The sequence below is a fragment of the Chamaea fasciata genome, unplaced genomic scaffold, assembly GCF_029207755.1.
Source record: "Chamaea fasciata isolate MVZ Bird 193981 ecotype frontalis unplaced genomic scaffold, bChaFas1.0.hap1 SCAF_20, whole genome shotgun sequence".
NCBI lineage: Eukaryota > Metazoa > Chordata > Aves > Passeriformes > Sylviidae > Chamaea > Chamaea fasciata.
The window spans coordinates 2,722,786-2,783,733 of NW_027094105.1; the positions used below are offsets into that span (position 1 = coordinate 2,722,786).

Below are 60,948 nucleotides of genomic sequence, written 5' to 3' on the forward strand. Positions count from 1 at the left end.
ATTAGTTTAGAGAGAGGATGGAACTGGAGAGCTTTGCTTTGGCAAGGAGAATCTCCTGGTTGTCCCTGGGGGTGATCCCCAGGCTGTCCTGCCCATCCAGAGGGGTTTCTCTCAGGAGCTGCTGCTGCCTTCTCATGATGCTCTCCTTGGCACATCCCTCCTGAATCTGAATTTGTTTTAATTGCTCAAGTTCATTAAGCAGTCCCCACAACCACCCTTACAGGTGTAAATATCTGAGTTAATGAACTCTGAGTGCTTCCAGACATCATTTTTTCAGCTCCCCAACCCCTGTTTCTATGGCTTGCTTGAGTTTCACTAGTTTAGTGAAAGTTTAACTAAATTTACTTAAATTAAGCGACATAACACTGATTGAATTCAAAGAGTGAGCATCACGCTGGGTGTTGTGAGCACTTTGCAGGTGACAAACCAGTGCCCATTGTCCACTGGGGCTCTGCTCTCATCCTGCCCCCTCCCTCTGTGGGTGAAAGAGGAGAAGCCTCAGGATGTGTGTCCTTCCTTGTGTCTTCATCAAATCTGCAGAACTGTGCTGCTCTTTGCTTTGCTGCTTTTCTCTTACTCTGGCAATGCAAAAAATGCTGGACAATTATGGAAACTGCCACATCCTGGCAAGGAGACAGGAAAGGTTTTTGCATTAGGGGTTATTTCACTCTTACATTTTATTCAGAGCCCAAGACCGTAGTGGTGGCCCCTGGCTGATGGTGATGGTGCTAATTAGAACTGGACAAGGTATTTTTATCAACAGCTTATCCATGGAAATTTCAAATTGAGGACAGCCAAAACAATCTGTCAAACCCTGCATTGATTTTCTATTTTATTTTTTTTTAAGCCCAGAGTGCTGCATTTCAGCATTTTTCAGTATGAACTGTTTCAATGTTACATTGCAAAATGAGCCTCCGGTGTTAAATTTAGATACCTTTTGATTAAAAAAGGAAAAAAAAAAGTTTAATCTCCATGAGAAGATTTAATTTGACACCACGACCTTCCCCTGCCAATGTTTTACTCTGTGTTCAGGAAGAAAAGAAGTTTTTAATGGGTTTGACCTTAATTTTATGATGGATGGAGAATAGGAATTTATTCAATGAGTGACAAATGCAGTTGTTTCCCAATGCCACCATCTAATGCTGCAAAATAAAGGTGCCAATCCAAAGGTTTCCGGTGGATTTTTATAATTCTGGCTAAACCAGAGGGGCAGGGAAAGGAGGGGACGCTGGCACAGTCCTGGCAAGGACAGAAGTGACCCCACGATCCTGCTGCCATCAGGGACAGGAGGGTGATACCTTAAGTTTCAGCTTTCATATTTTCAGATTCTGCCCAGGGGTGCAGCTCTGAGCTCACAGTCAGTGTCACTCAGCTCTGCACACAGCAGGGACACAAAACAAATCCTTCTCCTGCTGCACACCAAGGACAACTTTCAGCCCAAAGGCACAAACAAGGGTGGGCTGAAGGGAGGAACAACAAGGATGGGACCTCACAGCCTGGAGCTGGAATTGGACAATTAAACCCCAAAATGCAAATGGACCAGAACTTCTAAAAATGTAAGATCTCGTGACCAGTCAGCTATTTTGTGACCATTTTGTGTCCACCTTGGGTGTAGCCCTGGTAAGGCCCTGTCCTGCCCAAGGTGTATCCTAAAGGCCTTTCACTAAATCCCTATTTTATTCTCTGGCTCCGTCCAGTCTCTGTTCCAAGTCAGCCTTCCCAAGGCATCAAGGGAAGGAGCTGATTTTGGGGCAGGGGAGGTGGATCCAGTGTGGAAGAGGAGGTGAAGGTGCTGGAGCCTGGATCCAGTGCCCGGCCTTGCAGGGCAGGGAGCAGAGCCATAGGCAGGTGCCCAAAGGGGATTTGTCAGGGAGGAAAACAGGGAAGAGCAAATGGATCGTCTGTTCCTTGGTCTGAGAAACCTCAGAGCCAGCCTGCAGGAGCATTCATCCTGCCCAGTTTTGGGAGCAGCACATCCCTGTTCTTGCCACCAGGACATTTTCCAACACCCAGCTCACATCTCCCTGCTGGAGTTTAACCCTGTTATCCTCTGTCTCATCCCGGGGAGAGGTGGGGAACGAGGCCTGGGTGCCACGGGACAGGTTTTCACTGGGTGTTAATCGGCAAAACTCCTGGGAACAACAGCAAAACCCACCCAGTGAGGAAGCAGGGCAATCACACAGAGGGGAGATGGGCTGGTGTGCCAGAGGAGTGAGAGCTGAAGTCACCTCCTGCGCTGGATGCACAAACGTAGGGATGGATCAACCAGGATTGCACACTTGGCTTGATTTGCTCTTTCCCAAAGGGCAGGGACCTCTCAGAGCCTGGGTTCCCAGCACGTCCCTCCCTGCTGGGCTGTCCTCTGGCCTGGGGCCTGTGGGGAAGGGCCCAGCCCCTGCACCCCACTGACCCAAAGAGGGGCTGATTTGCAAGCCTTGGCAGCTACTTTTGTTATCTCAATCCTTTTACAGGTGCCTGAGGAAGGGCTGAACCCCAGAATCCCCCAAATATTCTTTCCTTGAACATTGTTTTCCCCTCCCTTTCATCCCTTTCTCTTCATCTCTCCTACAGACCCACGGAGCTTCACTTCCACCTCTCCATCTCCCATCCCTCCCCACTCCTGAATCCACCTTGCCCTGCAGGAGTCTGCTGGCCCCATTTCTGTCAGGACTGGTGGCTTGGGGCTCCTTTTTCTCAGGCCTGGCACTTTGCTTTTATCAACACGATTTCTCTTCATCAGAAATATTGACATCAGGAGCTTCGTCCAGGCATCCCTTGTGATTGTTTTTCCCTTTTTGCTCAGTGGCAGGCTTAAGCAAAACTCAGTTCAGTGCTTAGAAAAGCAGTGCTGAGATCAACGGCAAAGCTTTATTTTTGCTTCTTTTTTATAACTAAAATATTATTGCAGCCAATTTATGAGCTGAGCATCAGGAGCAGGAGTTGCAGCAGCCCCTGTTTCTCTCTGGTTGTTCCAGTTTGTTGTTCCAGAGGTTTGTGCTGGTGTTAAATCAGGGAAGAAATGAAATAAAGCATTGCACCAGCTGTGAGGGACGTGCCCCACGCTAAGCTGGGAGGTTGGCTGGAGCATCACAAATGTCTAGGAAGAGGGAGGGCAGGAAAAAGGGCTCCAGGATTTACAGGATCCAGAGAGGGAGGGGAAAAGGGCTCCAGGATTTATAGGATCCAGAGAGGGAAGGATATAAAAGATTCCAGGATCTATATGGTCCAGAGAGGGAAGGATATAAAAGGCTCCAGGATTTACATGATTGATCCAGGGAGGAAGTAGATAAACGGCTCCAGGATTTGTGTGATGCAGAGAGAGAGTAAATAAAAGGCTCCAGGATTTATAGGATCCAGAGGAAAAGAAAGAGATAAAAGGGTCTAGGATTTATAGGATCCAGAGAGGGATAGGTAAAGGGCTCCAGAATTTATAGGATCCAGAGAGGGAAGGATATAAAAGGCTCCAGGATTTACATGGTCCAGAGTACTTCACTGTGGCTCTCCCTGCAGTTTTTGTCTTTCTGTCCCTCCAAGAGGGTCCCTGTGCTCTGTCACCTGCTGGAGGTGTGCTAATACAGCACTGAGCAACAGCCTTGCCATTAACATTCCCCACATTCCCTAGCCCAGCTGGAAAGCCACTGCCTGAAAATGCCTGACCCAGGGATGGTTTTACTCAGCCTTTTCCTGGCAGGTTCCTCTTCCTGGGGACTCCTCCTGGGTCAGACCAACACTGCTGGAACCTCCAGCCTGTCCTACTCACTCAGGAAGTCATTTCACATGTAAAAGGATGACTTAATTTTAGCTTTCCTTAGTCTGCAGAACATCCAGCTCCATCAGGCTCCTGAGCCCTGAGCTGATGGGTGGCTGCTTGCATCTCCTGCTGAAGCTCTCCCTCTGCAGTGACTGACACTGAGGGCACCACATTTCCCACATTTCCATCACGTGTTGGACCAGTCCAGCGGAACTCAGCTCAGTCCTGCTGGACTAAACCTCTCCTTGGCTGCAAACTCTTCCAGCTGTGCTGTTCTTCCTCCCCCAGGAGCTCCTGTTCCACACAGTGAGGGTGGCTGTGGCTCAGCTTCACCTCCTCCCACTGTCTGTGACACTTCTGTGCTTGCCAGGCTCCTGCTCTGCCCAGGTTCCCCTTTCTGTGCCAGCTGCCTGGCAGATGCATTCAGGAAAGGAGCAGTTCCCCTTCGGGGGTTTTGCAACCCTGCTCCCCCTGGCTGTCCCTTCCTGCAGACAGGGACAAGGTGCAGCTGCTGTGACAGCCACGAGCCTGGCTCGCACCCAGCCCTGTCTGGGAGCCTTTATCCACATTGCAGCTCTCACCCACCCACCATTCCTGGCCTTGGGCTGCAGAGAGCTCCCGTGGCAGGATGTACAAGCTCTGGGACAAGTGCGTGCTGCAGGGGGTTAAAGGCAGTGAAACTCCCCGAGGTGACCGTGGCATGTCAGGGCAGCCATGGCTGAGCAGTGTCTGCGGGGCCCAGCCCACAGAGAGGGGACTGAGATGGAGAACGAGGGGAACAAATCATCCCTGCCACGTCCTGACCATGCCTGTGACAGGGCAATGCCACTGTCACCTCTCCCTTGTGTGCTGCCTGAGCAGGTCTGTGACATTCCTGCCCACGGAGATCTGTGGGCCCAGTATCAGTTATTGTACAGGTCTGGTGGCACACACTCAGATTTCCTCAGTCAGAGATGATGTCCTAGCACGGCTCTGGCTGCCTGGATTTGCCACACATCCCAGCCTCAGGATGCTTCTGAATCACTTGAGCTGGCACTTGCAGGGCAAGGTGATGTCACCAGGCTGTGGGGATGAGTCACAGCGGAGCTGGGCACCCCTCCAGCCTCCTCTTTCCATCCATCCCCACCATGGAAAGTGAGAGCCACTTGCCACTGGCAGCTGTGTCAGCCAGGAGCTGCTCATCCTCTTCTCACCCCAGGGTGCGCTGGGAGCTGGATTCCAGGCTGGGATCCCTGGTTCTGAGAGGGAAGGGGCTGTGGCCAGCCCTGCATCACCCACGCCTCTTCCCAGATGTCAGGGCACGGGCCCAGGGCATGCACAGCTCCTGGCAAAGCCCACGGCCTGCCCTCCTCCTTCAGCTGGGATTAAAGGTTAAGGACCAGCTGGGCTGTTTTGTAATCTCATTACAGTAATGACCCCTCCACAAGATTTATCACTCCAGTCCTGCTGTGCTTCCTCCTTTCCTGAGGTCCTGCAGGAACAGCTCTGTTGTGTCTGGATGCTCTGTCTGGAACACACAAAATTAGACTTTGACTGCTCAGAGCCGTTACAGCAGCTGGATCCCCATTAAAGCCTCCCCACCTCAGCTCCAAAGGCAGAAGGATTAATGGGAGAGCAGATAAGAACAGGCCTGGATCTGCATCAGAGGCTCCCAGCTGTCCCAATTCCCGGTGCCGGGAGCACAGCTGTGTTCCCAGGACTGCTCTTCCTGGGACACCTGAGAGCTCTCTGATCAATGGTTCACCCCTATGTTCTTCTGCCACCAACTGCTAACTCAGAAGGCCAGAGACCACGCAGTTATTTGGGGTGAAAGGGAAGGAAAATGTGACTTTTTTGGGGTGTAGTGTTGATTCCTTGAATTTCCTGGAACCTCCCTGCTGGTGTTTCCTTCAAGCTTGACCTGATACTTCACAGTGGGCAGCTGAGGAGCCTGGGTTTTGCTGGCTGCTCAGGGCATGTCTGAGGTTTGGGAATACACCCTTGGGAAAGGAGCAGCTCCTGGGCAGTGCAGAGAGCAGCAGGAATGTGGCCACGGGGCCTGGAAATCCCGACTGCCGGAGTGGTGACCACATTGCTGAGGGAAGCTGGTGTCACATGATGCCTTGGGAAGGCTGGCCTGACACAGAGACTGGGCAGAGCTGGAGAATAAAACTGAGATTTATTGGAAGGCCTCCAGGATACAGCTTGGGCAGGACAAGAGCCTGGCCAGGGCTACACCCAAGGTGGACCCAAAATGGTCACAAAATGGATGACTGGTCAGGAGGTCTCACACTTTCATAAGTTTTGGTCCATTTGCATTTTGGGGTTTAATTGTCCAATTCCAGCTCCAGGCTGTGAGGTCCCATCCTTGTTGTTCCTCCCTCCAGCCCACCCTTGTTTGTGCCTTTGGGCCTGAAAGTTGTCCTTGGTGTGCAGCAGGAAAAGGATTTGTGTCCCTGCTCTGTGAAGAGAGCTTACCAGCACCTCATCTAAACCCCATGAAAGTTAAAACATCACACACCCGCATTGCCAGAGCAGAGGGAAATGGTTTGGAGGGTTCAGGGATGAGGTTGAGCTGAACAGCTCGAGCTTGCTGGAAGATTTGCAGGAGTCACTTGGGCACTCACAGGCTGGGAGAGGTCCCTGATCTCCCCTGTTTCCCACAGTTTATTCACCTTTTGGACCAAAGCACTTCTGTGGTGCAGTTGGGGCTGGCTGTGTCACACCTGCCCAACCCTTCCCCTCTACTCAGAAATCTGTATGGAAAGGGTTATTCCAGAGAGGGGGACTGTGTGCTGGCCCAGCAGCACCCTGTCAGTGAGCACTGTGCTTTGGAACACACCAATTTTGCAACCTCTCAGTGCCTTCATATCCCTGCACCACCTTCAGTAACAGGCCTTGACTCCACGTGGCAACAACCAGAGGGTGTCACCCTAAAAAGCACAATTTCCTCATTGCAGAAGGACAAACCACATCATTTCAACCTTGCATCATGTGAAAACAATGCAAGTAGCACACTAGAAAGCCACCTCGTTTCAAATATATCATTTTCCTTCCCCTGCTTTTCCTGTTTGAGAAGCTCCAAATATTTGTCTCTACATATCGTTTTTATCACTCAGTGCTTAGGGCAGGCTTATCTGCTTTCCACCCTGCTTCCCTAAACAAGTCTGTTTGCTTCCTTGTGGGCGAGAAACTCACATTTTCCATGAGCTTTCTCCTGCAGACTCAGCCCTGGGGATGTAAATCCCAGCTTGGTCTTTGAGGAACATGGAAATTACACCACAGGACGTGGATGTCCCTGTGGCAAGGTAAAGGGCAAGGCAGCGTTTGGATCACAACATGATGCAGCTTCTCTGGGCACCCTTTGGGTCTCTCTCTCCTCCCTGGACCCAGCTTCCTTTCATTCCGTGGGTTCTGGGAAGGGCAATCTGATTCCTCTCAGCCCAAAGTCAAATCTTCCTCCTCCCTGCCTACATTTCTCTGCTGGGGAAGAGCCACTGAGCTCCCTCTGATGTGGGGATTCCCAGCCCTGCTGATCTCATGCCCAAATTCCTCCCAGAAGGAGCTGTTTACAGAAGGGACCTGCAGGAAGGATCTGGGAAGGTTTGCACTGGCATCTGTTGGCATTTCTGAGGCATTCAGAGCACAAAATCCGAGTGGAGCTTGGCTTCCTTTTGACTCCAGCACTGAAACAGGAACATCTGTCAATGCCAAAGGAACAGATACGAGACACATGTTTGGTTATTTAGTGCCACTTTTCATTTAATTATGGAGAAGTCCCCTGAGGATGGTGAGAAATGTGATTTTTCACTCTTATGCTAAAGCAGAACTGAGCTCGAGCCCTTACCCAGCACAGGGGGGAATATCCACAGGGAATGGGGTCCCTGAGCCAGGGGTTCTGTGCCTGCTCCATCCTGGGGTGGGTGTTGGACCCTTCTGTGATTTCATTTACTGCAAACAGAGTTTTCCTTGTTAAAGAAAACCCACTGGTCACATGCAGATATGAACAGGAAAAGCAAATTTATTTGAGATTCTCCAGCAGGATGGAGTCAATAGTCGCAGGATTTATGGAATCACAGAATTATGGAATGGTTTGTGTTGGAAAGGACCCTAAAGCTGATCCCATCCCACCCCTGCCATGGGCAGGGACGCCTCCCACTTTTCCCAGGATGCTCCAAGCCCCATCCAGCCTGGCCTTGGACATTTCCAGGGATCCAGGGGCAGCCACAGCTGCTCTGGGCACCCTGTGCCAGGGCCTGCTCACCCTCCCAGGGAACAATTCCTGCCCAATATCCCATCCAAACTTCCTCTGGTTCAGTTTGAACCCATTCCTCCTTATCAGCCCCCCCCTGTCTTATCACTGCAGTTCCGATGAGTAACAAACATTGAACAAACAACATTAAATCAACACTTAATTGAGGGGATTTTCAAAGCTGAATAACATTTTAGGAGAGGATAGAGTTATTTCAGTATGTGCCATTGGAAATCTTTCCCATTTTAAAAGCCCAGTGCAGGTCTCTATTGATGTGGGAAAATTAAGGATGCATATTTTAGTTACTCATTTGTTGAAGTCCATCATCATTTTAGGATATTTTATATCTATGCAATTGAGCTGAACAGCTTTATGAAAATAAAATGTGCCTTTGGCACTGAATTTAAAATGAAATGTGTCCCACAGAGTATCAGATGGGAGACCACAAGTAGAAATGCTCTGCTCCCATAACTGACACTGTTTTTTTGGTTATTACATGTGTGAAAAAAGCTTGGTTTTGGTGATGTAATTAAAGAAACCACAAAACTTCTCAGATTGGGATTGGAGAGCTGCATTTGGTGATGTTCTGAGACATCCTTACCCCATGGTGGGCAGTGCTGCAGGGCTCTGCTGGAATCCCTGGGCTGAACACTTGGCAGGACCTTGTGCAGTCAGGAATAGATGGAAATCCTGATGAAGTCATCAGTGCTGCTGAAATGTCTTTCAGAGCCTGATACACTTAAAGAGAAATCTTTATTGCTTCCAAATGAGCTTCATTTGGGGTGTTCTAGACACAGGGAAGGACACAAGGAATTTTCCACACTCCGTGGAAACATTCAAGTTCATCAAGAGTTTCTTGAGCCCGTTTCCCTCTCTGAGTTTCAGTACAGAACTTCAAGTCCCTGCAGGTATAATAAAGACTAAATCCTTTGCTTCAGACCTGATAGAGGTTTCATTATCCACAGCTTTATATAATTTCAGCTGGAAGTGATTCAAGCTGTTGCCTCATGAATAATTGCAGCAATGCCAGCGAAAGGAAAATGCTCATTTCGTTCAGTTAATGCTGGGGATGAGCACACACAAACTTACTTTGAGAAATTCTTGCTTGTACAAGACAGCTTTAAAATTTCCCACCACTCTTGGCAATTAAAAGTGCCACCGGAGAGAATTTTCCTCCTGGTAGATCCCGATTTAGGTTATGGATGTGAGCAGAACTTTGGGTCCCTGAGCTGAATCCCTGTTTCTGCCTTGGTGCCTTTGAATCATTGGTGGAGTTTCACTGAGACCAGCACTCAAATTTATTTCTCACCTTTAATTTTTTGTTCACAGCTGCTCTGGATCTGATTTCAGCTGTGCAGTTGTTGTCACCTGTCCCTGAAGGAAAAGCTCCACGTGTTTTGTTCCAGTGCCATCGATTTGGAGACTTGTATGGGAATTCAACTGGCTCCATAATGTTGGGAACATCCAGCTCCTGTAAGGTTGAGGGACAAACCAGTGAGCAAAGACATGTTCATCTGCCCAACCACCTGGACTACTTTAACAGAACAATATTTGGGTCCAGACCTAGTCTAGATCTCAGTTCCTGGTTTGATTCTGCACAGAAAAGTGGGGTGTTTTATTTGTTAATATTGTGTTTAACATCAGGTGGCTCCATGAGCTGCTGAAACCTTATTTCATTACTCCTCCCTTTTGCTGGATTGTGTTTCCCTCTTTTTCTGCACCTTTCTAGGATGCAAGTAAAACCCCAGTTTTGCATCAGAAGAAAAGAAAGTAGGTGGTGAGTTTATGCCCTTTTCAATGTAAATGTGGCATTTTTGAGACAGTTTTTGGCTTGACCTGCTCTGCACCTGAGCAGCTCCAAGTGCAGCTCCTGGGCAAGCACCAGAGCAGTGCTGCTGCTTCAGGGGTGTTTTGCCACTTCCCTCCCTGCCAGTTCATACCCAAAATGGACAGAGAGGCCAGAAAAATATTTTATTTAGTAGGGGGATTCTTAGAAAGGAGATTTTGTGCTAAAAAAGGAATGTGAGTTCAGCCAGTGATCTGATTTTGTTGTGTTTTTTTTTTTTTCTGGTTTTATTCTTGGTATTCTTACTCTTAAATGCTGAGGAATATTGCTAAACTCCAGAGAATGGGATGACAAATCAAATTTGCTATTACAGCAAAAGGGAGCAAACCATTTTGTTCAGCTGTGCCCTTATTAGCTGTCCTGCTTGGGGTGGGGTGAGGTTTGCGCCCAACCAGTGCCAGCTGTTTTCCTCCTCTTCAGGAGGATTGGTTTGGCCCAGACTGGAAAAGTGAAAGTGCTGGGAGCTGAAAATCAAAAGTCTGCTCACCGGGGAGGTGATGAGTACAGGCTTGAAGAGAGCTCCTGGGAAGGTGACTCAAACAGTGTCGAGTTCCCTGCTCTGGAGGAGACGGGAGAGGTGCCAACAACTCTAAAATCAGTTGTGCTATTCCTGAGGGATGATTAATCCCTATGTGGGACGCTGTTTGCACAGGAAGGGAGAGGCTGTGGAGCTTTCTGACTGCAGATGTTGTGCCCTTGGATGAGGAAATGTTTCATTTCAAGGTTTCTGTGGGTAATTGCCCTGGAATCGTTTGTACTGTTGAGGAAACAGGAGGGCCTCCGGGGCAAGGTGTGCTTGGGGCTCCCCACACCTCAGGATTTAGAGAGGAAGCATGGAAATAATTCCTAAAGGATGAGGAAATCCCTGTTTGTGAAGTCACAGAGGTTGGTTCTCCAGAGGAACAGAGTCATGGAATCACTGAAGTTGGAAAAGACCTCCAAGGTCATCGAGTCCAACCTGTGCCAAATCCCCACCTTGTCACCAGCCCAGAGCACTCAGTGCCACATCCAGCCCTTCCCTGGACACCTCCAGGGATGGGCACTCCAAACCTCCCTGGGAAGCCCCTGCCAATTCCTGACCACCCTTTCCATGGAGAGAGGCGGCCAGAATTTCCTCCTGAAATGAGAAATTCCTCCTGATGTCCACCCTGAACCTCCTTGGCCCAGCCTGAGGCTGTTCCCTCTCATCCTGTCAACCCAGCACCTGGCAGTGCAAGCTGGGCAGTTTGGAGCTGCATGAGACATCTGAATCAAAAGCAAAATCCACTGATTTTCCTGGCATTTAAACTGGAAGTGGAATTAGATTTCTTAATTATTACAACACTGGGCCACCTGCTCCCATCCAGCTCTAATAGGAGCAATTGAGGGAAACCCAGCCTGTTCCTGGAACTGGTGGAGGAACGCTGGGCATCATCCAGCTGAGATAAGAACAACCTCTGCAGATGTCTGGGGAACATCTGTGAGCCATGAAAGGCCATTTGCTGTGCAGGAGGGGTTTTCTCCTTGTGTCACAGACAATCACAGCTCTTTGGGGTTGTTTTCTCACAAACTGAACGCCCCAGGCAGAAGATTCAACTCAATCCTCGAGTCAGGCGGCACTGAGCAAGAATTCAGTTCTTTGCAAACCTCGTTCTGTGCCTTTTTCCTCTCAGCAGACATGGAAAGACACTGGGCTGTCACATCCCTGTGCACCCAGGGGCTGTGCCTGGGGGACAGGACACTGGGAGCTTCTGGCTCTGGTGTCCTGCAGCAGTCCTGCTCACAGGCACAGCATCGTTAGTTTGTGACCCAGCTTTGTTCTGGGAAGATTTTTGACTAGAAATTGGCATCCAAAAGAGGCAGCAGGGAGGGAATCCTCGCTTTGTTCCCTTTAAATCACAGCCAGCATTCCTTTGCTTTCCTTCTATGCCCTGTCAATTCCCAGGCAGGTTTGCATTGCTCGTTTAACAAACTTCTCTGGAAGTGCTGCTGGAGAGCTGCTTTAGCCTCTCCTGGCAAAGAAAACGTTGGTGTTTGTTTCCTACCCTCCTGAGGGAGAGCCAGTGCTTTTATGTGTTCTCATGTTTCCATGTGTGGTTTCCTTATTCCCTGATTATATTTCCTTATTCCCTGACTACACGCTCTGGGTCAAAGTTACTTCATCCTGCCCAGTGAGGGGACAGCAGGGCAGGGAACACTTGTCCTTGGCAGGACTCAGGTCACGTCCTGAGTGCCTCAAGCTCTGCTGTCGTGGACAGGGGAGAAAAAGATAAAATAATAATAATAATAATAATAATAATAATAATAATAATAATAATAATAGTAATACTGCTCCATGTCTCCCCTCTAGTCAACATCATGAGCCAAATTTGTAACCTCAGGAGATTCTGTTCATTGAAACTCCTCTGCTGAAGCCCCTGTCTGGGGTGACTCTGTCTCCTGGCCCTGCTGGGCTGGCACACCCCACTTCTGCATTTCAGCACGCCTCGAAATTTGGCTCCTGCCGCCTCAGGACTTCCCTGGTGTGTTCTGGCAGGGTGTGACACCGAGGGCTCTGCCAGACTCCAGTGTCCCCCTGATGGAAACATCTGAGGGATGAGCTCTTATCTCCAGGCACTGTAAATACTCTGCTCCATCTCATCGATGAGCTAAGAGGAGGAGAGGAGTAAATAGCAGAAAACCCCCAAATTTCCCAGCTTTTCCCTGAGGTCCCGTTACCTCCAGCATTCTTTCCACAGAAACATCTCATTGAATAAAACACCCTCAGCCAGGAGTAATGGAATGAGCATCGTGTCCTCTGCAAGCCAAAGGCAATTAGGGCCGGAAAATGCAACGTGAGACAAGGGAGTTATTTATGGTCCTGTGGAGGCTGCAATCCAGGGAACAGCTCTGGCTTACAGGCTTCAAAAGGACCCAAAAAAGGGAAGAAAAATAAACTTGGTGGTGACTGGGTGGTCCCTGCAGGCCGGCAGGCTGCTGGAGATGTTTTCTGGTAAAGGTCAAAGTAAATGTTAATTTTGCTGTTCCAAAAGTGGGAGGAAAAGCTCCCGACTTTACAGCAGTGTCAATAATTTGCTGTGCTTGGAATCAATCCAGTTGTCACTATTTGCAAGTCTTGGCTTGGTTTGCCTTGTTGTTTTCACCCAAAATTTCTCCCCGTGGTCCATTTCCAGCTGTGACTTGTGATGTTGCTTTATGCAAATCAAGCAGAAAGGCAAAACAAGGAATTTCATGGGTGACTTTCCCTTCCGCCCATTCACCTTTCCAAAGTTTTTTCTACCTTTTTTTTGGCCTTTTTGATGACCTAAAAGATATGCTGGGGGAAACCACCTTGAAATTCTGGAGGGTTTTCTGAGTTTTTAACTTATTTCTTTGCTTGCTGCTCCATTTCCCAATTCTCCCTCATTCTCTCATTTCATATTTCATGTGTTCAAGGCTCTCAGCTGCAAATTTTCTCCTCTGACAAGTTGTCTGAGTCATCCTTTTGGCTTCTTGTCAGTGGCAAAAGTATGTGCAAAGCTCACAAATATTTCCTGCACGATGCAATGCCTTTGCCTTCGAGGGTTGTAGTTCTCATTCCTTCTCCTTTCACTGTGGTACCAAAATAAAAGCACGTTTTGAGGGGATCAAAATGCTTCTAATTCTAGATTCTCTTCCTCTGTGGCGTGTATGGTGCTTCTGTGCAGTGGTTTGAAAATGTTAATTAAAAAAAAGGCCATTAATTGGGGTTCAGGATCTGCTGTTGAACTGGAGGCTGGATAAAACCTTTTCACTTAAAGCAATAATTCCATGAGTGATAGACTGAATTGGGTATTTTTAATTAGAATTGGGTATTTTTAATGGGAACTTTATGCTTTCAGGCATTGGAGAGGGAATACATTTCTTTAGAAATTACAAAAGTTTTTGTTTCAACTTTTACCCCAGGAAAGAAAACAACACCTTGGGTGTCTTTATTCAGAGAATTTTGCTATTTCTGGTTTTCATCTCACTTTAAAGTAAAGAAAGCCCAACCCAAATGTCAGAAATTGCCCTGGAGTGCAAGTTCTGTTTTCAGCTGTGGTAGACCAGGACTTTAAAGCCACAAATCTCTCCATGTTCCCATCATCAAACTTGCTTAGGGAAAAACCTTAAACTTCATGAGAGATCAACCTTTCTTTCCCTCCCTGCTTAAAGAGCTTTTTGTGTTCGAAGGTTAAAGGTTCCAAAGACTTTTACCTGAGGTGTAAATACAGAAAAATTGGGTTAATTTGAGGTTTTTTTTTTCCGCTGTATTTTTCGGAGTTGGGTTTGGAAGAGGACCAGCAAACTTTTGGGAGCTCCAGGTGGAGACTGTACAGGAATTTTAGAGATGGGGAATGATGTGGGATTCCTGACCTCAGAGATTTTCACTCTCTATCCATGAACAGCCCATTTTCCCAAGCCTCATTATCTGAGACGTCAGGTTTGGACTAAAACCACCCCAGAACAGCTCTGAGCATGACAGGGACATGCAGAGGTGACTTTCTGGGGGAAAAGAAAAAAGGCAGTTCTGGAGCTGTGGCTACAGAATCCACCAGGATCCAGCTGTTTGTACCTCCAGGGATGGGGAATCCAGGATCCAGCCACAGCGGCCTGGTCCCTGCCCTGCTCAGCTGGGTGGCTCCAGGTGCTCCAGCCACAAGGGGATCCCCAAATCTTTCCCCACACTGATCTCCAGAGGCTTTAGCTGATAAGAAACCTCAGGATTTGGGCTTTTCAGCAGCTCAGTGACCTGAGGAGTGTCACAGGTGGCTGCTGCCTTTGAAAAGTCTGATGCAATTGTTCACCACGTGTTTGGAGCTCGACAGAGTTGCTCATCTCAAAGAACCAGCAGAAAATCCCCAACAAACCCCAAAACAAACATGAAAATCAAAGTTTGCTCAGGGACACTGGTCTGGAAGGAGAAGCCTGAACTCAGATTCAACTTTTGGTTTTGTTTTGTGTTTGTTTTGTGGAGCAGAAGCAGTTTCACTCTCCAGCTCCCAGCTCCTGCCCCAGTCCTCCTTTTCCACCCATTCCCATGTTTCTGTGCTGGCCTCAGCCTGTCTCTCCTCCTCCTTCTCCTTTGCTTGTCTTGACCCCAGATTTCACCAGCAACTCCTTAAGTTTGCTTTAGGGATGGGGCAAAGTGTTCACAAGGACACATTGGGGTCCTGGGGGAGAGGTTCTGGTGACATCTGGAGTGTTCAGTCCTTGGAATAACTGCAGGGAATCTGTCTGTCTGTCTGCCTGGACAGACACAACCCCAGAGTTTTCATGTCCTTGGGTTTTTGGAGTGTCCCCAACTCACTTTGTTTATTCAGTGGCTGAGTTAAAACTCAGACATCCTAGGGATGAGTGCCTGGAGGTGTTTTATCCTTTAAAAAACATGTTTGAGGACAAAACTGAGAGGACAGAGCTGCTCAAAAGGAGATCTTATATAACAGGAGAAGGCTTCAAGGAGATACTTTTGTGGCTTTAAAGGGGATTTTTGAGAAAGAGGAGGACAGACTTCTGAGCAGGGCCAGCTGTGAGAGGACAAGGAGTAATGCATTTTAGCTTTTAAACTAAAATAGGAACAATTTAGATAAGATCCAAGGAGGTTTTTTAGCAATGAGGGTGGGCAGGTCCTGGCACAGGGTGCCCAGAGCAGCTGTGGCTGCCCCTGGATCCCTGGCAGTGTCCAAGGCCAGACTGGACATTGGGGTTGGAGCAGCCTGGGACATTGGGAGGTGTCCCTGCCCATGGCAGGGGGTGGGATGGGGATGACTTAAAAGACCCCTTCCAACCCAAACCGTCCCATGTTGGACGACCCGCTGTGAATGAACTCTAGGGGAGTTTAGGCTAAATCCAGGAGGAAAACAGGAATTCTCCCCACATCCTCACCTCTCTCACAGCACCAGCAGTGCCCTGCTGAGCCAGTCCATCACCTGGCAGCTTTTGCACATCATTTTTACCCTGGAGGCTCAGCAATGCTCTCTTCAGAGCAATATTCACTGTATGGACCTTCTCCATTTGTCTATTTTGCATCTCCCCCAGCATCAGGGCAGATGTTGGTGTGCAGGGGGTTTTTTGGATGGCCCAGGGACACCAGCTGAGCTGTCACACCCCCTCAGCCCTCCTGAAGTCATCCAGCCTTCACTCCCTGCATTCCACAGTCTGGCCTGATGCAAATCTTGCCCAAAATAGAGTTTCAGGCCAACATCCCAAACTTCCAAAAGCACAACAACCTCAACACCATGCTGAGGACGTGCAGGATTTATGGCTTTGTCAGGTGATGTTCAGGTAGTTTCTGTTTTGAGGGAGGTTGGCCAAATAAAAGAAGATCAACAACAACAACAACAACAAAATCTTCAGACACTTAACCCTGAAGCTTTCTATGAAAAAATAAATCATTTGGAAAAATCCAGAGCACAGTCTGGACAAAAGTCCCAGGGGACAGGACATGAGTCTGTCCTGCCATAAGCTCAGACCTAAGTCAGGCTGTCTGCAGTGATTTTCCCTCTCCTGTTCCTGCTGGGGCTTGGGGAAGGCAAATTCTCCTCCTGGCCATGGTGAATCAGCAGCATCGTGGCTGCAGGGGCTGCTCTCCTGGGAGAGTTTATCACACAATCATGGGATGGTTTGGCTTGGAAGGGACCTTAAAATGACCTCATTCCGACACCTCTTTATGAGCAAAACCAGCCCAACACGGATTTTCCTGCTTGGTTTGGCAGGCTGCAAGGTCTGGGGTGCTAAGTCACCTCCTCCCCTTGAGGGCACACGTGGCCAAACCTTCCCTTGCCTCCAGAGTCTCACAGGGGGTTGACCTTTTGCCACATGACAACATTTCTTGTCCCATCAGCTTTGTGTAATTAATGGGTTTGAGGGTGTGACCCAGTCATGCCTTGAGATCATCCCCAGCTGAGTGCAGCCAGGAATAAACAAACACTCTGTGTGTAATCAAAATCACCTCGGATGGGGATGAGGACAAAGAGCAGCAACACCTGGGGCGTGGATTTCCCAGGTGAGGGGAACAGTGGGATGCCATGAAGTGTCCCACTAAACCCACGGGGACACCAGTGGATGGTGTGAGGTCTAGGACAGGATTTGGGGTTCCCTGCACCATGTGTGGGCTCTGGCAACCGCCTGCGTGAGGCTGGGTGACATGCAGGAACTGCGAATACTCATGGGAATGACATTTAGGGGACTTCACTTGGCTTTCCTGAGCAGCCCCTGGGGTTCACCCACTGGCACCTGTCTCTCCTACTTGTTCCAACAGGTTGGGGATGGTTCCCTGTTGTTGTAGGACACGAAAGAAAGATGAGAGACTCCAAATATTTCAGAAGACAAAGAGCACAGAAAAAATGCTTTATTGTCTAATTCTTACTACCTTTTATAAGGTGTTCCCATACAGACTTACCATGGTTGGTGAATAGGAACGACACCTCTCTGATCCCATTGGTTAAACCTGAGAAACAGCAAAACACCACCCGGAGAAAGATTGTTTGGAGAGAGTTGTTTGCCAAGATTGTTTTGAGAAGAAATTTTCTTGAGAAATTTTTCCTTGGGAAAAAGTCAGCAGCTGCTAGCAGGCTAAAATCTCTCAGACCCAGAAATATCAGGCCCACAGTTCCCACCAGTGACTTTCTCCTTGGAGGTCCTGCCTTGGCCCAGCAACGTGGCCTGGTGCCTCCTGGCTCTGTGCTGCTCCCAGGTCACCCCTGTGGATATCCAGCCCTGGATAATCAGGAGAGGATGTGCATTCCTAAAAGCAAATCATCTCACTTTGCTGGACTAATAAATGCTTCCTAAAATTCCCTCCCATCGCAAGCAGAGTCACCCCTGGGACAGATATTTATTACTGAGAAACTGCCAGTGGGATTTATTGACTGAGGAACCACTCCCCAGCAGTGGTTTTGCAGGAACCTCTGGGGAAATGCTGGGGAAGCCCTGACCCTGGGAAGGCTCGCCCTCCCTGCAGGCTCTGGAGCTGCCTGGCCCCACAGGTCCCTCCACCTGCAGGCTCCCAAGTGCTGCTGCTCCCTGGTGTAGCCCTGGTTTCGTGCCTGAGATGTTTTAGTTTTCTGGAATTCTTTCTCCAGAGAATTTTCTATAAACAAGAAACATGTTTTTGTATGCTGTACCTATGTTTTTATTGTTTTCCCTAAGAGGAACCTCTTGACGTCCCTCTGGTCTGACCAATGTGACTGAAGAGGTTTGTCTTTGTGTCACCAATTGAATTGGTCTGTGTAAAACAGTGTATAAGAGAAACACATCCCAAAAATAAAAGTCATTTTCAGCCTTCTCAAGTCAAAGTCTGTGTTGTTGTGGTGTACAACAGCGTCACCCTGGCAGTGCCAGCTGGCACCTGATGGCATCTTCCTGATGAGTCTCTGCAGTAAGACCATAAATTAGAGACCTTCACCCTGCATGGATGATAATAAGTCCAAGAACAAAGACAGATAACAGTAATCAAGGGCTGGATCAATAGCTTTAATCCTAGAGCACAGACAGCCCCTATTAATTCAAAGTAAAACCCTCCAGACTGAGAATTTAGTGGTTAGAAACAAATTGGTTTCGAAAACTCGTTTGTTTTCTTCTTTTCCCCATCCCTCCTCTAATTCAAGAGGGGGTGGATTTCCTCCTCCAAGGAGGAACATTGCCAACCTTGTCTCCACTTTTCTTCTGGAGAGAGCCAACACAACAGGCAGGAGTGTGGGGAGACGCAGGACAGCTTCCCTGAGCACAGAGCATTCCCCCAGCAGAGCCTTTTCCAGGGATAAATGACAATTCCAGGGTAGTTGGCCTGGGGGCCGTGCATGCTGCAGAGCCAGCTGGTGCCTGGGAGCTGGGCTGGAGATTTCTCTGTCCCAGGGAAATATTCCATATCCCTCTGGCTGGCTGTGAGGGAGCCCAAGGGGCAGCCCAGGCTCTGTGCTGACCCCAGAGCAGACTGGGCTGGCTGTTCCTGGGCTCCTTCACCTCCTGCTCCTGCATCCCACTCAGGGGGTGCCGCTGGTGGCCAGAGGAGCTGGATGGGCAGCAGGGTGACAGCAGTGTCCACCTGACTCAGGCTCTGGAGGAGGGGGAATTCCACAGAGGCTCCGGGAACGTGGGGGCTCTCACCGTGCCCTGACCAACAACCCACGGCAGGGGACGGGTGACAGGTCAAGGGACAAGGGAGGACCCTGGAAGACCTCTCTGGTTCCCTTTTCTTTCCCCACCACAAGTTTCTTGTGTGACTCCAGCCAGTCATTTAATGTCTCCCAGGTTCCCCATTTGCAAGAGCGGACTTTCCCAATCTCCCAGGAATGTTCCAGGGATAAATACACCAGCGAGCCTTGAACACTCCTTTGATGTCGCCTGGGCTTCAGTCAGGACCTCCCCCGAGCAGACAGACAGACAGACAGACAGGAAAGGTCCTGATGATTTTCTGGGAACACATCAGTTATTTCTAAGAAAACCAGGAGTATTTTGTGTGGCTGCATCAAAGCACGCGGGGATGTCTGGGAGCTGTTCGCGATAACCAATTCCGTTTGCCAGGGACAAGACACTGGAGTTTGGCCACGTTACGGGCTGCTGCCTTATGTCCTTGAACAGCTCAAGGGAAGGCAGGAAAGGCAGAGAAAACGAGGAGTAAAGTGCAGTATGTCCTCAGTGTATGCAGTAAATATTCCTGGTGAGGTCACTTGTGTCACTTTTGCCATCCCTGGATGGGAGCAGGGTGTCGTTCCCAAGGAGGGTGCAGAGGTCTCCTGGCAGCTTCTCCTTCTGCTCAGCCAAACCAGAGGCAGAGCAGCAATGCACAGAGTGAGAGGCTGGCTGCTGTGGCTTGGAACGAGCTCCTGCAGTGGGACAGAGGGATCCCGGATCCTCAGGGAAACAGGAAAGACCAAGGAAGTGTTTGAGCGGTTCTGTGGGGGTTTGTCATTGTTGTGTTTTCCTGAAAAGGAAAGTGCAGACAGATGTGCTGAGCTGGGGAAATCCTGCCAGGGCAAGGACACACCCCAGGGGCTGGCAGCTGCTCCGGTCAAGAAGGTGTTAATGAGAGCTAATTGAGCCCATTAATGAGAGCTAATTGAGCCCACTGGCCTTGCTCTGCTCCTGCAGGTGCAATGGAGAGGAATAGGAAGGGCAGAGTGTGTTGGCTGTTGCAGCCCAGGAGGTGTTTTGGGGTGGAGGGTGGCTCTGGGTGTGCTGATCCCTGAAGGAACAGAGGGAAACTGAGGAAGAACACTTCTGCTGTGGAGCCAGACTGGGGGTGATCACCTGGAGAGGAGAAGCTCCAGGGAGAGCTCAGAGCCCCTGCCAGGGCCTGAAGGGGCTCCAGGAGAGCTGGAGGGGGACTGGGCACAGGGGATGGAGGGACAGGATACAGGGAATGTTTTCCCACTGCCAGAGGGCAGGGCTGGATGGGAGAGTGGGCAGGAATTGTTCCCTGGGAGGGTGGGCAGGCCCTGGCACAGGGTGCCCAGAGCAGCTGTGGCTGCCCCTGGATCCCTGGCAGTGCCCAAGGCCAGGCTGGACATTGGGGTTGGAGCAGCCTGGGACAGTGGGAGGTGTCCCTGCCCATGGCAGGGGTGGGATGGGATTTAAGATTCTTTCCAACTCAAATCACTGTGTGTTAATGTCCTATTTAGGGTGGTTGTGAGGGAAGCTGAGGGACTCTGACTCCTTACAGTCACCTGTTTTTAATTTTTTTTTTAACTGCTCAGTCAAGTCTGGCTCCTTCAAATACCAGAAGGAGTATTTGAGCCACACAGCAGTTCAGGCTGATGACTGTGATATTTCCTGTCCCCGAGCCTCTGAATGGACTGAAGGCTTTGCTGCTGCAGCCAAAGACTTCCCCTGGTCCATTTCCAGTTAAATATCACTGTGGTGAGGGGTTGTGGCTCTGTTCCTTGAGCCAGCTGCTGGCTTTTCTGGAGCTCCCTGTAAATCCCTGCTGTGGGGAGCCGTGCTGGGAGCAGCCTCCTGCCACTCTCCTCCCGAATCCTTGGAGCTGGGTGGGCTCCTGGCTCTCCCTGCCTTTGTGAATGGGAGAAAAGGGAAAGCAAGTAAGGAATATTTATTTTTGCTGTAGAGCCAGCTGGGAAAGCCACCAAAGGGGGAAAGAGTGACAGGGTAGCAATGTCCTGGCTGCTCTCTCTTTTCTGTCTGTCTCACAGAGCAGAGATTAATGATATAACAATGGGAGGATAGCAGGGTAAGAGGAAATATCTTGTTCAGTGTCATTCATCAGTCTGGAACAGGCTGATGCTGTCCTTACTCATCCTGAAGTCTGAGGGTGTTCCAGTGTCTCCTCTAACCCAGGGCTGCTCACTGGGGACGGCCTCAGGCAGTGCAGGGAGCCAAGTCTGGGGGTTGTTGGCATCCCTGCAGATCCCCGGGGCTCCAGGATGGCTCTGGTAGCCGAGAAGACAAACAGGTTTGCCCCATGGGAGGCAGAGGAGGTTCCTTGTGGCCCCACTGAGGTTTCTTTCCCATGGCACAGGGTGCTGAGTGATGAAGAGCTGGGAACATGGATGCTGACAGGCAGCTGTCATATCCCAGAGCTCCAGCCAAGAGGGAGAACGTGCCCCAGACTGATCCCAGGCCTCCTGGGCTGCAGGGGAGGGCTGCAGCCCTAGGCTCCAGGGCTCTTCCCATCTTCAGGTTGGAACAGGTGAGAGTGTTCTCATGCAGTGGGCAAGGAATTTAAGGAATCTGTTACAGGAAGCTGGAGGAAAAAATAATGCCAGCTTGATTGGAAAGTGATTAGGCTGTTAATTGTGAGTTTAATAGCAGGGCAATGGATGTGGATGCATGTTGGATCTCTGGAATTATTGCTGTGGCAGACGTGAGCATGGAGGCTGCAGGACAGGAGGGAAATGAAAAACATGGGCCAGGGAAGATTTTTCCATTAAATCCACTGTCTCCTCATACCAACCTGTGACTTTGCCCAGGTGTGTCTTTGGAGGTGAATCCTGAGTATGCTCCCCACTGCCAGGGCTGCACTTGTAGTAGGTTAAAATATTCTTGGAGGTTTTTTTTTTTTTTATTGTTTGTTTGGTTTTTTTTTTCTCTCAGTGCCACAGAAAGTTGCTTGCTCCCAAACTGGGAGAAGCCACTGGAGGTGGAATATTTCCAGATGCTGGGTAGGGATTCCTGAGGCTGCTGAGGGCTCTCAGACAGGCTGGGTATGTTTAGTGAAGCTTGAGCTTGAGCTGTTAATCTTCTGCTGATTTCCAAGCTGTGTAAAAATTACCCTGAATGAATGAGCCTTGATTAGTTTCCACCAACTCTGACATCAGACAGACCCTAACATAAAATGAAGGTAAAATAATCTGATTTTTATCACCTACTGCAAAGGAGAGGTGTCCTGTGTGGGAGCAGAGGGAACCTGGGGATGCAGTCCCCTCTGTGGGGATAGCAGAGGGAGAACTGGGCAGAGATTATCTTGAGGAGTCACAGTCCCAACACAGGAATTATTGGTCTTATCCTGCCAGAGGATGGGCATAAACCCATTAATTATGAAAGCAAGGCACTGAGCTTTAGCATTTGGAGCTTTGCTTTGATGGCTGGAGGAGGCTTACCTAGAAACGGAGGCCAGACAAAGTTAAAAAGATAAAAGTGGATGTATTTAATGAAGGACCTTCAGGTACATTAAGGGCAGGTGAAGCCTCCCAAGGGGCTACACCCAAGGTGGATGATGGTGACGAGTTTTTTCAGACAGATGCAAGTTTGGTCCATTTACATATCAGGTGTTAATCCTCCAGTTACAGCTTCAGGTAATGAAGTCATTTACCCCCAGTTTGCTCCCCCCCAATTCACTTTTGTTTATACATTTTGGGGTCTGGGGCAGAGTGTCCTAGGTTCTCGGGCTTAGGAGGATTGCTTTGCCTGACCAAAATGTGAAGGGAGCTTACTAACACTCTGTATGGAGTTCAGAGGTACATTAATGCAGTACAGGAGCTGAAAAATATAAAAGCTAAAATCTGAAGGCGTCAGCTTGTACCTGCTTAAAGGGAAAGAGGAGAAGTGGCACAGCTCAGAACTGTCTGGGGTGGCCCAGAAGCTTCCTTTGGTGAGCAGAGATCTGCCCTGGGTGTGGAAATGGAGAAGGGAGTGCAGGTGCCTTAGCCATGCTCAGCCTGGGGGCTCCTGTTGGGATTTCCAGGATGAGCAGGGCAGGGGTTGGTGTGGCAGGACACTCTTCCTCATGCCTTGGGAGATCCACCCAGTGATGCTGTCAGCCCTCTCTGGGAAGAGAGGGCTGGAATGCTGCCAGACCTCTCTGGAAATTCCCTGTTTCAAGGCTGCGAGCAACTCTTCTTTACCCAACAGTTTTCCTAAAAATAGCGAGGCTTTGCTCAGCCACATCTTGGGAGCCTGCCAGAGGCACAAATAAAGTCAGAGCTCTTTGAAACACTGTGCTGTCATTGCTACGATTCCAGCCCAAAAGCTTGACCCTGTGGAACCCCACAGAGGTAGGAAAATCACCCTGTGCTTGCCAAACAAATGATTTGTAGTTGCACACATGGCTGTGGATGGGTGTGTAAATGTCTTCTGGAAGCTGGGATTGTGACTTAGAAGCTGGGCAAAGGAATAACAGATTTGCTCAAGAGAGTCTGCTTAATGAATAAATATTGGACTGTGGTTAATGACCATAGAGGGTCAGTAACCACAGAATTATTAATGCTGGAAAAGATCTCCAAGATCATCGAGTCCAGCCTGTGCCTGGTCCTCACCTTGTCCCCAGCCCAGAGCACTGGGTCACCTCCAGGGATGGGGACCCCAAACCTCCCTGGGCAGCCCCTGCCAAGGCCTGAGCACCCTTTCCATGGAGAAATTCCTGCTGGTGTCCACCCTGAGCCTCCCCTGGCCCAGCCTGAGGTCGTTCCCTCTCCTCCTGTCCCTGTTCCCTGGGAGCAGAGCCCGATCCCCCCCGGCTGTCCCCTCCTGGCAGGGAGTTGTGCAGAGCCACCAGGTCCCCCCTGAGCCTCCTTTTCTCCAGGCTCAGCCCCTTTCCCAGCTCCCTCAGCCTCTCCTGGGGCTCCATTCCCTTCCCCAGCTCCGTTCCTTTCCCTGGACACGCTCCAGCCCCTCTGTGTCCCCCTTGCCATGAGGGCCCAGAACTGGACACAGCACCTGAGGTGTCCCAGCAGTGCCCAGGAAGGGGACAATGACTCTGCTCGTCCTGCTGGCCACTCTACTCTTGATACGGGCCAGGATAGGATTGACCAGGTGTGACACTGATGGCTCCAAAGCTTTTTTCTTTATGTGAGAACTGGCCGCAGCCAATGGGTGAAGAAAAGATCCTTTTCCATCCTCCTCAGCCCATCTCCTCTATTAAAGAGTAATAAAGGGAAACATTCTGAAGGGAAACCAATGAGATGCCACCATGTAATGAGAGCTCCAGGGATGGTGTGACTTCAGATTTGCACATGGATACTGGAGTTTTGCCCATGCTGTAACACCTTTCCTACTTTCTCACCAGACAATCTGGCAGCAGGCAGGACCAGCCCGACTTCTGGAACAAAAAGCTGTTTCATATCTCCTTGTTTTTGCTCTAGAGATTCCCCTGATTTCCATACAGATGCCCCACTTCCTTTTCTTCACCCAGTGAAGTCATCTTGCTGAAGGGCTGGGCCACGAGCAGTGCCTCTTTGGGAGGATTTCACTGCTGGGAGAAGGGCAGAAGCTCTGGTTTGTGTGATTCCCCACCTGGCCGTGCCCTGGCACAGGTTTGCCTGTGATGGATCCCGTCCCCTGCAGGCAGGAATGTGCCTCCACATCCTGTCTGGAGGGATGAACCCAATCCTGGGGAGATGTTGGTGTGCCTGCCGAGCCTGGGCCACCAGCAGGGAATGCTGAGCCCCTTCCCCTGCCGGCAGTGATCTAACACTGAATTAACGAGTTTATTCTCATAAATGAGGTGATGCCTTAAGTTTTAACTTCCATGTATTTCAGATTCTGTGCTGCCCAGGGGTGCAGATCTGAGCTCACAGTCAGTGTCACTCAGCTCTGCACACAGCAGGGACACAAAACAAATCCTTTTCCTGCTGCACACCAAGGACAACTTTCAGCCCAAAAGCACAAACAAGGGTGGCTGGAGGGAGGAACAACAAGGATGGGACCTCACAGCCTGGAGCTGGAATTGGACAATTAAACCCCAAAATGCAAATGGACCAAAACTTATAAAAGTGTGAGACCTTGTGACCCGGTATCCATTTTGTGACCATTTTGGGTCCCCCTTGGGTGTAGCCCTGGCCAGGCTCTTGTCCTGCCCAAGGTGTATCCTAAAGGCCTTTCAATAAATCCCTACTTTATTCTCTGGCTCCGTCCAGTCTCTGTTTCAGCTCAGCCTTCCCAAGGCATCAGAGGCAGGAGGGGAGGGAGTTTTGTGCCAGTTGTTGGAAGGGGATAGCCTTGAGGGCTGGTGCAGGAGCCAACCTCAGGCTCTGCTGCTGGGAAATGCTACACACACCTTCCCACCCCAACAGGGTCTGGCTCAGCCCAGAAATGAGGGGCAGGATGTGATTCCTACTTCTGAGACCTCTGGAATTAACTGGGGAAGGGAGATGGTCCCTGACAGAGTCAACTCATCACTGTTGGGCTCTGGAAGAAGCCACGCCAACACCCAAATTTCGGACTGCAGCTTGGAGCCACCCCTGGTCCCTCAGCTGACACCCATCAGCCAAATCTGTTCTGTTGAAAACAGAATTAATTTTTCCCTTTGGTTTGTTTTTTTTTTTTGTTTCTGTTTACAGAAATAGCAATTGATGGTCTTGGTCCAAGGGAGCCTATTGTGAGAATTAGCAATTTGGTTAATCCCCATAAAGGCCTACTTTCCGAATCTTAAATCCTGTTCTGTTCCAGTGTTCTGAAATTCTAAAGAAATCCCAAAACACAGCAAGGTTTTACTAAATAATCTCCTTATTGTTGAGTAAAAAGCGGTTAAATGGGGTTTTTTATTCAAAACAGGGTATTTATCTTTGGCGGTTTGGTTTTGTTTTTGTTTCTTTTTTTTTTTTTTTTTTTTTTTGAGCGGGCACTCTTAGAAATGAAACTTGGGCACCCTTAGAAATGTAGGTGAGATTCACTTGTGTCTAGAGCCTAAAAAGGGAACCTGTGGAATGGAAAATTACTCAGATGAGACTGGAACAAAATTCTCTAAAGCCCTTAAAGGCTCATGGAGATGTCTGAACTTTGTCCTCGCATGAATAGGGTTTAATTTCACTGCTCTGGAAAAGCCAGGATTAATAATTTTCTGTGTGTTTTCTGAATGGAATTAATAGTTTAAATAAAAACCCCCAACCCTACACATTTATAACACACGATAAACTTTGACATGGGGAAATGTCTGCCCCTCCCAGCTGTGATAGAGAGCGCTTGGTGGGTGCTTATTAGAATAAAAAACCACTCAGGAATAAATATGAATCCAATTAATTTTATTTTTTTGCTTTAAGACATAAAGAACAGTTTAAAGAACTGTCTATAAACTTAATTTCCCAAAGAAATAGCATCAAGTATAATAGATCTAAACTTTATACCATGAATATTACACTTTCTCTTCCATAAAATTAAGACATCTCTATGTACAGTACCAATAAATATGCAGCAAACATTTCAGTGCTTTTTTTTTTGACGTTTTAATATAAAACTCTACAATCAATGGCAGAACATAAGATCTGTGCAAGGATGAGAGCAGCTGGAAAGCTATTTTAGTTCATAATTCAGAAAAAAAAAAAAAACAACAAAAACCCCAACACTACTGACTTATGTCGCTTAATAAACTGGGTTATGATCTCCCAGGCAATGCTTTTCATGTTGTTCCAAGGGATTTAACAATCAGGAATCTGGAAGTGTCACTGCAAAGTTCACACTCTGAGAGAGAGAACTGTACCCAGTGCTGGCAGCAGGACTCACAAAGGAATGGGAGTGGAGCTCTCATTTCCTTTGGGAACCTGGCTGGGGTGCTGAGGGGGATGGAGAACACATCTCTGTCCCATCAGCTGGGATTTTTATAGTGTTGGGCCTTCCTGGGAGGGAAAACCGCTTCCAGTTCATCTCAGCTTGTGCTGCATCCTCCATTAGGGACAAAAGAGAAAGCCCCAAAGCTGGATGTGTTCCCTGGGATCTTGTCCCCAGCTGGGAAAAGGGACAAAGCTGAGCTGGATCAGTGCAGCTGTGGTTGGGCATCACAGCAATGAGGGGAGAGCTGGCAACGTCCAGCTCCTGTGGGCAGTGTCCTGCTCTGGAGGATGGATCTCCTGGAGTAACTTTCTGGGATGAGAGTGGGGTCACCCTCCCCTCAGGACTCGTGCCCACCACGTGTGTGTTTAACATCAAACCCTGCAGGAATCCTCCCCACAATGATTTATCCACCCACCCCAGAGTGAGAGCAGTGGGGTTCTCCCTTTCACCATGTCCTCGGATCATCTTTACCCAGAAAAACCCCACAAAATTCCCTCTCCAGCCTGGGAGAGAAGCACCTCTGTTATCCCCACCTTCCCTAGGACATGCAGCCTTTCAGGGATGTGCCTCTCTCCCCCTCCACTCTCGAGAGGAAGCCTGGATTTATTGAGAGCAGACACCTTTTATATGATTTAAGGAAGCCAAAATGCAGCACAACGCTCAGTGCTTTAGACCAGAAAAAAAATAAATCTCAAGTTATTACCCTAAATGTGCAAAGCACGGAGTAAAATGGCAGTGAAATTGAATTCTGCTCTGCTCAAGTTAAAATAGGAAATAATAATAATAAGATTCTGTTTTGCTTTTGCTAAATGTGAGGTAGATATTGGATTGAAAAGAACAAGAAACCAACATAACAGCAAATAACATCCCTTTGGTGTCACGGGGGAAAGCAGCCTGATTCCCACTGTCTAATCAACTCCTGGCTGATCTACAGAGGCTGTTAACAAAACTTCTCAGGGATTTGTAAGTGGTTGGAAAGCAGGGGAAACAAATGGGATACTCTATCAGAGTATCGCAGTGCAAACCTTCCTGGAGCCAGAGCACAGAGCCCTTCCCCAGAAACCTCTTGTGAAGCAATTTAGATGTGATATCCCAAATTCAAACCAGGAAAACCAAACAAATGTTGAGAGTAAGAAATAATATGGCAAATGGGAGAATGTCTCTCAGTTCTGTTGGTGGAAAGAAAGGAATTTGCATTCTTGGCAGCAGAGGAATTGAAGATAACAGCAGCCAGGGCGAGGAATACAGATCCATGGGCTACTGCTGTTCTGCTGGGAGGGTAAGGACAGCAAAGCTGGAGCTGGAACAGGGTTAGGGGTGCTCAGGGCTCTGCTGCCTTCCCTTTGACTCTCATTTGGCCAAAATTTCCTGGTTGGGTTGTGCCTGTCAGCCAGGAGCTGAGCCATTCGGAACACGGAATTCCCAAAATGCTGAGGTGTTTTTGTGTATGGTTTTTGCCTTATGAAGTGCAGGAGTCTCTAAATTCCCAGGGGAAAGTCTGGACCCGACTTCGCTCTGCTGAGGGGCCTCCAACTGCATCAAATAATGATTATTCATACATTTTACACACAACCAAACTGGATTCTTACACATCAGCACTGCCTGGCTGCATTAACTGGTCACTCTTAATTGTGATTAGTGTTTTGGGAAGGGGACCGGGATCAAAAGTGGTCACATTCGTTAAGCTGCATTTTTATTATCACAAAACTTGGGAAAATATAAAGAAGCTAAGTCAGTTCTTGTGGTAAAGATACATCTCAGTGCTGAGGCACAAGACAAAACACAACCCCTTCTAGAAAATCCCTTACATTAGCAAAATGCTATTACTGGTGTGTAACACCCACATCTGGGCAAAGATCCTTGACATGTTCAGATTCTTCTAAAGAACGAATTCTCTCCTCATTTCTCACCTGAAATGATGGCCCACTCACAAGATAAATAACACAAAGGACAGGGTGGTCAGAGGGGTGAACATTGTGCCATAGAGGGGTGAAAAAACAAGATTCCTTCCAAACTCTGGAATATCGTGTTGAAATTTTCAAGTGAATTCCTCAATCTGTTGGGCTTGGCTGGGGACCCCCTTTGTAGAGAGGTTTGCTCATCACATCCCCTGCCCTGCCACATCCAAAATCATGTCAGCAGCATCTTTTTGGGTGATGTTTGACACCCTTGGACACTGATCCTGCCAACACCCCTGTGCTGGACAGTCCCTGCTGTCATTCCTTGATTTGGAAGATTGCTCCAAACCATGCTGAGAATAAAAACAATTAAAACTTTTTATCCACTTTTAATTTGAGGCATGCAGATTTTACTCCTCCCATCCACCAAAGAGGAGCTGGTTTTTACCATGATCCCCTTCAGCCACGTGCTCGGGGCTACGTTCAGCACAAATAAATGTTGGCAGGATTGGAGCTGTTTTCTTTACACCTTGGTTAAAATTTACTGAATTTACTTCTGCATGTACATGGAGAGAAAGTTAATGCTTATTTATCGATGTTCAGTTTTTAAGGGGAAAGGAAGTGGTAGGTAATGAACTCTTTGATGAATTTGGGTTGAACTTAGTGTTAGTGTTTTGGGGATGAAAGAGGTTAGGGAAGAAGACAACTCCTAAGATCTAGTATATTTTTGAGCAGTTGTTCAAAAATAATAATAATTTCATACTTCTTCTTTCAGTGGTTTTGTTCCGAAATGTGCTTTTCAGTTCTTTTTCCTAAGAAACGGAAGGGTCAAGACCTAAAATTCTGTTTTTCCTTATTTAGCCCATGCTTCCTATTTCACCCTTTTTTTCCAGATTCCTTTTTTTTTTTCCCTAATAATAGTTTTAGTTTCACAGCTCCCCAGAACAAAGCACATTTTCAGCTTGACCGCAGACTTAAAGGTCATTGTTTCCCATGACCAGATCTCATCAGCTTCTCATTTAATTGAAAATGCTAATGCCTGGGCATTTTCACATCTCCAGAAATGCTTTACGTTTTCCAACTCAACATGCACAAATTTCTGCAAATTTCTGCTTGAGTCCTTATTTAACTTAAAAAAAAATAACCATCTGAGAATCCACAGTTTAGGTTTAGTCTGTTGGAGATATTTTCCTTTAAGCTTGACTTTTGTCTCATTAAAATGGCTTTACTCTGACTTCATGCCTTTGACTTCTGTGGAGGAATATCTAATATGAAACAGGGCCAGGGCCAGAATCAGCCTCTGAACACTTATTTTATGTGCTGGTCACTGTTACAGTAACATTATTAGCACTAAAAAAGGGGAGAAAAAGGGAAAAAAAGAGAATTTCCATGAGGATACATGTGGGGATCAATATGCCTGCACCACTTTAAAACAAGTAATGCCACACATATTGTTTTATGTCCTATAAAATGTGTGCTAAATGTGCTCGAAGCCGGTGTGGGTAATGGGGTGCAAAAGCTCTAACTGGACTAAAATAAATATTTCTATGGATTATGGATCAGGAGAATCACACCTGGAATGGAGATGCACCAGGCAACATTTTGCTGGTGAAGTTCATCTTTAGTGTGCAGTGGGCACAAATTATGTGCTAGAAAAGGCTCATTATTGCCAATGGGCTTCCTGAAACTTCTATGGAATATCCACAAAAAATTAATTATATATATGTGTGTGTGTATATCCCACAGAAGGCTCTTTGAATGTCAGATGTTGGGTTCCCACTCCTCTCCCTCAGCCCTCACAATTCCCATCGTTCAGCACACCAGGATTGATGCCTTGGGATCCAGTTTCCCTGGAAATCTGCTATCCCAGCCTGTCAGCATTGCCTTGTGCCCTCAGAACGTTCAGCTCATTCATAGAAAAGAGAAGCTGAGTTACTGTAATTATCCCAGAACAGAGAGAATTTCCCCTCCAATTTCCTCCAAGGATAAACCAAATTCACCCTATTTTGCCCTTTGCAGAAGCTTTCCTGCCTAATTGCTGGGAATCACCTGTCTTGGAAAGATGATTTCAAACCTCCCTTTATGAGACTGACCACGTTATTTCATGGGCTGGACACCTGAAGTGCTCCACATATTCCAAAAGCTGCAGATTTTGTGTTTCCACGAGTTCAGGTCCTGTTTTGGGCACACAACCAAGTGATCAAAGACTCAAGGTGAGGTGTTGAGAGAACACTTCACAAAATCTGAGATATGGAAAGTCTCACGGTTTCACAGGGAATAATTTTGTCCAGAAGTGCCCAAGAATGGGGGATTTCACCAGATTTTACCCTGGTGGGGAGTGGTCTCTGAGCAGGAATAAGAACCCTGAAAAGGAGCTGGATCACCAGAACAAGGCTGAGGTCGTGTGTGCTAAGCACTAAATGGATAACTGGGGAATAACTGCTCCAAACCCAGCTTAAAAAACTAGGCTGAGCAGGTGGAGATAAAGTAGGAATTAGGACTCAGAGATGGAAGTGATCTGGATCACAAAGACATAAGAGGATCCCTTGGCTCAGGGTGTTTCCGTCTGCCTGCAGGGTAATTCAATTTACTTTCTCCAATCCAAACCCACTTTGAGATGTCAGTTTTCTTTGTGCGCTGGAGAAATCGAGTGTAAAAAAATGGCATTTGGATAAAAGAAATGTCCTTGCACTTAATGGGCAGGGCCAGGAAGGCAGGAATGAGGGAGGGATCAAGAGGACAGCTGAGATGTGGATGTGGGGAGGGCCAAGGATGAGTCAGAGAAAGGATGGGAAGCCAAACTGGGAAGAGGTTTTGATGCAGGGAGTTCGTCAAGGTCCTCAAAGAGGCAGAGTTCTGCCGAGGGCCAACACTCAGTGATGAGACTCAAGGAAAATCTGGAAGCAAGAAGACACCCACAGAGGAAAAGAGGGCAGGGCAGGGTGGCAAAGTCCTGCCTGTTGTGATGTGTAAACAGGGAAGGACTGAGACTGTGGGATCCAGGAACTGCAGGATAAGGGAAGGATGGGCAAAAAGCTGCTGTTTTGAGATGATTCACCGCCAAAGACCTGCCAGTTTTCACGTCTGCAGGAAGGTCCTTACCCCAAGACACGAAGACATGAGGATCCTGGTGTTGCCTGGACCTTCCCCCCTCCTGCTCTGCTCCTCTCCTCCCTTCCCCATCTCCTTGGCCTCTCTCCCTGCTCCAGCTGCTCCTCTGACTCCTCCTTGTCAGCTCAAACTGATCTTCCCAGAGCAATGAAGGATCCCCGGGTGGGAAGGGGCTTGCCGTGGACAGAGCTCCAGGACCACACCTGGGGTTGTCTCCAGCACAAAGCCTCTGCCCAGCTCAGCTCTCCAGACCCAACCGCTCACCCCCAGGGCTGTGATTCCCCACCTCAGCCTCTCCCCAGCACTGACTTGGGGCTCCACCAGAGCTTTGAGTGGAAACATCAGCTTAGGCAACAAAGCCTTGCTGTTATTTCTGGGCAAGAAGTGGGAAAATGGAGGGAATCCAAGAGAGGGGAGCCTGGCTGTGAGACCTCGGGGCTGTTCAGGGTGTGAAGGCTAAACCCACGAGGATCCTGAGCCTCTGCTGGAGATGTGTTTGCTGCAGGAGGAGGGAAAAAGCAGGGATCTCCCTGAGAGACAGAAAGGTCTATGGAAATGAGGAAGTGCAAGGTGGGGAGTTAAACACCCCTGAGCTCCACCAGGGTGGTGTCTCTGGATCTTTTCACCTCGTGGAGACAATTGGTGGCCAAACTTCAGCCAGGGCAAGGCTGGGGAGTCCCTCGGGGTCAGGGGCCACCCTCAGCAGTGGTTGGAGCCCAAGCAGTGAGTTTTTTGGTTGCAGCTGCTTTGCATTAAATAGAATGGAAAGCAAAACATTGCTGAGGTTTCTTCCCAAAATTTCGGTGACTGATTTAGAAGTGTGCAAAATTTTGCTCTGTGTGTCTCTCTCTACCTTGGTTCTTTTTTTTTTTTTTTTTTTTTTTTTTCTGTTATCCTAAAGTTAGGACCTGGAGGGGACATTCCACTTTCATGCTGAAACAGAAAGTGTTTTGTGTGTTTCCTAGATCTTTTCCAGAACATTTTGAGGCTGTGTATGGACTTAGAGAACTGTAAACAATTTTTTTGGGAAAAACCAAAAATCTTGAGTAGCTTCTGCAAAGCACAAGATACAATTTTAATCTACTTTACAGGGAAGTTGGAAGGGATTAATTAAGGCAGTTAATAATTGACCTGAGCTATATGTTAGTGCAAAGTACTGAGTAAATCTATTCTTAAAGAAATTATGAGAAGTAATTGCCTTCCAGAAATGAGAATCTGAAGAAGGGTCATGCAAAACTGTACTGGAAGTGCTGGAAAAAGCTCAAAACCCCTTTTTTTTTTTTTTTTTTTTTTTTTTTTGGTGCTGAGGAAATTGTACATTGAGGGTGGAATTAGTGACATATCCCAGCTGAATATTCAATGAAAATTCCTACCCACAGATATGAACTATTCCCCCTTAGCTTACAAACTTTTGAAGAACTTTCAACTTTTGCTTTCAAAAATACATTTTTTTCCCCCCTCCAACACGACTTTCATTTTTCTGTTTTGGCTTTTCTTTGTTTGTTTGTTTTGGGTGGGTTTTTTTTGGTTGTGGTTTTTTTTTTTTTTTTTTTGGTTGTTCTGTTTTGTGGTTTTTTTGTTTGTCTGTTTTGTTGTTTTGTGGTTTTATTGTTGTTTTTTTTTGATTTTTTTTGTTTTGTTTGTTTTTTTGAGTTAGTTTTTTTGGTTGATTTTTATTGGGGTTTTTTGAATTTTTTTTTGGTGGGTTTTTTTTTGTTTGTTTTGTTTGGGGTTTTTTTTTGAGTTGGTTTTTATGGTTGATTTTTATTGTTTTTTTTGGGGGGGTTATTTCACTCCAACCTGCAGCTTCACCTTTCCCTACCCATTAAACTAAGGCTCCAGTGAGCTGCAGGGGAGTGATGGCACAGAAGAAGAAGATGAAGACGAAGGTGAAGAAGAAGAAGAAGGAAAACAGCAGAGATCTCACCCCAACACACGCCCACAAAGCCAAATTCCAGCGAGGTCCCCCCGATGACCCTGGAGGGATCCCCCAACCAGGCCAGAGCCCTACAGCAGAAAGGCCCCAAAGAACGTTTTGTGCTCCTTGGTGTAATCCACCAGCTTGATGTCACTCACGTTGACCATCAGCTTGTCTCCCACCTCCAAGGAGACAACAGCGCCCAGGTAGATGGGCTGGAACCAACCATTGCTGTTCTCACTGAGGGTCTTGGTGCCCGTCAGCAGCTGGGTGGGCTCGGGGTAGCTGTCAGTGACCTTGGTGATGATCTCAGTGACAGAGTTGGGCTTGTGGCTGCTCTCCACGGGCCCTCGGAAGGTGACCTGAGCGTACACGTAGTAGTCCCCGGACACGGGAATCACCAGGGCGTTGCTGGAGTAGCTCAGGTTGTTCTTGGTGAAGGCCAGGCCTCGCTTGTCCTCCCACTGCAGGATGGGCAGGTGGCTCCCCACGGTGCTGGCCAGGTCCTGCTTCTTCACTGCAGGGGGAGAGAGAGGGACAGGAGGGTGGGTGAGTCTGCCACAGCCTGGGGAGTGGGTGTAGCATGAAATCCCTGCTCCAAACGGGGAGGAATTTAAACCGGGTTGTAGCAATGCATTTCCCACACCCAGCGTTTTCCACAAAGGGAAAAGTTTAAGACTCACCCCTTGCATTTGTTATGAGGTAAAGAACCCAGAAACTTCCGTACCCTTCTGACAGTGATTGGATCAGTGCCAAGAGAGAAGCATCTACTGAACCTTTTCACTGTTCTTCAAATCCTGCACCTCTCCCTATTGGCAGCAGGCCAGATTGTCCCTCCTAAAACATTCAGTATTTAGGAAAGAGCACAAAAGAAGTAAGAGGCTGTTTGGAGTGTTTCTAGCAGGGTGTCAGAGGTTTGCTCGGACACCTGCGTGTGGCTTTTCTTTAGTTTCCTGTAATGTTTGTTATTTCGTTATTTTTAATTTATTAAACCTATTGCTTTACAAAACACCTCTGAAGACCAGTCTGGCCAAGATTATTTTTAGCCAATCTGGACGGGCTGGACCCTCAGAGATTGATACATTTACATGTGGCTTATAAGACCCTGGCCACCTGTTAACCTGTACCACAGAGTGAGCAAAATGCTGGGGCAGAAATGCTCTTATTTCACAGCTGGATGGGCTGCAGGACAACTGTCCAGGGGTGTTTTCCAGGGTGTCCAGATCTGAGGTGTCAGGACTGAAAGCCAAGGGTGCTTTGGAGAGATTTTGGCAGTGTAAACTGTGCCCAGGGGTCCTGGTTGTGGGTCAGAGCCCAAAGGATGAGCTGTCCTTGCTCAAGGCTGAGTCTCCTAGCACTGGGAAGCGATGGAGATGGCTTTACCTTCCCATCTCACCCATTTCCAGAGGGAAAACCTTGTCCTTAAGTGACACTTGTACCATGCTTGTACCTAAAGGCTGGGGACAGGAAGAGGAAATTCTAAACCATCTTTACCTTCAGCAGATTGCAATTCTGTTTCTTAGAAAGATACTGCTGAGCTGGCAAAATGTCCACACTGGTCACCACGGTGTGTCACCAAGCACTGAGACACTTGGACTTCTCTTCCTGCCAAGCCTCTTCTTAAGGGGGTTGGGGTATCTCAGCCCTTGTCCTGAGCTTCTCCTCCTGAGTGCTCTCAAGGACATCTTGAATTGCTTTTGGGTTACCAGGGTCACTGGATTTTAGCAAAAACCCCACAGACCCCACTGTTCTTCAAGAGGTCCAATTCCAAAGCAGCACATTATATTTTAAACCATTTTTATCCCTCTCTTTCCCTTTTTTCTTTCCTTAATGCTTTCCTGGAACAAAATACTTTGTTTGTAGGCAGCCTCAACATTCCTCCAGACTTTTTTTTCCCCAGCCTTGTGGTGAGCTGATTACAAGCAGAGTTCCAGTCCTGACCCCAGCATCAGTCTGATCCAAGCTGAGGATGCTTCCCAGGCTGCAGGGGGAAAATTAGGGAATTGCTGCCCTATTGCCTTCACCTCTCCTTCACCACTGATTTCTCACACCCAACAGACAGGACAATAAACCTCAGCCCTCGAACGCTGCTGTGCAGGGAAGCAAGAGCTGTCTCTGCTCTTTACTGACTGCCCCATGAAATTGTTGTGCTAAAACAGCAGCAGTGGGAAGAAGAGGATAAAAACCACGAAGATTATCTCAGGTATTAAAATGAACCTGGAAAATGAATGATGAATGCTTAGAAAAGATTGAGAGGTCCAGGAACTGGGACCTGTTTTAATGAGCTTGCGTTAATGTTTAAAGCAGATTTTTGTTCAGCATTTGGGGAAAGGGGGTGTGTGCATGGGAAGGGTGGGAAATGGAATGCAGGTGAGGGAAGGCTTTGGAATTGCCTTGGCAAATAACCATTAGGTCCATTCTGGGTGAAATGAGACTCAGAAAAAGGAATGTGCTCATGTCCCTGTGGCATCTGTTCCCCTCTTTTCCAACAATAAATAATCCATGAGGAGACAGGAAGGCATTAGGAGTGCAATTCCTTTTATATTCCCTGGGTAGCACCGCAAAATAATGGTCTATCTAATTCTTCTGATCTTTTCCCAGGAGGCAAAGTGGATGAGGAAAGTATTTCAGGGAAGGGGAAAAAAGACAGGGGTTGTGGCAGCAAGGAAAACTAAATTATAGAATTATTATAAAGTTAGAGACAATGGAGCTTGGACACAGAGAGGGGAATAAAAGAAAGTGAAAGTGCTCCTGGTTTCCCTTCATCTGCATCCACCTCAGGACTGGTCTGAATCCTGGGAAAAGCTCAGCTGGCTTTGGATCACTCTGAGGTTTGCAAGAGCTTGGAGCAACACATCTCGGAGAGCAGCGGAAATTTTGTTTGAGGTGGGAATGATGAGGAAAGGTCAGAATACTTTCAGAAAATGTCCTGGGCTCTATTCCATCTCTGGAATTTTGGGGGGAACTTGAAGAGAAGCTGCCTGTGAAATATTCTTTCCTTGTAGAATGACACATTTCAAATGTCAATGACACTCAATTCCACAATGAATTTTTATATTAGTTATAAAATAGATTTTATTAGTTATAGAATACGGTAAGATCTCAAATGAACTACATGACTTCCTAACTTCTAGAATTAGTCAGGTTTCACAGCGTTAACCTCCCTCTTAGGATGAATCTCCCTCTATTGATGCTCTCTATTACTTAAAGTTAATTACTTTTCCTCATGCTTTCAGTAACAGTCAGGAGAATAAAGTGAATGTTCAAGTGCTTTTTAATACAGCACAGCTCCTTCTCTAGCAGCAGCTGTACTTTGTCCTTGTCATTTATTTATTTATTTCCTAAATTCTGGAGCTCCACTTCCTGCAAATACACCTGTGATGCTAATTCCTGAAGGAATTAAAATCTGCTTTTAATAAGGGATTCATTGCCACAGTTCCTTCTATTTTCTCCCACACTATAAATTTCTGGCATCCCTTCATTCTCCTGTCCCCAAATCCCTTTTGGTTCAGTCCCTTGGTGGAAAATCCCTGTTGCCTGTCAGATTTGGGATATATTCTGTGCTGGATTTGTGGGGTTTCTGCAGCTCTTAGCACCAATGGGAGAGCCTAATCCTCAACTCTGAGTCTCAGCAAGAGATTGGAGCCTGTGGGGAAGCCCTTGTGGTGCAAGGTCCTGTGTCTGCACGGTCTCTGGTGCTCAAGTTCATGGCCTGAAGATTTAATAAAGGTAATTTGGGAGCAGAAATGGTCCTCTGCCCAGATTCCGAGGTGGGTTTGGTACCACTGCAGCACGAGGAGCACGAGCCAGGTCCTGCAGCATTGGTCACCCACTGTGCCACAGGCTGGTGACAAGGAGGAACAAGCACTGCCCTGAATCCTGACCCCAAATCCAACCAAATAAGTGGGGAGAGGCTGACGGCAAGGCAAGGAGAAGCCCCAAAGAAACATTAATGCACATGAGAAAATGGGCTTGGAGGGAGGTCTGAGCTGGGTATTGGCACATCTCAGTAGGTAAAGTCATCAGGGAGGGGAGGTCTCCATTCCAGTTTGGATGAATAAAAATTCTCAGTGTGAGTTTAAAAGGCCAAAAGCAGCTGGAAGATTTATCATAAAGGAACAGACACCAAAACATGGAGCTATTCTGTTACTGCCAATTAATCAGTGCATTCCCAAAGAACCCTATCTAATTCTCATTCCTCTCACTCATCTGCTCTCACCTGCACAATAGATGTGCCTAAAACTAGAAAAAGAGAAAAAAGGTGTGGAAGAGATTTCCTGCAATTTGGGATTTGTAGTCTGCCACCTTCACGTTGAAAAGGGCACCTGAGGTGGGGGAATGTAACAATGGTCAGCAGAATAATTATTCCTTCTACACTTTCTATGCACAAGTCATGGTTTCTGAGAAGAGGAAACCAGGGTAGAACCCAAGAAATCATTATTCACAGAGTTGAAAATAAGAGGAAATATTTTCTGCCAGCAAAGTGCTGTTAGGCTGGGAAACTCATTGCCACAGGGAGAAGCACCAGGAATAAGTTCAGGCTAAAAAAGAGTCAGAAGTAATCCATAGATTTTGGGTTCCTTGATGACTACGTTGCACAGCACAGAAAGGAGAGGGAAAATTCCCTCAATTTTCCCCTTTTCTTGCTCCTTTCTAAGGCCAGCAGTGACTGGCCCTCAGTGGAATGCCAAAGAGGATGGGCACAGTCCATGGGAATGATGGCAAAGGGGTTTTTGTAAATCTGGGGGCTGAGGAAATTTGGAGAAAACTGTTGGGTGTTTCCCTGTGGCAGCTGGGCTTTTGTGCAACCCAGGGAAGTTCCCAGCAGCAGAGCAGAGCTTTGGCTGCTCCTCTGAGTCACTGGAGCCTCTGGGTCTCTCTGCCATGGGGGACTCAAAAAACAAAATCTTACAGTGGCAGACATGGTCCTCTTGCTCTTTAAAACCTGCACTTTAGCCAAGATGTGGACGAGGTTGTGGACGAGGACAGGTCAGTTTTGGAACTCCAGAAACCCTTCTGCCAACGGGAAAGGCACCAAGGATGGGCATCAGGAAGGAGCTGGTGGATTAAGGAAAGAAAACTCTGCTGGGAAATGCATCAGCCCTGAGCTGAAGATTGATTGAGCCCTGGAGGCGGATTTGGATTGAGCTCTGCAGGAGGATTTGTGAGAAGCATCTCAACACTTCCTGCATTCTCCAGGTTACAAAGCGCACCCTGGGGCAACACTGGGCATGCTGGGGAAGCCTCTGCATCGAGCTGGATTTGGAGAGGAATAAATGGCACCAGGCCAGCTGGAAAACCCTTTAGCACTCACTCCATCCACACTGGAGCCAGCCAGGAACTTTTCACTGGGAATACCTGAATTTTCCGTGTGGGTGGAGCAGGCGAGGATGAGAGATGTCTCAGGGCAAGGTCCTTGGTGTGGTGACAGCTTCAAGGGTGAGCTGGTGAGGTGGGGACCTTGGAGATGCTGGCAGCCCCTTGGAAAGGCATGGAAACCTCTTGGAAAGGCACGGAGACCCCTTGGAAAGGCATGGAAACCTCTTGGAAAGGCACAGAGACCCCTTGGAAAGGCATAGAGACCCCTTGGAAAGGCATGGAAGCCTCTTGGAAAGGCATGGAGACCCCTTGGAAAGGCATAGAAACCTCTTGGAAAGGCAGGGAGACCCCTTGGAAAGGCATAGAGACCCCTTGGAAAGGCATAGAGACCCCTTGGAAAGGCATGGAAGCCTCTTGGAAAGGCATGGAAACCTCTTGGAAAGGCAGGATAACTCTGGAAATGCATAGAAACTCTTTGGAGAGGCATGGAAGCCTCTTGGAGAGTCATGGAGACCTCTTTGAAAGGCAGGAAAACTCTTGGAAAGGCATAGAAACCTCTTGGAAAGGCACGGAAACCTCTTGAAAAGGCATGGAAACCTCTTGGAAAGGCAGGATAACTCTGGAAAGGCAGGATAACTCTGGAAAGGCAGGATAACTCTTTGGAAAGGCCTGGCAGCCCACCCTGTGATAGGACGTTGTGAAGGCACCTCCCTACCACGACACAAAGGCTCGGAGGGCTCAGCTTGGTGTCACCCTTTCCCTGCTTGCTCTGAAATGTGTCAGAGATTATCTCACTGGAAATGGGGGAGGATTTATGGGAACATGGTGTGTGTGGTCTGAGTCAGGCCTTGCAGAAAAATAAAATAAAACTGGCCTGATTTGACCTGATTTTGCTCCAAAACTTCTTAATTCTTGCTAATGCACTGCTCCACAAGGGCTCTCTTGAGCTCCTTCCCCTTCCTTTTCTGGAGGATTCAGCAGGTCACTGAGACATCAGGCACCTATTCCAGTTCAGTTACAAAAGCTGGTCAGGCAGTGAAAGAAGCAGCTTGGAAAGGTGATGACATTTGTGTCAGCTGTCTCCTCCCTGGGCCCTTTGCTACACACACACTGCGCTCAGTCTGGCGTGCTCAACAAGGCAAAGCTGATTATTATGTCCCCCATGTTCCCTGCAACACCTGCTCCTATCAGATCCACTCGGACCAAGGTTACTGAACCACAACATCTGCTGTAGGAAGGTTTTAGTTCTGAACAAGAATTACCTGTCAGGTGAGCTCGTGGCTTCTCTGCACTGGAAAGCGTGTCCGTAACTGAGGGAAAAGGGAGAAAAATGGTGTGAGGATGTTTGCTGCTGTTCAGAAATAAAATTACAGAATATCCTGAGCTGGAAGAGACCCACAGGATCATCAAACCAGCCCCTGTCCCTGCCCAGACCCCCAAACAACCCCACCCTGGGCATCCCTGGCAGCGCTGTCCAAAGGCTCCTGGAGCTCTGGCAGCCTCGGGGCCGTGCCCATTCCCTGGGGAGCCTGGGCAGTGCCCAGCACCCTCTGGGGGAAGAACCTTTCCTAAGTGAACAAAATGTGGTGATTAATGCCCATTAGTTCAGGCCCTCTCCCATTCTACTGAGGTCTGAGTCAGGAATTATTTGCTGTCATCTCTTATTGACACCCCCGAGGTAATAAAATGCAAATGAGGGAGTTTGTCAGACCTGCTGCAGGACCAACAGAGCACATTGTGGCTGTGTCCTGACCTGCTGGAGGGCAAAGCGTGAGGAGCACAGGCTCCCAAATCCCTGCTTGTGCTTGTTCAGGGTGTCCCACTGACCCTGCAGAGCTGTGGGGGCAGCCTGTGCCTGCACAGCTTTCACAGCCCGGGGGTCAGAAATGCTCCCATTTCACTCTGGCCCCAATTATCTCCCTGTATCTTCCACCGCAGGTCTGGCCTGGCTGGTTTGTCTAGGCAGGGATTGGGGTGGTGAGGGCAGAGGGCAGAGGGGAGGTGAGTGCTGGCATTGCCACCCTGCAGCCCCTGGAGGGGAAAGGGAGGGAAACTCACCTGCAGCTACTGCTCGTTGCTTCAGGAAGTGAGAGGCCCTCTCCTCGGTGACCTGCAGGGGACAGTGACAGGCAGTCAGCTCAGAGGGTCTTATATTAATTATCCCACAACATGGAATAGCTGCAGTAACGTCAGTGAATTCAGGAGAAGCATTTTGGCAAAAAGGTGAGCCCTGGTAAGCCTTCGCTTCACTGCATGACGTTTCTGCTGTTGGTTTAGAACTGCCTCCATCTCTGGAAGGGTTCCAGGACCCCAGGGGAGGTTTGTTAAATTGTGGGGCTGGACAAGCCCTTGGCATAACTGGGAGAGCAGCAGCAGAGTGGGCAGTGTAAATCAGCCATCCCCAGGATGGTGCCTCTGTTCCAGCTCTGCTGGAGCCCCTCTGCTGCTTGGAGCCTCTCCTGCCCCTCAGTCCACGGCAGAGCACGCAGGGCAAAGGGAGAGATCCTCCTCAAGGCAGGGCAGCTCTGAGCCTTTACAGGAGCAAAGGTTCCCCCACAACACCAACAAAGAGACTGAGGTGGATCAGCTCCACCTGCCTCTTGTCCTGCACCTGTCTTTTTCCAGACTAGACCTGTTCCTTAGGTCTGTCTGGAATTTTGGGTGATTTCCTGGGGAGACAGGAGCTGAGAGAGCAGCTGTGGGGTGAGCTCTGCTGCTCTGAGCCCGCCCTGGGGAAGGCTCAGCCTTCCTCTCCTCTGCAATTCCCTTCTGGAGCCGAACACTCCTGTTCCCCTCAGGCAGGACATGGCCCTGGGTCACAGAGGGACAGTGCTGTCCCTGTGCCCTGAGTCACCTGCTGAGCCTCCCGAGTCACCCGGCCCAACCCGGGCAGCTCCAGAGGGAGGAGGCTGTGGGATGCAGTGGGATGCAGTGGGATGATATGGGTTGATGTAGGATGCTGTGGGATGTAGCAGGATGCAGTGGGATATAGCAGGATGTTGTGGGGTGCTGTGGGATGCAGTGGGAAGATGTGGGATGCTGCCTCTGCATCTGGCCTCATGGAGTTGTGAGGAGCAGCCCTTGGAGCAGCCTGGATTGTGCTGACCCTCAGGACTGACCCTCAAGGCTGACCCTCAGGATTTACCCTCAGGATTTACCCTCAGGACTTTCCCTCAGGACTGACCCTCAGGGATGTCAGGAACCCCCATCCCAGAACGTCCATCAGGGTCACACGGGGTTGGCAGAGAGTGTTTTATGGGCAGCCACCAAAACCACACTGAATAAACAGAATAAAGTGAATAAACACAATAAACCGCCCTTGGTCAGCTCAGAGTGAAGGATTTGAGGCACTTTGCCACAATAAAAGGCTGGAACAATATTAATATGTAGATGCTGAAGCTGTCTCCTGCTGGCTGTGTCTCACACAGCTTCGAACACTGCAGGAGAAGGAGAAAATAGATAATTTGTATTGGCTGGGGAAGGGGAATGTTTGTGGAAGGACAGTCAGCCTGCCTGGGGTTGGGGACTGTTGGCTGCTCCAGTAAACCCAAAGATAGTTTAACGTTTTACTGGAAGTAAACATCCGTGTGCTCCTGCAGACAACAGTCATTTCTAACATAGCTGTTTCATGTGTTGGGGAAAAAATGGAGAAGGAAAACAGTAGAGAAAATTCTCCTTCTGGGTTTGTCTTTTTATTATTCCTTTGCCTACCCGTAGAGAAATGTGTGGCCCAGCCCCAGCAGCCTCCCGGCAGAGAATGATGTGAAAGTCCAGTGTGGGGCTGAGGGAAAACTGGTGCTGAGCTCTCCACGAGATTTCTGAGATCATTCTGAGACCTTTCATTATGTGTAAGGACTTTCAAAGTCCTGCTTTCTGTGGTGACTAACCATGAGTGCTCTGATGATGTGACTCAGTCACAGCCAGGAGAGTCTGTCCCTGCCCTGGTGGGAAGCACAAGGTGAGAATTAAGGATTTCCCTCACCCATTTCCTGCTTTCAGCCAGGTGTATTCACCTCGGAGTATATTTACACATCCCTTGTGTGACATTTCCTACGTATTTCCCAAGTGACCAATTCTCATTAGTGATCCCATTCTCTGAGGATTCTGCAGCCAGCCAAAAAATCAATCCCAAACCTACATTTAGAAATGTAACTTCTGTGGAACTGTTTACATACTTGAAGCCCAACTTGTATAAACTTGGATGTTGCAATCCAAACAGAGGTGGCAGGAAAATGGGAAGGAGAGCAAGAAGTATTCTGCTTCTTTACAAAAGATAACAAAAAGGTTTTGTTTAAACCTAAATTTACTTGTTTCCTAAGAAACCCAGCTGGAACCTCCATGTGAAGGAGCTGCATCCAGATATTCTGAAGGACAGAGCAGATAGAGCAGGGGGTTAGAGCAAGGTGGGAAATTATTCTGTTGCTTGGCAAAGGTATGGCTGGTTTTTTTTTCCTAATTGTGCTGTCTGGTAAGGGTGTAAAAATAAATACAAATCTCCCAGAGGAAATGTTTTAGCAGTAGACAATGCTGCATAATGACCAGGTGTCAGTAATACTTGTCCTGAATAGGCACAGATGTTGTGCATTGGTGGGGAGGGAGAACTGAGCAGCACCAGATAATGGAAAGAGCAATCACACAATCAGTGCTTTTCTCTCTTTTCCCTTCTTTGCTCAGCAGTGATTCTGAAAAGTTCACAGCTTCGATTTTCCCTTTGGTTACTGTGCAGGGCCCAACCATTGAGTGATGCTGAAAATCCCACCTTGAGCTGACTGGCAGCTATTTGGGCAGGGAGCTCTCACTACCCTGGGGATTGCTGTGTGCAGAACATTTCTGGATGCTTCTGGTGCCACAAATGCCCAAAAGCCCCAGAGCATTTATATCCAGATATGGCTAAACCTCCCAAAAAAGGGCTGATATCCAGTGTCATGGGAAGAGCATCTGGCACTGCAGGCAGAGGGACTGAGAAGCAAAACACCCCCAGCTCCTCCACCCACTCCATTTTCAGCACTATTTCACGGGGAGGATCTCTGCAGGTCATCTGCAGTACATAAACCCCATTTTTTCTGACTCCAGAGATGCTGCATGGTCTGGGCTGGGAATTTTTGTTAGGAACTGGTCTGTTGCCAGTAAAAACTGGCTTCAATCAGAACATTTTGCTGCCCAGTGGAAGCCTGTACCTACAAGGAACATTTGCATCCCGCAGCCAGGCAGGGATTTAACTGCTGCTGGCTTTGGAAGGGGAATCCCAACACCTGGGCCCATCCAGGTGTGTTTGCTGCTCCTCCCCCAAAGATCAGGAAGCCTTTTGAGGCTCTCCTTCCTTTATGGGCAGGCCACGAGGGTAGATCTCTCCTGGGATTTGCTGCCAGCTTTCTGGCAGGATCCAGGTGGAGCCTCTGGGATTTTCAAGTTCCTCCTGCTCTGCAGCAGATCCCTTCTCCAGCTGACATGGCACAGACTTGGCACACAGGTGCATGTCCAACCCTTGGGACAGGGTTTGGAATTCCTCTTTATGCTGCTTGTGGCCCTGACGTGCCAAGGATGCCATATAAAATAAACCCAAACAGCTTCTCCAGGCCACTTGATTCTGTGCACAGTGGGATGCTGAGGGAGCCAGAGCTGCTCTCCTGTGCCATTCCATCGGTAGCTTTGGGAGCTCACACTGAAACTTGGCTTCCCTTTGAGGAAGGATGACCCTTCCTCTGGCAGGGCACCACTAATAGAGATTTCCTGCTAGTAACACAAGCCACGTGCCCTGCTTTGAAAAACCCAATTTCCTCTCCTCACTCTGGACTGAAGCGTAAAAGAAAGTGATTTCTCTTTCCCAAAGGAGCAGTGGAGGGAGCCTGGAAGGTGTCCAGGGAAAACCATCACCAGACTGGAATTATTCACTCAAGATGCATCGTACCATGACACAGGGAGAGCACTGCTGGCCCACACATGTTGCTGCAGTGACATAACTTGCCCTGCTTTTTCCTGAAAAGGACAATTCCAGCCAAAGAGGTGACTTTGCATCCCTTCAGAGGCACCAGGTGACACCACATGCAGGAAGGGATGACCAAAGTGCCTCACCCCGTGCGCAGTGTGCCCAGGGACACACCCCTGTTGCACAAACCTTCCTGGGCTTCCCTTCTCCTTGCTCCAGGAAGCTACTCAGGAATTTACTCCATCTGCTCCTCACCTGCTGAGTCCCTCCCTCCCCCCGGGGCTGTCCCCAGAGCACTAGAAGGTGACAATTATGTGTGGGCAGAGCTCTGTGAGGCGACCTGAGGACTCCTCCCGTGGGCTGCAAAGGGTCAGGAGGCCAATACTCATCTGAGGCAAACTCGGGGCTGCCCGCTCATCCCAGAGTGCCCAGGGCACCCACACCCCAAAACCAGAGCCCCAGAGAGCTCTGCCACACGTGGCTTGTCCCAAAGCTCCTGCTCCGAGCTGTCAGTGGGGCACATGAGGACGGAGCCATTTAGCAAACTTCGAATGCAGAAATGCAAAAAGACATTTTTCCTGAGAGCTTTTATGCCCGGAAATATTCCCACCACCCTGAACCTGCAGGCTCCTGGGAGATATGGCTCCTTGGGGCATTCCCAGGCGCCCACACAGGCAGACACATCCACCCCTCTGTGCCGTCCTGCTGGATGACACCGACGAACACAGAGAGCAGCAGAGTGAATGAAAAATCGGGAACAGGCAGGGCCCAGCTGAGGTGCAGCTCCTCCCACGGCACCCCGGGCACCCAGCCAGCCCCGATGACTTTCCTCTTCCTCCCCGGGACTCACAGAGGTTGTAACTCCTCTGATCACCTCGTAAGATCATTGTGGAAACATTACGTGTTGCTAATTGGGAGCAGGTGCATGGGAACGCACACCAGCCTTGCAATTCCGACCCTTTGCACTGCGCTTTTCCTCTTAAGAAGCCAAACCCATTCATAAAAAATACTTTTCTCTGCTAACCCTGCCAATAGGATTCCGAGTCAGGGATGCATTGGATTGATTAGACAAGTTAAATTAAACAAGTTAAATTTTATTATTCTTCCGCTCCAAGATTGTTTCGAGGCTGAACCGTTCTGCTCTCGTGGGACGCACAAGAACCCAGAGCAGCAGCACAGACTGCCCAAAAAACCACCTCGTGTCTTTTACCCCCAATCACAGCTTTTGATGCCCCTCCGTGCTCAGCCTCTGCTCTGCCGTAATTCCACACTTCTGGAACTGAAGGTCCCCCAAATCCTCTGAGAACGTGCCCAGCCCCTGAAGAAAGCTGTGCTCTCAGGTAGGGCAGCCTGGGCTCCCACAGCTGGAATCACGGCAGTGACAGGCTCAGGGCAGCATCACACCTCACACACTCAAGGAGCTGCCAGATTTACCAGCCCGAGGGCTGCACCAGGTCAGAGCCAGGTGAGACAGAGGATGCTGCAGCCTGAGCTCGGCATCCCTGGGGCAGCGCAGCCTCGGGGTCACACCGGGGACAGCGCAGCCCTGGGAGCCACCAGCGGAGCCACAGCCGCGGCTCTGACCCTCCCCAAACATCCCCGGGCTACACGTGAGCCAGGTGACAAACCTGCCTTCCAGGCCACTGAAAACCAACCCCCTTTCTCGTAACCAGCTCGCTGGTTAACGGGGGAATTTCAGACCCGACGCTAAAATTCAAAGCTTAATTCAGCAGACCTACAGCCTGGGGCATCCCTGCTGAGCTCACAGCCTCCCGTGGAAACGGGCACTTGCAGGAGGAACGGAGCAGCGTGGAAAAGGGTTGGGAGCAGCAGGGCACAAGTTTGCACGGCTGGGAGCAAAGGGAGTGTGGCTGTCTGACAAAGGAGAAGAGCTGAGAAGAGCCCCGGACTGAGAGAAAGTTTTAATGGGGAGTTAAGAAACAGCATGAGCAGTTTAGGGTCAGACTCCCTTAACTGTCTCAAATCAGATCTCTGCAGAAGTTCGAATTTTTAATAATTAATAATAATAATTAATAATAATTAATAATAATTAATAATAATTATTAATAATTATTAGCAATTGATAATAATTAATAATCCACCAGAGCTGTAGCTGTCAGCCTAGTGATGGGTGACTGAGCCACTGACATCAGCAGATCTTCCTGAAAGCAGGCACTGTCAGGGGAAACCGCAGATCTAACCCAAAAGAAGGGAGGAAAATGAGCCATAGCACCAAAAACCTGCCAGAAATCAGTGCAGAGACACTGATTTCCACCAATCAGTGCTTTTCTTTATAAGCATCCCCCGCAGCACAGCAGTAAAAAGTTTTAAAGTCCTGTGTACTCCGCTTGCGACCTCGGCGAAAGTAAAGGAACCGTTAGTTAAAAAAGAACGAGCGATAATCAGATTTATCCTCGGGGCAAGCAAGAAGGAACGCAGCGGCGAGCCTCGCACAGGAGAAATCCACCGAGAGCACGGAAAGAACTCCAGGAAGGCTCCGCGGGGAGGCGCGGGACGGCGCTCAGGTGCGCCCGTGCCTTACCTGGCCGCCGCAGGAGCTGGGCGCCCGCAGGTTCCCGAGCAGCAGGTACGCGGTGGGCAGCATCAGCAGCAGCACGGCCAGCAGGCACAGCAGCAGCGCGCAGCGGATCCTCCGCAGATCCCTGCGGAGCTGCATCCCGGCGCCGGCAGCCTCCGGGCATGTCTCCATCACCACGTTCTCCATGGCAGCAGCGCCGGGCTCGTCCTGCGAGGGAGCCGGGCACAGACAAAGCTCTTGTGTGGCGCTTGCCCTGCATAGAGACCCCCATTTAAATAAGAGCTGTCCCGAGTGTGGGAAGGCACCGGCGCGCACGCACACCCTCCCTCCCTCCCGAGGAATGCACCGCCTACAATAGAAACCAAAGGCGGCAGGAGCGGCGGGAGGTCCCCGCGCTGCCGGCGCCGGCTCCTGCCTCCCGAGCGCTCTCCTGCCTCCCCCCGAGCGCTGCACAAGGAAGCCGGGAAAGTCCCGGTGGGTGGGACCAGGATCAGTCCTGCTGCTGGGCTGGAGAAGCTCCGCAGGCTTTTCCGCCTGGCAGAGGGAACGTGAAACCCATGGGAGTGAAAGTGAGAAGCAGGGGGAACCCGGCAGTTTCTTCTTTCCCAGAGAAAGGGGAAGAGGTTTTTGGGGAAGGTGAGACGGCAGGAAGAGAGTGACCCCAAAGAAGGGGTCCGGTTCTCTGAAGTGTTGCTTCATCCCTGCCGTTTTAGCAGAATTCACAAGAGGCTGCCCGTTGCTCAATGCGCACCTTTTGCACCAAACTGCCCAAAATCAGATGTTTGTCTGCTCCAGGGCTCACCTTCTCCAAAATCATCTGAATCACAAATCTTAACAAAACATTGTGCTGTCACAGGAGTCTGTTATTGCTGCCTGGAAAAGTGTGATTTTACAGTGCTTGGGGGAACAAGGATGTCAGCCTTACCTGACTGACAGCTGCTGTCCCTGACAAAGAGGGGCTGCAGCCTGTGGGCATCCTCTGGAGCTGATCAGTAGCACAACCAGGAGGAACAAGCTCTGCTGGCAGCTGATGTCCTGCTGGAAGGGGTTCCTGTATCCCAGGAAGGTTCCTGTATCCCAGGAAAGTTCCTTGCTTGCTGAAATGGTTTCACTACCACACTTGCTCCCTGTCACTCTGCAGCAGCCCACCCTCCCCAGGGAAATCCATTCATTTAGGAAGTGCTTGGCATGGAGATGTTGCCATTTAGACATGCCCAGACTGTTGAAATGGGATTTTTTTGCCCCCAGGAAAGTTCTCATTAAAACAGAAACTTTCTTTGATGTGTATGTGCACACACAGTGATGTGCAGGAACTTCTCCTTTTTCCCTGGGTAGAGAAAGAGTCTGGAAACTTCAACATTTTCTTTAGTGACACAGGTTTGGTTTCAACCCACCTTCCCATGAAAAGCATGCCAGATTTGGGTTTTTAAAAAATAAGATAAAAGAAAGAAAACTATTTTCTCATGTCCCAGACTGTCTGTAACATCCCTTTGCCTCATAAAAATACAGCCAACTCTTCTCGCTTCAATGACACTGCAAAAAAAAAAAAATCTTTCTATTGCAATAGTTGGGTGCAGCTCTTGCTACTCTGGAGAGCTACAAGTCATGCTCTGAGCAGAACACGTGGTTTGGTCATCGAGGCTGAGTGAGGCTGCCAGCAGCAAGGATGGGATCCTTGCCAGCAGAGCAAAGAGTGGAGAGACCAGGGAAAGAGAAAGTATGAAAGAGTGAGCAAGAAACAGTGAAAAGCAGGATGGTTTAGGGAGAGAAGAGAGAATCCTAGCATGGTTTGGGTTGGAAGGCATCTTAAAGGTCCCCTAGTTCCACCCCTGCCATGGGCAGGGACACCTCCAGTGTCCCAGGCTGCTCCAACCCCAGTGTCCAGCCTGACCTTGGACACTGCCAGGGATCCAGGGGCAGCCACAGTTTCTCTGGGCACCCTGTGCCAGGGCCTGCCCACCCTCCCAGGGAACAATTCCTGCCCAATCTCCCATCCAGCCCTGCCCTCTGGCAGTGGGAAACCATTCCCTGTGTCCTGGTACTCCAGGCCCTTGTCAATCTTCTCTCTCCATCTTTCCTGCAGCTCCTCCAGGCCCTGCAAGGCCACACTGAGCTCACCCCAAAGCTTCTCCTCTCCAGGTGAACACTCCCAGCTCTCCCAGCCTTTCCTCCCAGCAGAGCTGCTCCATCCCTCTGATCCCCCTGGGGCCTCCTCTGGATCTCTCCAGCAGCTCCAGGTCCCTCCTGTGCTGGCCCAGGGCTGGGGCAGCTCTGCAGGTGGGGTCTGAGCTGAGCACAGGGGCACAGGGGCGCAATCCCCCTCCCCTGCTGCCCAGGCTGGGGCTCAGCCCAGGGCAGGGGGTTCAGGGCTGGGGCAGGTCCAGCGCTCACCCAGCACAGCTCTGTAAAGCACCATGTACTGTGTGCTCCAATCCCAGCCAAACCACTTCACTCCTGTCAGACCTTAGACAAGTGACTGACTCTGTTCCCTTCCCTAATTCACTGTTTGTTTTTATTTAGATTGTAAAACTTTGGGGACAAGGACTGCTCTCTGCTTTTACAGGGCCCAGGTCTCATTTCAGGGTAGGTGTGGCTCCATTTATCCTCAAATAAAAGCTCATATTTCTGTGAGCTGCTGTGTAGACAAGCAATTTTTTTTAACCATTTTTATTTTTTTTCTGGGGTCCCAGTTGCGTTTTCTAGGTCGAACTACTAAAAAAAAATGGTACTAATATTTTGACCATGAGTGTCAAAGTTAATTTTCTCTTCACTGTGAGTGCTACAAAAAGCTTAAAATATATTCAAGGCATGGGCCTTGCCAGTAGACGGACACAGATATCTCCAGGGAACACCTCGGAGTTTGTTTTTATTTTATTTGCCAAGGATTTCCAGAGGACCCAGCTCTGAGTTACAACAGCTTGTCAGTGTTTTTATTGGCCTCAGCCTTCTTGAAGTGGTGACCTGCAAACCTTTGGCTGGAAGAGGATGAGCAGCCAGAGCCTCTGGAGATGAGCTGGGAACAGGCTCATGCTCTGCCCCTGGCCTTGAGGCTGAGCTGAGAATTTGCTCTTAAGGATCCCAAGAGAGGGAGGAGAAATTTCTTTTTTTCCTATGCAGACAAGAGTGCCTGGCAGACAGGAGCCTGGTGCTTGCCAGGAGGGGACTCTCTCAGCAGGGCAGGAGAAACCAGCACTGGGATACACTGGGATGCACTGGGATGCACTGGGATACACTGGGATGCACTGGGAGGCACTGGGAGGCACTGGGAGGCACTGGGAGGCACCGGGAGGCACTGGGATGTTCCCCAGCCATCCCTGGGGAACCCCAGCCCACAGGCATTAGGTGTAGCTTTGGTTTTGTACCTGGGATGTTTTGGTTTTCTGAAACTCTTTTCCCAGGGAATTTTCTGTAAACAAGAAAAGTGTTTTTGTAACTGTACCTATGTTTTCATTCCTTTTCCCTAGGAGGGGCTTCTTCTTGATGTCCCTCTGGTCTGACCAATGTCATTGAAGAGGTTTGTCTTTGTTTCACCAATTGAACTGGTCTGTGTAGAATAGTATAAGAAGGAAACACACCCCAAAATTAAAACAGTAATTTTGAACCTGTAATGTGTAAAACAGCATCAGCTGGGGGCCTTGGGGAAGCACCGTGGTCTCATCTTTCCTGTGGAGGGATCTGGCTCGGGGCACTCGGGGCACGGGCAGGGACGGTCCCGCTCGGCTGCCAGCTGTGTCACACCATGTCACATCATGCCACCCTTCACACGTCTTCTGCTGCTCCCCATTTGTCCCCAGCTCCTCTCTCAGCCCAGCCTGTTGTGCAAATTCTCCTGCTCTTGTCAGACATGCCCCAGCCTGTGATCCTTGAGTAGTTTCTACTGATAAGGGAAATCTGCAGGGGTTACCAACCCCTGCCACAGATCAATGAGCTTTGGAGTGGGCAGATGTTCTGCTGGGGAGTTACTGTGAAGCTCGGAGATGTTTTTGAAGAGCTGGAAAGTATGAAAGGAATTAGGGATCCAAAGAAAACAGCCTGGCACTGGGGCATGTCACTGCTGTGCTGCTGAGTTTTCTCTGCTGCCTGGAGTGCTTTTTGTTCTCCCTGCGTGTTTGTGCCTGATGTGTCTGAGGGCATTTTGTCTGAGGACAAGCTGGATCACATCTAGAGTGAGCACAGAGAAGTGCACAGGGATGGTCTGACAGCCCTTCCTGTCTTTAGCGTGGAAAATGCTCCTTAGATTGAATCTTTATTCATTCCTTGTGTACATCAGGCACTGCCTGTGCTCAGTTTTTAGGCTCATCATGACAAGAAGGATGTTGGAGCATGTCCAAGGAGCTGGGGAAGGGGCTGGAGCCCCGGGAGAGGCTGAGGGAGCTGGGAAAGGGGCTCAGCCTGGAGAAAAGGAGGCTCAGGGGGGACCTTGTGGCTCTGCACAACTCCCTGACAGGAAGGGTCAGGCTCCAGCCCCTCGGTAATAAATGACAGAAGAAGAGGAAACAGCCCTGAGTTGTGCCAGGGGAGGGTCAGGTTGGATATAAGGAGGAATTTCTTCACTGAAAAGATTGTCAAGCCCTGGCACAGACTTCCCAGGGCAGTGGTGGTGTCACCGTCTCTGGAAGGTTTTAAAAGCCACGTGGATGTGGCACCTGGAGACGTGGCCTAGTGGTGGCCTTGGCAGTTCTGGGGGCAGCGGTTGGATTTGATGGCCTTGGAGAACTTCTCCAAGCTAAACAATTTTATAGTTGGATGATTCTGTGTTTTAAGTTTTGAAGCTTGAACTGAGCATGGAGAAAAAGTGCTTGAGCATTCAAAGCCCATTTAACAGATTTTGTAAGGGTTTTCAAAGTGATTTTTGTTCACTGTGTGGGGAATGTTTAATGTTTTATTTGCACCACCATTTCTGCTGCATCCTGAGAGACTGCCCACAGGGAGACAAAGCACAGAGCATCCCTCAGCTGAGAGGAGAGGGGAAACCAGGATGTGAGTTTGCTCACCTTGATCTCATCATTTCCTTCCTGCTTGGTGTGTGTTTGGATCATCTGGAGTCTCCCACCAGAGGCTTTACATGTCAGAGGTGCTGGAGGGAAGGCAGAGGGATGGCAGGGCTTGATGCCTTGGGAGGGCTGAGCTGAAACAGAGACTGGACAAAGCTAGAGAATAAAGTAGGGATTTATTGAAAGGCCTTTAGGATACACCTTGGGCAGGACAAGAGCCTGGCCAGGGCTACACCCAAGGGGGACCCAAAATGGTCACAAAATGGACACCGGGTCACAAGGTCTCACACTTTTATCAGTTTTGGTCCATTTGCATTTTGGGGTTTAATTGTCCAATTCCAGCTCCAGGCTGTGAGGTCCCATCCTTGTTGTTCCTCCCTTCAGCCCACCCTTGTTTGTGCTTTTGGGCCTGAAAGTTGTCCTTGGTGTGCAGCAGGAAAAGGATTTGTTTTGTGTCCCTGCTGTGTGCAGAGCTGAGTGACTGACTGTGAGCTCAGAGCTGCACCCCTGGGCAGCACAGAACCTGAAATACATGAAAGTTAAAGCTTAATGCATCAGGCTCCCCTTGGCATGATCAGCTCTCGGGCTCTGAGCCGTGCTGTGGAAGGGTTTTTGGGTGGGCATGGGCAGGAGGCTGTGCCCGGAGGGGTTTTCCAAGGTCACTCCTCGCCCTGGCACAACTCCCGACCCCCAGGGAGCACAAGCAGGGGAAACTCAGCTGCCGTGTGGAAAAATCCTCCAGTTAGACTGGGTTTGTCAGCGGGCAGGAGAAGGGGACCAGCTCCTGGAGCAACCCTTGCCATGGGGTGACACAAGACGGGAAGGAGTGGGAGGCTGCGGGATGGTTCCCCACCTCAGCCGCCGTGTCCCTCCTGTGACCTCCCACCTGCCAGCTGCTCCTCCTGCCACCACTCTTCCCTGTCTCCCACGCACACGAGTGAGACGCTGGGCTGGGCTGGGCGCTGCCGAGGTGTCAGGAGCTGGAAGGAATATCGTGGCCCAAAGGGATGCTACTCCCACGTGTCCTTGGCTCCAGCCCTCGGCTGCGGGGGAGGCAGGGGCTGTGGGACGGCAGCTGAGCCACTCCAGGGACTCCGGAAGAACCTTGCAGGGTAAATCCCCGGCCTGCCCCCTCCCGTGTGTGCTGTGGGAAGAGAGGATGACACGGACAGCCTGGAATTCCAGTGTTTAGAGTGGCTGCACAGAGCGCCGCTTCTGCTGGAGCTTTGTAGAAAGTTTTGTAGTGTCAGGCACAGCTTGGCTGGACATTTCCCCACTCAGGGCAGCTCCCCCCAGGAAGCTGGCTCTGTACAGTGCTCCGCCGTGGTCCAGGGCTCTGCTCTTGGCAGTCCCCACAAACGCTGCAGCGAGGCGGAGCCTTGCCTCTGCCCCAGCCCCCGTGCTCTACGTGCCGGGGTGTCCATCGGCTGCAAACCGCAGCTGGCTGCTGCTGCTGCGGGGACGTCCAGGGATTGCTGAGGATACATGGAACAGCATCAGCGAGACGTGGCCAACGCAAACAGAGGCAGAAACTCTGGTTAGTACAGTGCAGTGAGTGGTGATTCCGTAGAAAGGATTATATGGCGTGGAAGAATGACTTCGTCACTGCCTTTCACATGTCACAGTTGGGCACAGCTGGGCTTTCCCTTTCCCTTTTCCTTCTTTGGGAGTGATGCTGCGCAGAGCTGTTCCAAGTGAGCAATGGAACCACGGGGTCTTGCAGCTCGCTGGCTCCAGACGCCGAATTTCCCAAGCAGAGCAGTGGTGACGTAGTCTGAGCTCATGGCCACAGCCTGCAGTGAGAAACACTAAAAACACTAAAGCCCTCTAAAACACTCCAGCTCCTGAGCTCAGTCTGCCAAAGCTTTGTTTCCCTTTTGACACAGGTCTTCAAGTTTTAGACTGCCGCTGCCACGTGAACTGAGTGCTAAAACCCAGGGGGTGGGAATTGTGTTCTTTCCCTGAAGGGCTGCCCCATGTTCCCCCAGACAAAGCCTGCTGCTCACAAAGGCACCAAGTCTGCCAAAACACCCCCAGGCATGGCTGGAGTGCCAAGTGGCACAGCCGTGTGGCAGCTGGGCAAAGGAGCCAGAGCTGAGCACAGCCAGGGTGCCATTCTCATGTTCCTGCATCCTCAAAACCACAGGGCTTCTAGCCAGAGTGTCATTCCTGTGGTCCTCAAAACCACAAGGCATCAAACCCTGTGCCATTCCTGTGCTCCTGCTCCCCAAACCACAGGGAATCCCGCAGGGTGCCATTCTCCTGTTCCTACTCCCCAAACCGCAGAATGTCACCAAATCCTGCAGGAACCCTTTCACAGGAGGCAAAAGTTCAGAAGCAAGCCTCAGATTGTTCCTAAAAAGCTCAATGAGAAAGGATTGTTTCCGTGATGAAACGGGGATTTATGGATTTTCTCAAGTTTATCATGGAAGATCTGTGTCAGATCCAAACCTTTTCCACTGTATTTCTGATTTAGCTGCAGCCTATGTCCGGAGTGTTGGAAAACCCACTCACAAAGGAAAAGGTCCACATGTCAGGCTTGACTCAGTGGCACAGGAAGCAGAGAGGTGTCTGTGGAGGCAGAGGGGAATGACTGCTAAAGGAGAACCCTCTGACGACGTGCATGGACTGTGAAATCCAGGCTCTTAATCCTTGTGCTCTGGGGAACACTTAATTGTCTGTGGTGAAACGGAGGGCTCACACTTCATCAGTCACTCTCATCACACTTGGCTCCATTCCAGGTCCAGCCCTGGCCAAGGGCAGAGGCAGGAAAGAAATCAGGACAAATTTTCCTCAGGACCTCGCTGCCCTGTGCATGTGAAAAGACAGGGAACTTTAGTTTTCACATCTGGGAGTAATTAATGACCTCCCATGTGCCAACGATTTCCTGGCACTGATCTGACCCTGGTTTTCCCTTGAAGTGAGCAACTGCATGGATTTATGCCTCGTTCAGCCAGCCCCTGCCACACTTCTGCTGTCTCATAATTTGCCCTTTTGTCCAGTTCTCTAATAGCTTTATGGCTTGCTTTGGCAGAGGCTTTATGGATCATTTCCCATCAACTAAATAAACAAAGCTGGGGCCAGTGGCCTCCACTGGGATTAATTTCAGAGCTCTCCTTCCCAACAGCTCACCCAGGAGAAGTATCTGACCTCTTGTCAGTCTCGTGAAGTGTTGATCTGTCTTACAGAAGTTGTTAGTGAGCCTGGTGATTCCAAGAAAGCCCTTGTTGGGGTAGGGAGAATGCAATTAATAATTCAGTTAATTGCAATTAATTGAATGTAATTAATAACTGTATAGGAAGAAACACGGTGCCCTCCTGCCCTCTCTAGCTGTGGGCAGGATGCCCAGCCCTGAGCAGAGCAGGATTTTACAGCTGGTGTTACAGCTGTGAACATCCACAGCTTGGTTCACACTGAGAGAACATCAGAGGAACAGACACACAAATCTCATCATCAGCCTTCCCTGCCAGGTGTTTATGGCCACCATCACCTGAACCAATCAAATTCATGGAATCAAAGAATTCCAGACTCATCTTGTTTGGGGGACCTCAAATATCATCAAGTCCCACCCCCTGCCATGGCCAGGGACACCTTCCACCATCTCAGATTGCTCCAAGCCCCATCCAACTCTTCCTGAGATGGGACATCCACAACTCCTCTGGGCAACCCATTCCAGTGCCTCATCACCCTCAGAGTAAAGAATTTCTTCCTAAAAATGATGCATTCAACAAATGAAATTTTTGCCAGGATTGACTGAATTAATGCTTTATAAAGCCAGTAACACTCCCCCCGCCCAGTATTCCCCCTCCTTGTCCAAGCTGTACAGTTCCTTTCTGTAATACTTTGGGGATGCTGCAAATTCTCATGGCTTCAAGCACATAGTGGGTATGTTTATAGAAGAAGAGTTCTTTGTAGGGATGAAATACTCAGGATTTGTGTGTCTCAGAAAAGTTCCTGGACATGGGATTGGTGGGAGCTGAGGGAATGTTTTGGGGAAGCATTTTATAGGTTTTCCCAGTGTGTCCACACCTGCACTGGGGCTGGGAGGATTTGGGACCTGTGGAAAAGCCCCTGTTGGAGGTGCCCAGCTGCAGGTAGCAGACAGCAGGCAGTGCTGGGACATTTCTGGGAATTACTCCACCGTGACTCCCTGAGATTGGCAGCTTGTCATGGCTCCAGAGGAGGAAATGGATGGAATCTCTGCCAGGCCGGGAGGCTGGAGCTGCACAGTGGTGTGGGGACAGCCTGTGCCCAGCAGAGGATGACATGGCCACACTCAGCCTGCTGCCCTCTTGATCAGGGTTTTAAGTGACAGTCATGGAATTTCTTGAGCTGGAAGGGACCCACAGGGATCATCCAGTCCTGTCTGTCCATCTCTGCCCAGACCCCCAACAACCCCACCCTGGGCATCCCTGGCAGCGCTGTCCAAAGGCTCCTGGAGCTCTGGCAGCCTCGGGGCCGTGCCCATTCCCTGGGGAGCCTGGGCAGTGCCCAGCACCCTCTGGGGGAAGAACCTTTCCCTGCTCTGCAGCCTGAGCCTGCCCTGGCCCAGCTCCAGCCCTTCCCCGGCTCCTGTCCCTGTCCCAGAGCAGAGATGGGAGCTGCCCCTCGGGAGGAGCTGCAGCCCCCGGGGAGTTCTGCCCTCAGTCTCTTCTCCAGGCTGAACATGCTTCTCCTCCAGGCCCTTCTCTGTGTCATAATTACACATTTCCTGCTCGCAGCCTTTCAGCCCACTCCATGCCCTTTGCAGAAACCTGATCCATTGGGATTCCCAGGTGGGATGGGGGAGAGCATCCCCGGTGGGATGTGGCCGCCGGCCCGTGCCCCGGCGTGGGAGACTCCTCGCTTGTATCGCCCTTCCCCTCCCTCCAACACGCCCTCTCTGTTGGCTGCAGTTCTGAAGAAGCTGCTTGCCCACACAAAACTCGTCCTGAAATGAGGGATTAAGAAATAAATGCACTTAGCAGAGGCTGGAGAGTCAGCGTGCTGAATGTTCTGCCCTTCAGGAGCTGAGCCCCTAACTGGTGTTCTCAGAGATGTGATGTACCACGAGAATTTCAGTGTTCCAGGTGGAAATGCCACAGGAAAGTACTCCAAGACTAGGCTGGAGTTTCTAAATCTCTGAAGAAAATCTGTGTATCAGAACAAAGCAGGCTGGGAAAGGCATATGGTTTGTCCATGAGATTTTTTCAGGCTGATCTTATTGTTTCAGCCTCTCTCTCTCAGTGGCTCTGGATGAAACTGTGTCATTTTGGGTATTTTCATTATTTCAGGGGGATTTTACTTCTGTTGACACTGAGAATACAAACCCACCACAGGTACTTTTTTGTGGAATGTGAAGTACAGATAAACAACTGCAGTTTTTTATTCTGACCCTGAAAAGAAGCAGGCACTAATCCCAGCCAGGGCAGAGCTCCAACAGTTCACCTTAAAGTGGGATAATGGCTTATTGTTTATTGATCTTCCACCTGTAAAAAGTATCATTTGTTAATGAAAACAAATCTTTCACGGAAGTGGAGCCCAAAGATTGCTTTGCAGAGATGAGAAACACTGGATTGCTGGGCAGACAACAAAGCACAACAAATTTCTTTGTGCTTCAAGACATTTTGTCTCTCCCTCTTTTTCCTGAAGAGCAGTGGATAACTTCGGGGAATGTTACCAGGCTTAGAGGGGATGCTCAGCTCTGAGGGGATAGAGACCTCTCAGGGCCGGCCCTTTGCCCGGTATGTCCATATGTATTTGCAGGGTTATCAATATATATTTAAATTATGAAGGATTATGTTTCTCTTTAGCCAAACAATTGAGCCTCTGTGTCCTGGTGTGTGACTTGAGAGCGATTGTCAGGCAGCATTAAGGCTCTTTCTATCCATCCATCCATCCATCCATCCATCCATCCATCCATCCATCCATCCACAAAGTGCTGACCTCGAGTTTTGTCCCTGGAAGTTTCACTGTATGTGTCACATAAAGGGTGATTATGTTCACTGGGGTTTGGGAGGGTGGCTCAGCCCGGAACACAGCCCGTGCAATTAGAAAAGGGACACTGTCGGTGTTCTTTGAGGTCTCATGAGTCTCTGGTGAGTGAGTGGGCCAGTTCTACTCACGGTGAGCAAACAAAACCACAACCTCCTGGGTTGTGAAAGCCACAGCCTGTTGGGATAAGCGGTGAGGGCATGGAAATTACAAAGAGGCAGGGGAAATTATTGTCGCCTTGCACAAACTGTGCTGTCGTGGCTTTGAATGCAGAAGTGACACAAGTGTGAGCGAAGAGGGACAGACTCCAGCCTTCACTTCCCTCAAGATTTGTGGTTTTCAATACTGAACAGATTCGGGGGCAATTAAAACACCTGTGGAAGCTGCACAGAAGTGCAGACCCCTCTCAGTTTTACAGAAGAATCTCATTAGCTCTAGGCAGAATTTTCCTTGTCTGTGTGGCTTCTCCCTGTGAAGTGCTGGGTCAAAATTATCTCAGCACCTGGGAAATTATAGCCCAGAGAAGCTGTGGCTGCCCCTGGATCCCTGGAAATGCCCAAGGCCAGGCTGGATGGGGCTCTGAGCAAACCTGGGATAGTGGAAATTGTCCCTACCCATGGCAGCGGAATGGAACTGGATTATCTTTAAGGCCCCTTCTAACCCCCCAAAATCTATGATTCTATGAAATGCAGCTATTATAGGAACAATTCCTGACATCTGCTTTTCTTGGGCAAATCAGGCCTACTTTTCTTGAGCTGATGCCCAGAAAAAAAAAGTTGGAGAAAACTCTATCTTCCCCAAAGGAAAAACCAGTGCATTCCTGAGGTGCACCATTTGGACAGGAGGAAAGCTGGGAAGGTCCTCCTGGTTATTTGAGGTGACATTTGAGAGGCAGGAAGTTTCCTTCCAGGAGAGTTTTGTCTCCCAGCATGAAAAATGTGTTTGCAGTCACGTCTTCCAAAGGAATTGCTTTGGAATCCATAATTTGATTTTGATTTTGATTTTGATTTTGATTTGGGGCTCGTAACTGGATCTGTTTGAAGAACTGGGATTGGTTGGAAGAGTTGATCAAGTGAACACATAAGAATGTGCCTTCATCTTACACTGCCTAACTACTGACCTGGGACAACAGAGAGCTGCACTTGCAGAAGGTTCACCCCCCCAAATACTGACCAGGGAGAAAATAAGTGCTCCAAACATCAGTGCAGACCACAAAAATGAGTAGTAATAAGATGAGACCTCTCCAGGGAAGTGCCTGACCCCCAGGTCACTGTGCAGAGGGGCTGCATGACCCTGTGTAGGGTCATGACACTGTGTAGGGTCACTGCATGACCCAGATGCTGCCATGGGCTGCTCAGTGAGGTTCCCAACCCTGGTCAAGGTGGGCAGGAGACAGACTTGAATTAGGAACACATCTGGCTTTGTAGGCAGATGTGGCAGCAGGATGACAGAGCAGTATGGGAAGAGCAGGTCAGGGGAAGAAATGATGGCCAAATGTCATGGTGAGCCTGTGCAGAAGGACCTGCTGGAGCTCTGTAACTGGTTTTACACTGAGGGGCTGAGGTGGGGAAGTGGGGCTGTCACATCCAAGGAGGGTGCTTGCAGCAGCCTGAATGCTGCACCTGATGAAGCCTGCTCTGATAGCACCGTGGTTTTGGTAAAAGTCAGGTGGAATTAGGATGGAGTGTCAGCTCTGAAGCCACACGGGGATGGTGCTGAGAGGAGCTGGCGGGTGTGGCTGTGAGGCAATCCTGCCAGGCATTTTTGCTCTGTCAGTTCCATGGGGGCTGTGACGTCCTCAGTGGGTGAGGAAGGAGACTTGTTGGGACAGCCCAGCCTGGGATGCAGGATCTGGGTAGGAGTCTGTGCAGGTTCCTCTTCCTGACTGCCTTCTGAGGTCAGGAGTTTGCTGCTTCTTAATTGGGCCTTTCTCACACGCCGAGGAAGTTAATTAGTCAATTCCTGAAACTTTTCAGCTCCCTCATCTCCTCCCGTGGGATCTCCTGGCACGATCCCAGCTGTGGGACGAGGAGCCAGCCCTGTGCATTACGCACTGGCTCTGTGGGTGAGCCTTCCCCCAGCCCATGACCACAGCGCAGGACACGACAGGAGCGGGAGCGGCGATCGCTGCATCCTGAGCGCTCCGGGCTGTGCCAGTGTGGACGTGCAAATGAGGAAACACACAGACCTCACCTCCTCCAGCGTGTCCACGAGCTTGGAAAAGTGATGTAACAGCTCTCACATCCCAGCCCTGCTGTTTGGGCAAAGCCTGTGAGTCAGGGACCTCTGGGGAAGAGAAGAAATGTTTTGCACCGATCATCGAGGCTGAGATTTCCGGTGGGTGAAATAATGGAGTGTTGCTAGAGTACAGCAGTGGCTCGTGGAAGGATCTCTTGACACAGAATGTGACTCTGTCTCCATCCAAATGAGTTTTGACTACCTGATAAGGCTGATTGCTGCTAATTAAAGCTCATGACTTTTGTGGAGCTGAACTCTGGGCCGTAATAGGCAGGAGAAATATAGGT

General features: G+C 49.4%; 1 protein-coding gene across 1 annotated transcript; it reads right to left on the reverse strand.

Annotated features, from left to right (window-relative positions):
* Positions 1–26,259: 26,259 nt before the first annotated feature.
* TNFSF15 (TNF superfamily member 15) lies at positions 26,260–47,732 on the reverse strand. The gene is made up of 4 exons (XM_066201311.1): positions 47,460–47,732; positions 41,050–41,101; positions 40,254–40,301; positions 26,260–34,189 (listed from the first exon to the last, which is right to left on the reverse strand). The coding sequence occupies exons 1-4, from the start codon at positions 47,640–47,642 to the stop codon at positions 33,762–33,764; spliced, it is 711 nt and encodes a 236-aa protein (XP_066057408.1). The 5' UTR covers positions 47,643–47,732; the 3' UTR covers positions 26,260–33,761.
* Between the last annotated feature and the right edge of the window lie 13,216 nt (positions 47,733–60,948).

Excerpts from the sequence above, each read along its gene's own strand:
- TNFSF15 (XM_066201311.1), bottom strand. The coding sequence starts at position 47,642 with ATGGAGAACGTGGTGATGGAGACATGCCCGGAGGCTGCCGGCGCCGGG. Across the intron at positions 41,102-47,459 it reads CCAGCTCCTGCGGCGGCCAG|GTCACCGAGGAGAGGGCCTC; the intron begins GTAAGGCACGGG and ends TGTCCCCTGCAG. Across the intron at positions 34,190-40,253 it reads GCCACGAGCTCACCTGACAG|TGAAGAAGCAGGACCTGGCC; the intron begins GTAATTCTTGTT and ends CTCCCCCTGCAG.